This window comes from Delphinapterus leucas, chromosome 9, assembly GCF_059928025.1.
Source record: "Delphinapterus leucas isolate spDelLeu-1000000601 "Yukka" chromosome 9, BTC_Dleu_Yukka2, whole genome shotgun sequence".
In the NCBI taxonomy this organism is placed as follows: Eukaryota; Metazoa; Chordata; class Mammalia; order Artiodactyla; family Monodontidae; genus Delphinapterus; species Delphinapterus leucas.
In genome coordinates this window covers 12,130,798-12,201,571 of record NC_143137.1, presented here as the reverse complement: position 1 = coordinate 12,201,571, position 70,774 = coordinate 12,130,798, and the positions used below count along the sequence as shown (strand labels likewise).

The 70,774-nt window shown below is 45.0% G+C and overlaps 3 protein-coding genes, 1 long non-coding RNA gene and 2 gene segments (V, D, J or C); 4 read left to right on the top strand and 2 right to left on the bottom strand.

Annotated features, from left to right (window-relative positions):
* Positions 1–1,243: 1,243 nt before the first annotated feature.
* Positions 1,244–9,070, bottom strand: LOC111177479 (putative inactive serine protease 58). Of its 3 annotated transcripts, XM_089917304.1 has the most exons (5): positions 7,040–9,070; positions 6,065–6,221; positions 4,204–4,454; positions 2,093–2,229; positions 1,244–1,685 (listed from the first exon to the last, which is right to left on the bottom strand). In XM_089917304.1, exons 1-5 carry the CDS (start codon positions 7,077–7,079, stop codon positions 1,536–1,538), a joined length of 735 nt encoding a protein of 244 aa, XP_089773430.1. In that variant the 5' UTR covers positions 7,080–9,070; the 3' UTR covers positions 1,244–1,535. The 3 variants fall into 3 exon arrangements, with proteins under 3 accessions (XP_089773430.1, XP_089773428.1, XP_089773429.1); XM_089917302.1 differs by having other exon boundaries at positions 1,626–2,229; XM_089917303.1 differs by lacking the exon at positions 7,040–9,070 and having other exon boundaries at positions 1,626–2,229; positions 6,065–6,227.
* A 5,173-nt stretch (positions 9,071–14,243) lies between these two features.
* On the bottom strand, positions 14,244–18,436 carry LOC111176089 (trypsin-like). Its single transcript, XM_089917966.1, has 5 exons — positions 18,309–18,436; positions 16,705–16,884; positions 15,713–15,966; positions 15,021–15,157; positions 14,244–14,501 (listed from the first exon to the last, which is right to left on the bottom strand). The coding sequence occupies exons 1-5, from the start codon at positions 18,434–18,436 to the stop codon at positions 14,352–14,354; spliced, it is 849 nt and encodes a 282-aa protein (XP_089774092.1). The 3' UTR covers positions 14,244–14,351.
* Positions 18,437–31,996: 13,560 nt separating this feature from the next.
* LOC111177492 (uncharacterized) lies at positions 31,997–35,259 on the top strand. The gene is given in 5 exon segments (XM_089917306.1): positions 31,997–32,060; positions 32,172–32,542; positions 34,228–34,435; positions 34,438–34,507; positions 34,594–35,259. Coding segments are annotated over 5 exon segments (1,263 nt in total). The 5' UTR covers positions 31,997–32,011; the 3' UTR covers positions 35,159–35,259.
* A 12,676-nt stretch (positions 35,260–47,935) lies between these two features.
* Positions 47,936–50,119, top strand: LOC111177468 (T cell receptor beta variable 9-like). The segment is given in 2 exon segments: positions 47,936–47,999; positions 48,128–50,119. Coding segments are annotated over 2 exon segments (453 nt in total).
* A 43-nt stretch (positions 50,120–50,162) lies between these two features.
* On the top strand, positions 50,163–56,445 carry LOC111177460 (T cell receptor beta variable 6-6-like). The segment is given in 3 exon segments: positions 50,163–51,750; positions 51,836–52,441; positions 56,345–56,445. Coding segments are annotated over 2 exon segments (435 nt in total).
* A 14,130-nt stretch (positions 56,446–70,575) lies between these two features.
* LOC149748348 (uncharacterized) overlaps positions 70,576–70,774 on the top strand; it is a 5,323-nt gene continuing 5,124 nt past the window's right edge. The window contains exon 1 of the long non-coding RNA XR_016394265.1: positions 70,576–70,687. This is a non-coding gene — a long non-coding RNA (uncharacterized LOC149748348). The remainder of the gene's footprint in view (positions 70,688–70,774) is intronic.

The window sequence follows — 70,774 nt, the reverse complement described above, 5'->3', positions numbered from 1 at the left end:
TCTATGTTTCTGTTTTTGTGCCAGTACCACACTTTTTTGATGACTATAGCTTTGTAGTGTAGTCTGAAGTCAGGGAGCCTGATTCCTCCAGCTCCGTTTTTCTTGTTTTAGAGGATGTTATACTGGGTGATATAAGCCAGAAACAGTAAGACAAATACTATCTCACTTAAATGTGAAATCTAAAAAAGCCAAATGCATAGAAACAGACAGTAGAATGCTGGTTACCAAGGACTAGGGGGTGGAGGATATAGGGGTATGTTGATCAAAGGATACAAACTTTCAATTGTAAGATGAGTAAATTCTGGAGGTTTAATGTACAGCATGGTGACTAGAGTTAATATTGTTGTATGGTGTACTTGAAATTTTCTAAGAGAATAGATCTTTTTTTTTAACATCTTTATTGGAGTATAATTGCTTTACAATGGTGTGTTAGTTTCTGCTTTATAACAAAGCGAATCAGTTATACATATACATATATCCCCATATCTCTTCCCTCTTGTGTCTCTCTCCCTCCCACCCTCCCTATCCCACCCCTCTAGGTGGTCACAAAGCACTGAGCTGATCTCCCTGTGCTATGTGGCTGCTTCCCACTAGCTATCTATTTTACATTTGGTAGTGTATATATGTCCATGCCACTCTTTCACTTCGTCCAAGCTTACCCTTCCCCCTCCCCGTGTCCTCAAGTCCATTCTCTAGTAGGTCTGTGTCTTTATTCCCATCTTGCCCCTAGGTTCTTCATGACCATTTTCTTTTTTTTCTTTTTCTTTTTTTTTTTTTAGATTTCATATATATGTGTTAGCATACGGTATTTGTTTTTCTCTTTCTGACTTACTTCACTCTGTATGACAGACTCTAGGTCCATCCACCTCACTACAAATAACTCAATTTCATTTCTTTTTATGGCTGAGTAATATTCCATTGTATATATGTGCCACATCTTCTTTATCTATTCATCTGTCGATGGACACTTAGGTTGCTTCCATGTCCTGGCTATTGTAAATAGAGTTGCAATGAACATTGTGGTACATGACTCTTTTTGAATTATGGTTTTCTCAGGGTATATGCCCAGTAGTGGGATTGCTGGGTCGTATGGTAGTTCTATTTTTAGTTTTTGTTTTTTGTTTTTTGCGGTACGCGGTCCCCTCACTGTTGTGGCCTCTCCCGTTGCAGAGCACAGGCTCCGGACGCACAGGCTCAGTGGCCATGGCTCACGGGCCCAGCCGCTCCGTGGCATGTGGGATCTTCCCGGACTGGGGCACGAACCCGTGTCCCCTGCATCGGCAGGCGGACTCTCAACCACTGCGCCACCAGGGAAGCCCTCAATAATTTTTGAATGAGCAAATGGTGAGGATGTTGCTAAATTTCTCATCATGTTTACAGTTTATGTGATAAAGAGATCAGGGGCCACAGCCTAAGTTTTTAGTGTCATTTTTGTTTTTAATTAATTCTGTTCAAGAACAGGAAAGATAGAGCTGTGGATCCAGTGTAGATATCAAGAAGCTACTGCACTGAAGGGATGGAGGGACAGAGGAGCCTCAGTAGCTTTCAATGGTGTTTATGATCCATCTTGCATAAGGATTAACTTCTGTGAAGAATCCTTCACTTCCCAGGGTGACACTTCCTTTTGCCCAAGTCAAGATGCCATGCAACCTCCCACTGCAGATGGCTGGAGCTGCTGAGACTTCCTGCCAGAGAGAGGGAACAGGAGATCAATAGTGCTTGGTCCTCATGGAACAAGAACTAATTGCAAGAAGTGGCACATTATAGTAGCAGAAGCATCTCACGGCCTGGAATCATTTTTCTTGAGAGGTGACAAAGCTCTCTTCACATCCACGCAGGGCTCACCTCTCTTGGTTTGAATTTGACCAAACCGAGAGCAAGTAGGAGGAGAAAGGACAAATGGCTCTCCCCCCGCCCCTGAATCTCTCCCACTGTTAAAGGAAGGCAGGGGAATTGATGAGAAATCCAGAGACTGAAGAGAAAGAGTAGAAGGGCTCCAGGCCTCCTTGTTGGGCACCATTTGGTTTCCCACGGGCACCTCTCCTCGTCGTGGACCCCTTGCTATCTTCCTGTCTGGGGAAGGGAAAGATACCTTATTTTCAGATAAGATCTTTAGAGGTTGTCCCACACACATGATGTTTATTGCCATTCTTTCATCTTGCATATTCTGGCACTCATCGTAGGGGAGAATATATTGGTTTATCCAAGTCAGCATGTCAGGGTCACTAACTGTGGGGAAGAGAAATGAAGTCCAGGGTTACTCTCCTTATCACATATACTCTTGTGATCAGCCTCTATTTTGTGAATACATTAATACCCGAGAATATTTATGGCAGGTATCAGACATTCCATCCTTCTTAGAGTCCCCTGTTCAGTATCTCTGTGTCAGAGCAGTGGATTCAGAGCATTATGTGAGCCTTACGTCAGATATCATCAGATCTATAATTCTCTCTGTAGTGTGCATAACTTAGAAAGCTTGAAAAACCCACAGGAAAATTATGAATGATTGTGAGAAGAGAGAGACACAAAGCCATTGTCCCCAAGAAACCTTCATTTTTGGCACCTACTTCATCATCTTTACATTTAATCATAAAGGTAGAAAACTATTTTTAATGTGTCTAAACATGCTTTTTTAGTGAGATAATTTATAAATGGATTATTTATAAGTGTATGTGAGTGTATATGTATAAATATACATATATATTTTCCCCTAAGAAGTAATATTGCCCATCTCACTAATAGCAATTGTTACTATACTGTTAACCTCAGGATGCAAGGAGTCTAACCAAGGCATTATATAATTTTAATCTCTGGTAGAGAGTAACAGGGAGGAAGGAAACAAAACATTAACCAGAGATTGCTCAGGCTAAGCCGAGTGTTACTTACAGAGAAGGATTTTTCTGATATATATCCAATCCACCGTCTTAAAGCAGATTAGACCAGAAAATGTCAAGTCAGAAAAGAACAAGATGAGTTATGTTCACTTTTAAGTTTTTATGGAAATTGAACTGAAATACATAGAACAAGCTAGGTGAAAGTAACCTAGTTACTTGAAATAATGAACTCAATAGATATTGGGAGGCTGGCACCAGAGAGCTTGTAGAATTGGTTTGTCACTATGATTCTGACATGCAGAGCCTATGGGATAAAACATTTATGTAGTTTGATTTTGTTTTCAAATGCTGTGTAATGAATTACTTTGTAAAATGTGATACAGTTACTTTGAATAAGACTTAAAATCTTCAATTTGTTCAGAAAATATGTTCACTTAGATTCCCTGGAATGTTGCTTCTAAATTGAAAATGAAGTTGCCAAATACTGAGAATACAAAAGTTCTCACTTTTTACTTTTGTTTTCACGAAATAGACTGATAGACAAAACAGTCTCCCACTTTTTTTTTTTTTTTTTTTTTTTTTTTGCGGTATGCGGACCTCTCACTGTTGTGGCCTCTCCCGTTGCGGAGCACAGGCTCCGGACGCGCAGGCTCAGCGGCCATGGCTCACGGGCCCAGCCGCTCCGCGGCATGTGGGATCTTCCCGGATCGGGGCACGAACCCGCGTCCCCTGCATCGGCAGGCGGACTCTCAACCACTGCGCCGCCAGGGAAGCCCCAGTCGTCTCCCATTTTTTATTTTTGCAGAACATATGAATTGTTCTGTAACTACCAGAGAAGGGTTTAAACCTGATTAACACCCATGACAATTTGCCTCAGTGAACAGGCTTTGGCAAGCCAATCAATCAATGCCACTTTTTAAAGTCAGCAAATCAGACTCGCCTCCAATAAACATGCTGAGTGCCAACCAATCAACAACAATCTCACCCAGGTAACCACGCCTCTACAGATGACGTCAACTTTCTTAATTAAGCCCCTGAAAGTCTTCCAAACCCTGTACGGAAAGCTTCCCACAAACCCCATATAAGCCTAGTACTCTGCTCCTTGAGACTGTTGTCTGCTCAGCATTGCTCTTCTATAATAAGCAATAAATTTAGCTTTATCAGTTCATTTCAGATATCAAGTGGTGGCTCCAGCATCCTTTGATAATACTGAGAGAGAGTATAATGGTAGTGTAAGGCCCTGCCGTAATCCCTCTGGGGTCAAGAGCATTACCTCATAGCAGCTGTTTCCTTCAGGTATATCCGTCCACATGTTCCCCAGCGCCAAAACCTTCTCAGGATGAAGAACACAGAGTCAAAAAACACTTACGGTTTTTATAGTTACTCCAGGTCCAGGTTGGGATAAAGCAGGAATCATTAAATGGTAAGGGTTCCATAGCTATGGCTATGGTTCCCACTTGGTTGTTGAGCGCAGCAGCCTTAGACAGTTTTATCATCACCAAGTCATTGTTCAGAGATCCTGCGTTGAATTCAGGGTGGGGCACCACCATTGAGTAATTCCGTACCTGCTCTTTCTTATTTTTGATGTTGGGTTGATAAACTCCCAATCGGATTTTAACACTATGGAAGAAAGAAGGCAGGCAGTTGGAAAAGAACAGGGTCACAGAACATCAGAATTGCAAGAAGTGTCAGAGGTGACCTCCTCCAGTCATCTTAATTTTACCTCTTGGACCTGAGAACTCAAGTGACCGGCCTTGGTCTGTAAAATAGTAATAACAGTAGTTTATAGGACTGTTGTGTTAGACTCAATGTATAGACATGAAACCTGACATGGTATCTGCCACCTAGAACGTACTCAGTGCAATCTAGTTGTGATGATGGTGATGATGGTGGTGACGGTGATGATGGATGATCTGAATGAAGAGGTAACAGAGATGGCACCACAGTGCATCATTGCAGAGGTCGTTGCCTGCGCTACACTGTCTCAAGCAACTCTTGAGCAAAGCACATTGTACCCTTTGTTTCTGGATATTCTTAGGCCCTTCCCAGCTCCTCTTGGGCCCATATCATTGTATTTACCATGTGCTGCCTACACTCATTATAGATTCACAAGACTCTTAGTAGTCTATCAGGACTCCCATTTACCATCTTCCATTACATTTCCTGGACAAATTAAAAACCCACAGGCTTCCAGTGTCAGGAGTCCAGTCACGTAACAGGCACAGGAGCCACTGCCTACCAGAAACAGTTCATGCGTTAGGCCTGGCTGAGAGAAGAACATCCAGTTCACCAGCTCCAGTTCTTGGAGGGGATGAACTGTCTTTATTTCCTTTGTATTTCTCATTAACACACAGAGCACGGCTTCAATCTGGGTCTGAGTAAACTGTCTTGAACAACCAGATGGCTAAGAGTTCTGAGTTAGAAATGACCCTTATCTACTCCTGAAACTCTGGCTAGGTCCCAATCATACAACAGTTTCTCACACACAGCAGAGACACTGAGGTTTGTAAGGGACAGCATCAGCTCGTGCAGAGCTCCTTTGCCCTTCTCCTGTTACCTGCATTGCATGGCTTCTGCTAACACTTGGACCTCAGCCTGTGAACACCCACCCCTACTCATTACACTCACTCAGCACTGGTCTCTCAGTTTGGCAAACACTCAATTATCTTTACTGCTTCAGAGACTCTGTACACTATTCCCTCTGCCTGGAATTTTCCCCAGGATTTATTCACTTGGTTGCATCCCCCTCTTCCTGTTGGTCTCATCTCTTCAACTAGGCCTGACATGATCACCCTAAGCAAAGTAGATATCTTGCTTTATTCCTGTATTTTTCAGCTTGGCACTCTTGTTAATGTTTTATTTGGGGACATGTATTTGTTTGGGCTTACTTCCTCTACCAGAATGTGAGCTGCATGAGGGAAGACGAATTTCTGTCTTGTTCCCTTGCTGTTTTTTCCGTGCATCCCTAGAATATAGTAAATGTTCAATAAGTATGTTGAATGAATGAATATTATTTACTCTCTGTGAGAAAGAGTCTTCTGACAGCTTCCTCTTCATCTCCTCCTAAACCACCCAAGTGTGTATTATTTTCCCCGTTGGGAAGATGACCCTCTCTCTTCCTGGGGCTTCTAATTCCCTAGGATGCCATTAGAACTTGCTGGGATGCCTCATGAGACCTGATTTTGTTCGAATAGAACCCTCATGGCTCCCAAGAGCAAATGAATACTTACGGTAAGGGGCAGTGAGCAGTGGTCAGTACCCACTCAGGGTGAATGAGAGACCCCACACAGGGTTCCGGGAAGGACTGAAGATAGACCATGTAAGGAATAGTAAAATCTTCTGCTACGTTCATCTTCTCAGTGTTAGAATCTTGGGCCAGAATGACTCCTAAAGAATCAGTGGGGTCACAGGTAGAAGGAGAGACAGGGCAAGAGGTGAGAGTTGACTAGGATAGTTTTTGCCACCTTAAGGTTTTCAAGGACAATGTCAAGGTCTTCAAGTTATTTTTAAATATTCTTTTAAATCAAAGAGCAATCATGCATGTCACCTGAGCTCTACACATGAAGACAACTGACACATGTCTTTGCTTGAGATGGAGGTATATTAAAGTGCTATGAAACTAATGCAAAGGCTTATCTGAGGCTGATCAAAAACCCTGATTGGCAGTGCTGTGTATTATAAAAATTTAAAAAAAAAGACTTACTACTTTAAAAATAATAGTTTAAATTAACTTTTGCCAGGAATGAAAGGAAAAAGTTAAATACTGCCTGACTTTGGTGGTGAAAGGAGTGGAAAAGCTTGGGATAGGGCCACGAGGCTCTCAGAGCCCCTGACCCAGCCCCCCTTCCTTTCCTGCACTCACTCCTCCAAAGTCCATCTGCCCAGAGAAAGGGAAGATATGCTTTTCTGGTGTCTGTCCAGGAGACTCGGCAATCTAGGAAATCACACACTCAAGAGTCCCGGGAGAGTGCAGGGGACTCATAGTGACGTATCCTAACATGTTCACAGGCACCGGAGAAGCTCAGAGAGACTGCTGGTGGGGTGAGCTGTGCATCGAGATTGGTTCCTTTCGTTTGCATCAACAGTTACTTGAAGGAAATGCCCACCAACTCCTCTCTCTTCAGTTGTGGCTAGCTACCTCCCTCTCTGACCCTCCCACACACCACCGCATCTCTACCTAAGCAGCAACAAGACCCCAGACTCACCAACTGCACTCATGAGTGCAGAGATGAGATAGCACTTCATGGCAGACTGGGATCTCGCCAGGAGCAGACAAGTCAGATCAAGCTGTCAGATGTCTCAATCTTTAGTCCAAGCATCCTTGGCAAGAACAGCTGGGGGGAGAAAATATTAAGTCGGCGGGTAGGGGAGAAGCAAGGCTTTTACAGATGTCTTCAAACGAGCCCTGATCAAAATCCAGTTACATAAGGCACACCCGAGATCTGTCTCTGATGTGGGTGAAAGGGAAAGGGGGAGACCAAGTCCAGCCCCTGGTGCCTCTTCTCTGACCCTAAAAATCTCAGGAGTACCTGCTGACATTCTCCTCCCCTCTCTGTGACACAGTCTTTCTTTGTTGTCCTCTCCTCCCTTTGTGACTGTGAACCTCTCTCCCTGCCCTCACTTGCCATCTCCCTTTTCCTCAAGAGTCCCTCTGCCCCTCTCAGAGACTCTTCAAACATTGGGGTATGAAATAGATTTAACAAATCACCCTCCCCTCACCATTTTAGTGACGAGGATGCCGTAGGCCTCGTGGAAGTTAACAGCCAAGTCAGGACTCGGAATGGTGTTTCCAGATTTCCCCTGATGTGTAGAACTTTACCTGAGCCCTGTGTTCCCAGAAAACAGCAGTGGGTGAAAAATTCTTGGAAATTCTGTATTCTGAGAAATGGCTCATCACAAAGAATGACCCTTCCCCATATGAGTTTGAAAAGGCTCCATCCACTCTCTCATGGCTCCCATAAGACCTTGGATGACTCCTTTGTGGACATGTGACAAGGTCAGCCACAGACCTTCCCGCCTTTGCCTGAACCACACGGACCCTCCAGCTCCCCATTCTTTCTCTCATCAATGATTAGCTGAGCTTAGAACTGTTTTCCCCCGCCCCAATCTAACTACAACTAGAGATAAACACTTCCTGTTCAGCTAACTGAGAATTCCCCTGATTGCAAAACAACCTCAACTGTTAATCTCCCCACCTGTAACTTGTCTACATCTCCCTACAAAAGTCTTAAGGCGAAAGCATCCTGCTGAGGCACTCTGATCTCCAGATCTGGGATGTTCTTCTTATTGCAATAATCTGAATAAAATCAATCTCCCTACCTGTTCAGTTTCTGTGTTTGACACTTAGTACTCTTTTTAATGCACCCCACTCCTTCTTTTTATAAGTTAGCCTTAACTTTTTGACTGCCCCCCCCAAGATATGTAACAAATAGTGGTTTCAACCATGGATATTGGTCTATAGTTTTCTTGTGTTGTCTTTCTCTGGCTTTGGTATCAGGGTAATGTTGGCCTTGTAGAATGAGTTGGGAAGTGTTCTCCCTTCTTCGGCTTTTGGAGGAGTTTGAGCAGGGTTGGTGTTCATTCTTTGAATGTTTGTTAGAATTCTCCAGCTGAGCTGTCTGGTCCCGGGGTTTTCTGTGTTGAGAGGTTTTTGATTACTGACTCAATCTCTTTACTCATTATTGGTCTGTTCAGATTTTCTATTTATAAAGTGCTTAGAAAAGCAAGTTCTAGTGGTAAATAGTAAGTGCTATATAAATGCTTGTTAAATAAAATAACTATAACCTTAGGATCCCCATATTTTCCAGGCCTCTGGGGACACTTTTTTATCTATGTCCAAATATTGTTGTAAGTCCTTAAATCTTTGTAACATTTCCATGTTTATTAATAGCAGTGAGGAGCATAGACTCAGGAGTGAAGCTCCTATAGATAGGGTTCAATTCCTGGCTTCAGGACTCTCTAGGTGCCTTGTCCTGATAAAAACATTTAACCTCTTTAAGCCTCAGTATTCTAATTTATAAAATGGGAGGAATATTAGCACCTAATTCATAGGATGGACATCTTGTTTGCTTCCAGGTTTTGGCAATTATAAATACAGCTGCTATCAACACCCATGAGCAGGTTTTTGTGTGGAGATACATTTTCAACTCCTTTGAGTAAATACCAAGGAGTGTGATTGCTGGATCGAATGGCAAGAGTATGTTTAGAAAGTTTCCACAGCTTAGATGGAATGTAAATTAAAAAGGGATTAGACTGAGCTACTTAGAAAAAAATGGATATTTTTAAGACTAAATAAAGACTTTTCTAGTTGCATTTTTTCAACAAGGCAGACATTCTTACTTGACTTTTAAAAGTAAGGCTAAAATCATACCAAGATAGTAAATATCTTTATTTTTTAAAGGTCTTTTAAAATTTGATTTTAACACTAAATTTACTTGCCATAAAAGATAAATGATTAAACTAGTTTTCATTTAAATAATGAATTAAATAAGATTTCTAGGGAAAAAGAGGCTTCTATTTGTCTTATTAAAGCAAATATTCTTAGATAAATTCATCTTGAGTATACCTTGAAAATTTTTGCTCGTTAATGGGAAAACTAACAGATTATGGAGTATACCAATCTGAAGTGAAGTTACTTCTATCCAGCTTATATATCCCATGTGAAAAAATATTTATATAAGTAGCTAAACTTCCAAGTGCAAATATTGCTTTATTTTACATAGCTATCAAAGGTCCTAACCATGAAGTTGACAGTTGAGAGCCTGTCTGAGAGTTTTCAGAGCAAGTGATAAGTAAATTAAATCTATCTGTTACTGTAATGAGATATAGCAAGCAAAAAAACTTTTCCTAATCTCAGACTGTTACCTCTTTACATTGCCTTATTTTTGCTATGAAATATCATGTCTTCCTGGATTTTATTGAATCATGAATTAGGTATTTATTTGCAGTAGACATCTTTTGGTGAGAGATATCTCTTCTGACTAAAAAATGGGTTTTTAAATCATAGTATGCTTTCACAGGTCTTTTGATGTTTTTCTTTTGATTATACTTTGGAAGCAGATCTTTGCTTTCCATTTACCCATTCTTTGATCCAGTTTTCTTTTCCTGTGGCATTTGCATTGATTAGCATTATATTCTCTAGTCTCTATTTATTTGTTTTCTGTTTACCCAATCAGAATGAATACACCGTGAAGGCAAGGTTGTAACTGTTTTCTTCCCTGCTGTATCTTTAGTGAATAAAACACTGTTAGGCAGGTAATAGGCCCTCAATAAGTTAAGCGGTTGGATAAATGAATAGAATAGTTACATTGTCTCCACTGTACAACATACCAAGTTTATTTAATCAATCCTCTGTTAATGACTATTTGAGTTATTTCCGGATTTTCAGTGTGATGTAGACAATACATCAGTAAGCATCCTTGATTACTCTTGGTGGAGACTGTGGCTGCCTCCTTAAAATCTCCACCTCCTTTTCTTGATAGCTAACCTTATAATTACTCAGTTAACCAAATATATACCAAGTAGGCTGTGTTTATTGCAAAATGAAAAGGTTACTCGTGCTTTGATGGTGTGCCATGTAACTTAATTATAAGTTCAACAGCATAATCCTCTCAGTTATTGGCTCAGGGATGAGAGAGTGACCAAATTCAGTTAAGGAGACACAATATGTTTGACAGCAGCTTCTGGGGAAAAAGCTTCTTTCTCCCTATAGACAGGCAAGGGAGAGTATGGCTCCAATAGCTGTCTTGATCACAAGTCTTTATCCTTAGGATAAAGCTGACAGTGATGCAGAGGGCAAAGACAGAAATAAATTGGGTCCCCTGATGGCAGTTTTGAATTGCTGAATCAAACCATTCTTGCAGTGCTCACTATTTCTAAGCTTCCACCAGTGCATTTTAAAGTACATGTTAAAGTATGAGTTGGACATTCTTTTCCTTGCAACTGAATGATTCCTAAATGATACACTCACACTTACACATTTTTTTTGCCGTACGCAGGCCTCTCACTGTTGTGGCCTCTCCCGTTGCGGAGCACAGGCTCCGGACGCGCATACTCAGTGGCCATGGCTCACGAGACTAGCCGCTCCGCGGCATGTGGGATCTTCCCGGACCGGGGCACGAACCCGTGTCCCTTGCATCGGCAGGCGGACTCTCAACCACTGCGCCACCAGGGAAGCCCCACATTTTTGTTTTTATAAGCACATTTTAATAGGATAGGATTCTAGAAGTTCAGTTGCTGGGCCAAAGAGCATATAGATTTCACCTTTTAATATAATTTCACAAATTGTAACAAGTCAGATTTTAAATAAGAGATAGAAAATGCCAAGATATGCTGAAAAGGGACTATTGGATGGCATCCAGAAAAATGATTTATTTGCCTTTTCATACTTTACTCTGGGCCTGCCCTGATCTCTCATCTTTTATGTTATCTCACTTATCTTTTCAGGTCTCTGAATCTTCCCTCTACCTGAGGTGGTTAGGTGAGTAGGTGTATATTGGTGGTGGTGATGGGTGGGGTAGAAGAACGTTTCAGAGGGAACAGGGAAATCTTTAAACTCATTTATCTCTGTAGAGAAGCCTGAGATGTTTATTTAAGGTAGATATAAGGTAACAATTAAAAACAAAAAAAAAGAGGAGTTATATGTGAAATTATTTTAGGCCATAAGCAAACATAAAAGCAATTCAATAACAACTAAGGAAATACACAGGACAGATTAGTTATAACTGAACACTTAAGAGCCCTGAATGCAAGGCTAAGGAATTTGGGCTCCATCCTAGTGGCATGATAAGGTAATATTAAGGGCTCAGGACTGCTCGCTACAAATGTGCCATCCAGAGGTATACAAAGGGATAGAAAATTGGTAATAGGGGAATGTATCTTCCCATACCTTCCTCTTCTGAGATACCTGTTATGGACTGCATATCTGTGTCCCTCACCACCAAAATTTGTATGTTCAAACCCTAACACCCAAGGAGACGGTATGAGGAGGTAGGGCCTTTGGAAAATTTAGATGAGGTCATAAAGGTGGAGCCCCCATGATGGAATTAGTGCTCTTATAAGAGGGAGATACTGTTACCTAACACAAGTCTGTGTGCCTGACACAATGAGGCCAAACAATACCAAAACATCAGAGTTCGGAGCAGAAAAAGGTTTATTGCAGGGCCATGCAAGGAAACGGGTGGCTCATACCTTAAAAACCCTAAACTCCCTGAAAGCTTTCAGCAAAGCCCTTTTATAGGAAAGCTGAGGGAGCGGTGTGGTTAGTTGTTGCAGATTTCTTGGTGTCAGATCCTTTGTTCTTGAGGTCAGGTCGCGGTCAGGTCACGATGTTCCTGTAAACCTCCACCAAAACAAATGTTGTTCTCTGTTCTGACAAGAAAGTGCAAGGTCCCAAGGCTCAACTTTCGCCCTCTGAGGTCCAGGCTCTGGCTAAGAGGAGGGGGTCCCTGCACAGGAGGGTTACCCTGCCCGGGAGTGCTCGTCCAGCACCCAGGCCCCGCCGAAGACGTAGTTCTCCGCTGACGATGCCCTCAGGGCCAGGTCCCCAGACCCTGCCCAGCTGTCATCACTGAGGGAGCCAGGCACCCAGGACCCAGCCAGTGCTCAGGCTCCTCAGGCCACCCAAAGCAGGGCTGGGGAGCAGGTCCTGTGGACCCATGCAGACTTCTGTGGCCATTAGGTCGCAGAGGCAGGGAGCAGGGAGAGGTTCCCCCTGCCTCAAGGCCTGGGCCCGGCCAGTGGGCTGCCGTGGCGAGGGCTCTGGAGCTCTGCAGGACACAGCACCCAGCCTGTCCCCGAGGCCCCCCCCCAGCGCACCCGCTGGCCCTTGATACACCTCTTACCACACGCACTGCCCCCCGCGAGGACCACGACATGGCCAACCATTGGCCAAGGGCGACCTCCACCCGCCAGGTGAAGGGTCTCCTGCTTCTGATCTCGCAGTAACAGTTGCTCAGTAACAGGGTAACGGCCGCGTGCTATTGGCTGCACGCCTGCCCCGCCCCTATTACAATACTAGAGTCAGTTCTCTCAGCCGTGAGAGGATACAGGGCAGCTGTCTACAAGCCAGAAGGGGGCCCCCACTATCTCCTGTGTCACCCTGATCTTGGACTTTCCAGTCTCAAAAACTGTGAGTAATTAATGTCTATTGCTTAAGCCACGCAATTTGTGGTTTTCTGGTTACAGAGCACCAACTGACTAAGGTAATACCCATCCTTCACCGTATCACGTTATCCTACTGGGACTACAAACATTTTTACCTTTCAGAACTCCTCGACCTATTCCAATGCTGTTATGCTCAGACCATATTGTATCTTTCATCCTTGATTCATACCAAATACACATAGGAACCATGTACTGGGACCTGTACTCCTAGTCATCCTCTAGATGATCCAAGGAAACATGGCAAGTTGCGGGGAACAACACTGAAGAACTAAAGCGGGGTGTCTGTGCTGCTCTCGGGATAGGGCGGAAGAGGACAGGGAACACCACCCCTATAGTCAAGACTTTTATGATCTCAGGGTAACAGATCAATTTTCCACAAAACTTATCTGCATTTGCACCTTTTTTTGCTTACAGTTCAAAATAGTACCTACGTTGAGCTGGGGTTTGGGCGGTCTAGTGTGGGAGGGGGTACAGATTACCGGCAGAAATCATGCATGCCGTAGAGTAAAATTCCAGATGGAAAACAAGAGTATCTTGGAGAATAAAAGAAATAGGTAGATGAAACCTTGGAAATACAGGATCTGTACTTTTTAAAACATTCTCCATGTAGCCTTTCCCCTAGTCTAGCCTCACAGAGTTTCAGATAGATTAGAGACAAAGGGAGAGCACAGGGTCACACAGCAGCAGCAAAGCGATGGGATAAGAATGGCTGGGGCTTCACTTCAGCTGCACAGCGAACTAGTTGAGTGACTTTAGGCAGTTGATTTTAACCTTCTGCATTTTAGTGTCATTATCTGTGTAAAAATATAGTGGTAACAGTGATGGCTAACCTTATTCATCTTTATAGCCCAAACATCCACACGGAGTCTGGTGATGTAGGTGAGCAGTAATTTATTTATTTTTTTATTTTTTTGCGGTACGCGGGCCTCTCACTGTTGTGGCCTCTCCCATTGCGGAGCACAGGCTCCGGACGCACAGGCTCAGCGGCCATGGCTCACAGGCCCAGCCGCTCCACGGCATGTGGGATCTTCCCGGACCAGGGCACGAACCCGCGTCCCCTGCATCGGCAGGCGGACTCTCAACCACTGCGCAACCAGGGAAGCCCACTAATTTATTTTGATGAGGCTGAATGAATGACTAAATAACCTTTCAAATTCCATCTTCATGTAATAGTTCAACTCTATATCCACCCTCTTCTCAGTAGCCACATTGAAGAGAAAGTACACAAACCAAGTAAGGACAATTCTTGGATATATCTGGTACAGGAGAAAATGTTTTTATTTAGATACTGTTTTCAGGATGGGAGGAAGGTGAAGCTGACTAACATGGAGGGTCATGAAGAGATGACGCCGTTTAGTTGTCAGCGATAGTCTTCTGAATCCAGCTCAGGTAGTTGCAGACCTTAGTGTAGACACCAGGTTTGCCTTTCAGAGCGCAGCCATAGCCCCAGGAGACAATGCCCTGGAGCTGTCCATTGCAGACCACAGGGCCACCAGAGTCACCCTGGGCAAGAAGGAAGAGCCAGTTAGAACTCACAGCTGTGCCCAGATGGGAGAAAGGCTCAAAGGTGTTCCTCCTTTACCCGGGGACCATCTTCCCAGGCTGCTGACCCTCCATGAAGCCCTTCTCTTTCCCTGGAAAACCAACCCTCAATCTCCATACTGGACCCCTATTCTTTCCCCTCCTTTGAACTCCCTCTTTCCTTAGTTTCAGGGCTGTAGTGCCAAGAAGAGGTGGACCGGGCAGTGCAATGCTGCCCATCTAGCCCTGCTCCTTTCAAAGTTTCCTTCTGCTCTAGCCCTCCTCAGAAGCCCGCCTGGATGTACTGTTTGCACGTGATCTTCTGTGTATCTTTTCCCCTGATCCCTAACCATTAATATGGCAAAATGAATTTATCATTTATCCCAAATCTATCCCTCAGCCCTCATAATCAGCCCCAGGGACAGCTTTTCAATCTTCTGAGTTTCCGAAAAGAGATATGTGAAGCTGAGCTGGAAGGAGAAGGCGTGCAAAGCAACTAACCTGGCAAGAGTCCTTTCCGCCGTCCAGGAAGCCCAGGCACATCATGTTTCTGGAGATCTGTTTGGGATAGGCACTGTGGCAAACGCTGTCAGACAGGATGGGAGCTTCCAGACACTGCAGGAGCTCAGGGAAGCTGGCTGTTGGGAGTCAGAGTGGAAATGGAAGAGGATTACCCATCCAATCTGGGAAATTCTTTTCTCAGTATCTCTCCCCCCTCTTCCCAATATCCCCATTCCTTCTCTCAGATTGCCGGTAACTTCTATTTTGGAAGAACAACTTATATCTGGAGGGTCTTCCAAACGGTTTTCATCAACAGATTGTTCTCTCTCTGACACTAGCATCAGTGACCATAGATCTCAAATCTAGAGACTTTATTTCTGAAGCGGGGCTATGCTTTGAAAAGTTCCAAATCTCTTAGTCTCTGTTCTGTGTACCTCCTCACGTTTTGGTTCCCTGCAAATCACTAATCACATTTTAGTTGCATACCTGGCAACTTTACCGTAGTGCTTTTTTGTTGTGCTGTCAAGCAGAGGAATGTTACGCGTTTCAATTAGTATATTCTAAGACTCCATAGAACCCCACTATTCTCTGGGAACCTTGCCTTGAGTGAGAGCTAGGGCTAACTGACGCTGAACACGTTTTTCACCTCTAGGATTCTCAGATTTGGTGATTCTGTTCCAGGTGACACTTACAGCCACTGCTCTTGGTGTTGCCCCAGCCAGAGATGAGACACTGGGTACCAGCAGCTGCACAACGTGTTGGCAGAGGGACAGCGGCTACTTGATTGTTGAGAGTGGCAGGTGGGTCCAGTTTAATCAGCATGATGTCGTTATCCAAGGTCTTTCTGTTGTACTTGGGATGGACGATGATCTTGGCTGCTTTGATGAATTGCTCATTGCCCTCAAGGACCTCAATGTTGTGTGCTCCCAGGCCCACCTTCATTCGGCTGGATTAAAGGGTTACAAGTCTCTAAGTCTCCAACGTGAGCTCCTTCCCATTCCATTACAGCCCAGTCTTGAGCATAAGCACAGACAGAAGCCCCCACATACACACACAGGTTAGTGTGCACTTAAGGTAGTCCTACCACCTACGGCACACGTTAGAGGATTCCTTAGGTGTCACTCCAAGGCCAGACTCACAACCCAACATCTTGCTAGATTCATTAGGTGTAGGAATGGGAACCAAATGATGCCAGTCAAGCAGTGGGAGGTGAAAAGGCAACTGGTGTTGATTCATCTGGTTGGGATTATCAGTTATTGTAGGGAGTCGTGGCAGGCCTCAGAGATATGGCAGAATATTAAGGGAATAGAATGAGTTGTGTTTATCTTTACGTTGTACTGGAAATGTCCTGTGTTTTGTTACTTGCATATGCCATGTTTTTCCTGGTTGAGCTATAATGATTAGAGCTGTTAAGGTACTCTAGGTATATTTAATCACTCACTATTTTTCTTGCTATGTCTTTATTGCCCTCATTTGGAAGGCCATCAGGGAACTCTAAGGGTATCTTTTTGTGGGAAAATCCCTCAATGCATACAACGCCTGGGCCGGGGGCGGGGATAATGAGGTCTTGAAATCTGAATGCTCCCCCCTCAAGCATAACGCTGTAGTTCTCCCTGATTGTGCTTTGGCAGGGCTGGGGATGACCTGACCTCAGAGAGCAGGGCTGTGAGTATTGGTCACTTACGACTTGTAGCAGTGAGCCGCGGATACCACCCACTGGTCACTGATGAGGGAGCCCCCGCAGAAGTGGTAGCCGGAGTTCAGGGACACCTGGTAGGGGATAGAATGCGCTTCACAGGTGTAGCCCCCGACAATCTTGTCGTCATCGTCAGTGGGGAGAGCAACTGACAGAGAGAAGTTGGAGCTATTGTGGAATTTCTACTCAGAAGCAATGTTTTGCAGATTAACCAGAAAAAAAATAGGTCATGTTTTCTTGTCATGCATAATCAGGAAACAGTGATTTTAATATAATTGTTTCCAAAATCTTATCGTTCTATACATTTAACACATGTGCTACTTACGCTATTATAAGTATCTCATTTTTAATTTATGCTTTAAATTTGATCAATAGACTGATTTTTTTACATATGTCACACACACACACACACACACACACACATACAAATCAGAGACTCCTCACGTAATAAATGCCTTGAAGCCCACTACCTGAGAATATAAAGAATACTTTTTACACAGACGCTTGCTTGCTAAGGAGACATTTAAGTATGCGTTCAGTAAAGCTTTGCCGTCACCATGATTGTGTTTATTTGTAGAGTTCAGTATAGGATAAACACCACATGAGGTAACAGAAAGGAAACTTAAATACCACCTGAGAATGTTCTGGCCTGGAAAAAATGGGGAGTTTTGTACTTTTGTTTCCACAATCTCTTCTTGGTTCTCACCTAAAATGTTAAGTAAATAATCTCATAGAACATTATAAGGTTTCTCTCTCTAATGTTTCCCCTCATCCCAATTATATTTCCAACATTTTTAATTTATTCAGCACTGTAAATTTTGGACCACTGGTTTTTTATGATTTCTAAGGACTCCAAATGTCTGGAATTATATGCTATATGCCCTGTTGTTCATATATTTTAAAGTAATTTGAGATAGACTTTTTTGATATGTAAATAGGTATATTGAATTTATTTATAACAACCAAATTCGGGAAAATTCTGTAGTAAGTTTGAAGTGTACAATAGTATTGAATAGTATAAAAACAGAAATAGTCATTTCTCTATTTCTTTTCATGATTGCATGACATGTTGTTTTACATCAGAGAGATTTCATTAGTGAAGATGTGGTAAAACCAGCCCATAGCTTTTATTCACGAGAAATAGAGTGTCTTTTCCTGTTAAGATCTCTCTTAAGATGCCCTTTAGTACAGAGGAGAACTCAGGCTGTGATACTCACAGCCTCTTCAAGGAGAACAAGATTAGTCATTAGTCCCAATTATTAACTCCAAGTTCTTATAAAGATCAAAACAACATTCCCTTAACATTGACTATCTTTTCTTTTTCACTCTTACTTCGTAGACTGTACCCGAAATTCAGGGCAGATTCTTCCTCTTAATACTTTCTACACTGATCACCCCTGCCCCGCATCATCTTCTCCAGCAAGTGGGATTTAGTTGTCTACAGACTTATGTACTGTACACTGTTGTTTCAACATCTTAAGCCTCTTGAGTACAGAGATTATATTCCGCATTCATTCTTGTCTTCCAGAGTAGAAAGTGCATCCTTAAAAAAGTCATAGACACCTACTGATCACTTATTGATCAAGACTCACCAGCGACTCCCATGAGAGCAAGAAAGATGAAGGTCGTCATGGTTGCTCCCCGGATCTGGACTAGGGACTATGCTGAAGGGTTTCCATCCACAGCTATTTATACCATCAGGTTTGTCATTGACACCCATGGCCACAGGTGCCGGAAATGTGATTTCACTGGAAAGTCACAAATCCAAATTTAGAATTCAATTCCGTGCCACACTGAAGATGATTCAGCATCCAATTTAAACATCCACTTTTGTCCACTTTTGCAGAGGTTATGGGAATGGAAAAAATGAGCCCACCTGGTAGAAACTGTTCCCCATAATAGAAAAGTAAGTTGGAGTAAGGTCACATATCAGGGCTGCAGGTGTCCTGATTCCCAGAGAAAAAATTTAGGTACTTGGTTGTCTCAAGCATGAACTTTTATGCTGAGGATTATCTTGAGAGCTATACCCTTGATGTAATTAACATTGCCTGTTTCAGAATTATATAATTTGTCTTGTAGTAGCTCTGGCCTTGTATACCCATGTTAATGTTTCATTATTGATAGGAACACTTGTTCTCCTAAAAAAAGAAAAACATTTCTGATTTGAAGCCACAATAGTTCAAAATAGGAAAGGGAAAGAATGAGAATAATTTATCCTTATCTGAACTTAGTATTTAATAGGCATATGCTAAATACCTAGCCTATTTGTTAAACTAGTAATTCTCAAAACAAGCCTACAAGATCCCTATTATAATTCCTATTTAACAGTTGGGAAAACTGAGGCTCACAAAAATATAAGGGACTTTACCAAAATCACAAAGCAAATCCATGGTAGGGTCAGGATTCCAGCCCCGGAAATCTGGCTTCACTGCCTGTGCTCTCAAGCACTACGTAACACTTCCCTAGTCAGTTCACCAAAGTCTGGACACCAAGATAATACAGAGTTCTTGGCCAGCGAAGAGACAATGGGAATTTATTGAGTGCTTACTATAATATGTATCAAACCCTGGGGGTGGGATTTTGATACATCTACTCATTCAGTCCTTACAAACAGTTTTATAAGTGTTGTGCTCTAATTTTTGCCATTTTATAGATGGGGAGGTTGTGGCTTAGAGAAGGTAAGATTTTTTTTCTCAAATTTTCAATACTGTGAGGTGATCCATACAGAGTTCAAACACAAGCAGCCTCACTTCAGAGCCCACACCCTCCATTGTGACACCGTACACATAACACAGGAATGATGGAATAACATTTATATTTTAAGGCAGGACAAGGAAAGTTCAACATTACATTCTCTCTGTGTCAGGTAATTTTATGCCCTTTCCTTCAATGAGTCTGTTTTTCCTTTGCTTTGGCTTCTCTAGTCACTTTCCTGGTTAATACATCACCAGTCACTGAGGCTGTGCTGTGCTGGCTCTTGACCACTACAATGTGTAGGGAAATTTTAAATAAGAACTTCTCCCCTTGAAACATAATATACTAAGAAACTTATGAAAAAACTGAAGTAAACAATCAGGGCAAATCGGTGTTAGTGAATAGAATGTTCTTCCCTGGTAAAGTGAATCCTGGAACCAGGCTGCGTTTTCCCTGAGAATCTGCTCAAGGGTTCCATTAGTCTGGGGGCATTTCTCTTCTAGCCACATGTGGTTCTCTCCATGTTTCATGTGCAGGGTCAGAAACCTTTTCTTTTTCCTGTAAAGGGCCAGATAGTAAATGTTTTAGGCTTTGCAGGCAATATATATGGTCTCTGTCACTACTACTCTACTCTTGTCCATGAGCAACTCTAAAGAGTACATGAATAAGTGAGTGCAGCCCTGTTCTTTTTTGGGGGGGAGGGGTGTCTGGACTTTAATATCCTCATGGATAAAATGAATACCCAGAGAAAATAATGGGGAAATGGGAGAAGTTAATCTTTGATCCACATATCAGAGTTTTGTTAAAGTGCCAACTTAATTCAGTTATGTCTCTGTCAGAATTCACTTCACATTTCTCTCTCTTCCCATTTGCAGCCATATCCTACCTCCATTCCTCAAGATTAGGCTGGTAAAGCAGGCTTAATAAAAGGACAATTAACGGCTTCCCTGGTGGTGCAGTGGTTGAGAGTCCGCCTGCCGATGCGGGGGACGCGGGTTCGTGCCCCGGTCCGGGAAGATCCCACGTGCCGCGGAGCGGCTAGGCCCGTGAGCCATGGCCGCTGGGCCTGCGCGTCCGGAGCCTGTGCTCCGCAACGGGAGAGGCCACGGCGGTGAGAGGCCCGCGTACCGCAAAATAAATAAATAAAAGAACAATTAAGTTTTATCATAGAGGTTCTCAGGTGTGTAACCTGAGACCCACAGCTGTCAGAACAGCATGCGCAAATGCCATCTTGAAATAATTCGGAAACTTGCCACTTCTGAATATGATAATGAGTGGCTAGTGAGGCATTTATTAAGAGAAAACATTCTATTGGATTGGAAGGCAATGAGATTAGGAAGAGAAACAGAGATGGATGAAGGTGAAAATGATGCTGAAGGTCAAAATAGAGCATCATAAATGGAAAATGACAAGAAAGAGGGAAAAATTAGAGTACACACCCCACATTAATTTTTTGACAAAGACAGTTTTCTTTCAGATATTTATATCCCCACCAGGAAAACTTTTTGTGATTTGCCTCCAAGCTCCATCATCCCAACCTTTTTCAATATACCCACCTTGCTTTTATGGGATACGTTTCCTAAATCAAAGTACACAGATATCCAAAGAGTTCCATTACTAGGCTCAGAAATATTTTTCTATTATAGTTTTGGAAATTCGGGGATTAGGAAAAACCTAGTAGGCACCTTGAATTCCACTCTAGGAAGGAGACATAGCTCCTGGGACATAGGCTAGTGAGCAACCATTCACAAGTGCTGTAACCCTCAAAACTCTCAGTCATTGTCACTTTGCTACTTCATCCTTGTGAGTGACAGTCATCAAAGTATTTAGAGAAGACAGGTTCACATAGGATAAGTCATGTCAAGCTGATCCCATTTTCTTTTGGGTGAGCTCGCTAGATTGAAGAATTTGGAAGAAATTGGGACTAGCATGTCTTGTTTTCAGCAAAGCACTTGACAATGTTTCCATGGTAGTTTTGCCGTTTCCATGGCATTTTTGCAGGTAAGGAGTTGATACATGCTCTTGTAGCTGTACTCCAAGGTAGATTCCCAGGTGATTAACAACTTTTCTCCAAAGTGCTGTCTCAGAGCCTGTATGAAATGTAGCAAGAAGTCCCTGAGGTCTCTGATTTGAGATCACAGAAAGCCATGTAGCTGATTTGCTAGTGACCCAGAGCTGAGAAGAATCAACACCACAGGTGACTGAATCAAGGCACCAAAGATATAACATCCAATGTAAAACTCTCCCTGGTTTGTCCAAGTAGTTCTCCAATCATTTCACTCTCTTAAGTGCTACTACCAGACTCAACTTTGACCCACGATTTGATATAATGCCATTCCTAGAGAAATGGAATTCAAGGAGATCAAGGCTAATGACAGAGCATCAAGTAACATTGGCCAATCATCACCCTGGGCTCTTGTCTCCTCTCTGCTCAAGCATCTTAGCTGTCACCATTTCCTTGTGACCAAGTCCTCATTTGATCACCATCTCCAATTAACGGGTTTCTTTTGTTCTCAGGTTTTTGTGTCAATACCCACTTAGTATCCTAACTCCTTAGAAAAGTGTTCAGCTTTACCAGTCTGAAGCCAAACTGTCACCCCCAAGCCCAACCTACTGCCTTCTTCCCATCCCTCTGAGGCTCACATTCATCTTCATGGGGGGTAGGGGATGGGTCTATTCCTCTCAGTCCTGCCAAAGTAGCCCCAACCCACCTTTTGAGGTGCTGGCACAGGTCATAAAAGGGAAAGAGGGAATGTGAGCTGAAGAAACAAACAAGGGCAGTGATTCCTCAAGCACATCCCCCTCAGGACCGGGGAAGTGCACTGAGAAGACAGGAACCTGGGCAGGGAGACACCGGGTCCCATCCTGTCTGAGCTGAGGAGGGCTTCAGGCTCCTCTGCTGTGTGGTCCTTTGTCTCCTTGGAGCAGGTGAGTCCTGGGAACAGGTGGGACAGCTTTGTCTTTGAACTTCTAGCTTTTTTCATGGAGCTGCTTCAGGAGACTCTCTGAATGTGGTTTCTTAATTCCTCAGGCCCTATGGACACTGGAATTATATTGTTATTATAACTTTTGAATTTTGTTGCAAGATTTGATTTCCTTGTCATGAAGACAGCTAGATTTTGAGCTCCTGAAGCAAACATTTTGTGTTTACATCCCCAGTTTGTAACTCTGTTCTTGGAACGGAGTAGATGCTTAAGCACCTCTTTGCCCCTCGGGCACTTGAGCCCCATCTACAATATCCCCACCAAAGGTCATCCAGCCTCTGTTGCAGAGAGGAGATCATGGTATCTCCTCAACCATCCAGTTAGAAAATTCTTCCTTGTGTTGAACCAGGAAACAGTCTATTTAAAGCTCTGACCATTTTTTCTTAGTCTTGTCCCTTGGGAAGATAGAACCAGGAGAGTCATAGTAAGAAAATAAGTGGTCACTAGAGGCCAAAACCAGCAGAAGATTGTGGGTTCTAGAATAGTACAAGGAGAGTCAAGATAAGCCAGGGTTCCAGTCCGTTAGAGACTCCTTTACCTCTGTATATAGCAGGGACACATCTCAAAAGGCAATCTCAAAAGTTGTTTCACATTACTGGAGAAAGGCATGCCAGATAGTACTAGCTGAAGCTAGAGGCTAGCTTCATTTTAGACAACCTATCAGAGCTATTTCTTAGAAAGAATAAATTGGTATAGGACTAGTTAGAGAGCTTAAAGATCTGGTTCAACTCCTCTCCTTCAAAAACCCTTTTCCAACTCTGGCAGACCCCAAATGATCACTGTTTTTTCTATATATTCTTTCAGTGCTGGTAAATACAGTTTATACCCCATTATTTTATTTTATTTATTTATATTGAAATATAGTTGGTTTACAATATTATATTATTTTCAGGTGTACAGAATAATGCTTCAATATTTTATAGATTATACTGCATTTCAAGTTATTACAAAATAATGACTATAGTTAGATAAGCAACAAGGATATATGGTATACCCATTATTTTACGATCGGTGAAATATATAGTTATTTCTTTCTTCAGGTGCTTCATCTTGATATTGGCTCTGTTTTACTGTCTAGAATATTCACGTACACCAAAAACAAATCTGTATATTCTATGGTTTTTGTTTCTTATTGTTTTATTTCTCCTTTCCACACAGAACCCATTGCTATCAGGGCACTTCTATTGATTCGCATGGAATCAATATGGCTGTTTGGTGACCAGAACATAGCATGGGACCAGTCCTTGAAGAAGCTGAGACTTCAGCCAGGCTCTCAAATGATGAGAAGAAAGCATCTGGTTGTGGTTCTAAAGCCTGGGATCCTAGCAAGATGAACAGGTGGTGATTAGACTGTTTGCTCATCTGGGAGTGTTGGAAGGTAACCCCTAGGGAGGAAATAGTGAAAAGCATGTAGTGGACTCTCAGGAATAGCTGTTGTTTCAGGCAGAAGGAGTACACCTTTAATATGTCATGCAAGACTGACAGGTAAGAAGGGGGGTTTTGATGGGAAGGAGAAAAAAGAAAATAATTAAGATATGTATATTATCTTGATTGTGGGGATGGTATAGGTGTTTTCATATGTCCACACTCCTCAAATGGTACACATTAGATGTGTGCAGTTCTTTTCATATCAGTTGTACCTCAATAAAGCTGTTAAAAATAAATAAAATAGGGACTTCCTTGGCGGTCCAGCGGTTAAGACTCTGCGCTTCCAATGCAGGGGACGTGGGTTCGATCTCTGGTCGGGGAACTAAGGTCCCACATGTGGCTCGGTGCAGCCAAATAAATAAATAAGATAAAATTATGGAGGACAACATGCAGGAAATTTTAAAAAGGAATTGGAAAAAAAAAAGATACAGCCTGTGACCTTAAAAAGAGAAAATTCAGTAGGGAAGACGAGTACCCACATGACAAAAATGTGCTATAATAGGAGGGGAAAAAAAAAAAAAAAGGGAAAATCTAGGACTTTTGGAACCAAGAAACTGGCATTGCTTCCTGGAGGACAGGGTGAAAAAAATGAGAAATGCAAGTTGTTCAAAGAAGTCCAGGTAAATTAAGTACATGTTCATGAGCTATAATCATCACCCTGTCTGGATCTGTGTAGAGCGTATGGGAAACAGACAAGGTCTGTGTGAGGTTCTGCAAATTACGCAATAAGCATCCTGCGAAGTGAAATATCTCTGTTGTCAGAGGACTGAACTGGTGCATTTCTTTGTATCTCTGCAGGAAGGAGCCCAGTGCAAGACGACAGAGACCATGCCAAGCGAGGAGGGCATTCCTGAGTGAGTGGGGTGTTGGAGCGCAAGTAGGGTGAGGCCAGCAGGCTGGTGAAGCCCAGCAGATTGAGAAGGGCACCCACACGGGGCAGGGCATGCCTGTTGTGGGGTATCGGAAACTGGACTGCGGTAAGGAGGGTTCTGACATGGGTAGACGCTCAGACACAGGGTCAGACCCAAGCAGAGTGAGAAGGACATTTACAAAGGAGCAAAGGTGGCCATTGCCATGGACAACTGGGTACCTGCAAGGATCCAATATGTAAATCTATGAAGGATAACAGGAGCCAGTTTTCTCAGTATTGGATAAGGGGATTGCAAATATGGAAAGGCAGAACACTAGAATAAACCTTACAATATTGGAATTGGAAACAGAAGTATTTCTGTAAACTCATGGTTTTTCCATATGCATAGATAAATTTAGAATTAAAGATACATGTAAATGTGTGTACATGTATGTACATATATATATACATATATTCCCGAACTCTGTCCACTGTGATGATCCTAAAGTAGTCACCCCCAAAGCCCAGATGTAGTGCCCATGTCTTATTTTCTAAATACCATTATCCAATGTATTATCTATGTATGGTGATAGATGGTAACTAGAATTATTGTGGTGATTATTTTGTAATGTATAGAAATATTGAATTGTTGTGTTATGCACCAAGAAATAATATAGTGTTGTAGGTCAATTATACTTCAAAACCAAACAGGCGAACAAACAAACAAACAAACTCATAGCAAAAGAGAGCAGAGGCAAGAGGTTGGGGAAGAGGGAATTGGATGAAAGTGGTCAAAAGGTACAAACTTCCAGTTATAACATGAACAAGTACTGGGCATGTCATGTACAACATGATGAATATAATTAACATTGCTCTGTGTTAAGTATGAAAGTTAAGAGAGTAAATCCTAGAAGCTCTCATCACAAGGAAAAAAAATTTTCTTCCATTTTGTATCTATGTGAAATGATGGATGTTCATTAAACTTATTGTGATAATCGTTTCATGATGTATGTAAATCAAATAAGTATGCCGTACACCTTAAACTTACACAGTGCTGTATGTCAATTATATCTCAATAAAACTGGAAGAAAAAACACACAAAAATAAATAAATACTATAATCCACTCAAAGGAACCAGAACTTTGCAGAAACAACTGATACCAAGACAGAGACAGGGAAAGTACAAGATGAGACTTGAATGTCTTCTTGTGCCATGAAGGAAGGAAATACTCAAAGAATGATGGAGACCCTGACAGGAAGGAAGGTTTAAGAAGGGAAACAATTTCCCTATTTCCATATCTCCTTTGGATAATACTTGATACACACTGAAAAATTATTATTCTATACCTATCCTTTAAAATTAAAGGAAAAAATAGTACCAAAAGCTCACCTCATGCCAGGCAAATTAATTTTTAGCATTTACATTTCAGCCTTGTATCCTAACTTCCATAAAGCCGCCAGTAAAAATACACTAACAGCAACCATACCACATTTGGAACACATTTTTTAAATGGTTAGATTGACTCATTACATATGGTCTCTTACTATTTTCCATTATATTCATTTATGCATTTGTTCATTAAATAAGCATGTATTAAGTACCTGCAAAGTGTTGAGTATAGTTAGATGAGCTGAGGACACTGGGAGGTCCCGGCACATCAGCCTGGTAAACGGCGGGGGGGAGTTTACCCTAACTGGCTCATGCTGTTTCAGACTTGGACAGAGGCTCGGAGACCATTATTTCAGACTCTCCCCTCATCCAGGTTTCATGGATGAAGAAATGAGAAGGTGAGAAGATGAAATGATTGAGCCATCTAAAAACCAATTATATTTTAACCTTCCTAAAATACACACTTTAAAACTCTCCAAACTATACATTATCTGAAAAACCTGATTTATTGCTCCTATAAGTCTAGTAGCATTTTGAGGATGAGAACATTGTCTTTTTCACAAATGCTTGTTGAGCTAATTAAAATAGTCTATGTGCTCCATGAGGGTCTGTTTTACTCCCTTCTCTATTCCTAGTCCTTGAACAATACCTGGCATATATAGTACATGTTCAACAAACACTTATTGAAAAATATTTAAAAAAAAGAAGAATATGCTAAGCAAGTGTGTATATGGTGGTGGTAGTTGGCGATGTTTCGCCAGCACGTGATACGGTGCTTCAGATGTCTCCTTGCCTGTGTATTTCCCTGCCTTAAACGTCTCTGCTTCATCCCTACCCATCATCTCTGCTCTCAGTGCTCTATCAGGAGGACTGGGGTCCCATGACTGAGAAGAGGTTAACGTGCCTCTTTGACCCCTATGAGGAGCTGTGACTTTACTGAAACTCCCGGCTAGAACGGAGCCGGAGCCGGGGTGGGGGGGAGGGGGAGGGAAGGTGTGTGGACAGTTGAGAGCACTAAAGTCCATTGCACATGGCACCTGCCCAACCTCAGTAGCAGTGCTCCATATTCAGGCTCAGCAACCCAAGGAGGTGAGATGCTCCCTGGGGATACAGGTTGCAGCGTATTCCTCTTGTATTCCCCTCAGCACCCACTTAGGGGTGCTTCCTATCTAGTTAGCCCCGAATTCCTGGGTCTTAAAATGACATACAGCTGGTTCCAGGGAGGGGCTCTGACGACCTGCGCAAGGCAGCCTGTCTGAGTTAAATCAGGATGAGGCTGGAAGGGGATGGTCCCGCATCCCCGAGAGGCAGCAGGGGAGAATATCTGCCCAAAGTGGTGGGGAAGGGATGTGTGTATGAGGGAGGAGGCGGCGCTAGACAGTAGAAAAAGGGAGGAAAAACCCAGTTATTTGTTGGGCGTGGGGAGCTAATTGCAAACAAAGCAGCTGAGAAGCCTCCTTGGGAAGCTGGGGCTTGGTGGCAGGTCTCTTCCTCTGCCCCTGCCTCTGTACACCCAGTCCTGACAAGACAGCCCCGACTCACCTCTGCAGGTGCTGGCACAGGGCATGAGAGGGAAAGAGGGAACGTGAGCTGCAGAAACTAACGGGGCTGTGACTCCCCAAGCAAATCCCCTTCAGGACCAGGGAAACACACTCAGAGGACTGGGACCTGGCAGGGAGACACCGGGTCCCATCCTGTCTGAGCTGAGGAGGGCTCCAGGCCCCTCTGCTGTGTGGTCCTTTGTCTCCTTGGAGCAGGTGAGTCCTGGGAACAGGTGGGACAGCTTTGTCCTTGAACTTTAAGTTTTTTTCATGGAGCTGCCTCATGAGACTCTCTGAATGTGGTTTCTTGCTCCCAGAGGCCCTTTGGACACTGGAATTACCCAGACCCCAAAACACCTGGTGACAGTGTTGGGGAGCAACAGGACCCTAAAGTGTGAACGACATCCGGGACGAAATTCTATATACTGCTATACACAGAATGCTGAGAAGTCACTGGAGCTCCTGTTTTTCTAACAATAAACCTCATCCAGATTGAGAAATCAGTCCAAGACGGGAGAGCCATGGGCTAATCCCAACCCTCTGACTGTAGGCCCCCCTAAGACCTCTTACTGCCTTTCGAAGAACTGAGTTTTCCATTTGGCCACAAGGGGGCACTGTGACTCCTGAGATTCAGGGAGAAGAGGGAGGGTCGAGAGAACTCCCTGGATGGGAGAGAGTTGAGAGAGAGTCCGGGTTTGTTCACAACACAGGAGAATGTGGTTTGCGGAGGCTGTGAGTCCGTGCTGAAATGTTAGGGGTTAAACACAGACTATTGGCTTTGTGTTGATCTGCAGGGTTTTTTTTTTTTCCCTTATTAACAGGAGGTACTTTTATTTTTTTTTTAAACATCTTTATTGGAGTATAATTGCTTTATAACAAAGTGAATCAGTTATACATATACCTATGTTCCCATATCTCTTCCCTCTTGCGTCTCCCTCCCTCCCTCCCTCCCTATCCCACCCCCTAGGTGGTCACAAAGCACCGAGCTGATCGCCCTGTGCTATGCGGCTGCTTCCCACTAGCTATCTATTTTACGTTTGAAAGTGTATATATGTCCATGCCACTCTCACTTACCCTTCCCCCTCCCCATATCCTGAGGTCCATTCTCTAGTAGCTCTGTGTCTTTATTCCCATCTTGCCCCTAGGTTCTTCATGACCTTTTTTTTTTTCTTAGATTCTATATATATGTGTTAGCATACAGTATTTGTTTTTCTCTTTCTGACTTACTTCACTCTGTATGACAGACTCTAGGTATATCCACCTCACTACAAATAACTCAGTTTTGTTTCCTTTTATGGCTGAATAATATTCCATTGTGTATATGTGCCACATCTTCTTTATCCATTCATCTGTTGATGGACATTTAGGTTGCTTCCATGTCCTGGCTATTGTAAATAGAGTTGCAATGAACATTTTGGTACATGACTCTTTTTGAATTATGGGAGCCTTAGCATGTGGGTTCATTGTTACCGTGCTTGGTCTTTCCAGGGTCTCCGTGGGAATCACAGCATATGCACCAATGTCTCTCACTCTAACTGGGTCTGTATGCCAATGTCTTCCAGCTGAGTGTCCTCTGAAATCTCTGCTCAGTTCTATAGCCTTCCAGAACCTTCTAGAGTCCCGCCCTGTGTAGACACAACTGGCCAAGAAAAAAGGTAATTTCCCTTCATGTATTCTTGGGGCTCCCATAACCCAAATCCCAGCTGTCTTGGAATCAGTTATGTCTTTTCTATATATCTTCGAGGAGCATATACTATTACTATTTGATAATGGGCAGTGTTTGAATTTACCTACATGTTTACCATTCCACTTCTTCACTATTTGTTCTTGCAATGCAGACTGTCCTTAGATCATTTTCTTTCTTTGGTCACATCCCTAATTCAGATAATTTAAACTCACCTTTCACCCCACTCCTTGCTTTGGGAAATGCTTACATTAGCTAATGTTCTCAGGGCAATCGAGCTTTTCACTTTTACTCATTGTTCGGGGTTTTAGTTTAAATTCCATTGCTTTTTGTCATCTGTGAAATTTTGCATATGTATTGACAGCCTAACAATGCAATAAAATTTTATTTATTCATATTTTTCTGTTTTTTTGTAGAAGGGCCAATCAGTGTCTTCTTACTACAGGGAATGGCCATCATAATAATGTTAATAGTAACAATGCTGGCCTTTTAACTAGGGTTAATTTTTGGTTCTTATCTAAGAATGGAATATCTCCAACTGCAGTGGATTTAAGGTCCATCATATATGTAACCTGTTCAGGAGGAGAATATCCAACCCACTTTGCTTAAATTCTAACCCATATACCGTTACATTTTTTTGTTTCATGGGCCACAGTGAAACATCTGATAAAATTTATTACACTAGAAAAATATGAGTATTTTCTTCCTGACCCAGCACATCCCTGGGTTAAAAAACATTTCACTTATCAACTCTTGACTTTACACATGGATAAATACCCTCCCTAGTCCCAACATAGATTTATATAGATTCTTGTTACTCCAACTTGGTAATAAATACCTAATATAACAATAAACAAATGTTATATTTAGCAACTATAGATCATTTCATTCTTGTGTTTATTCATATCTTCAAATTTTCTAGAATGAAAACTCAATACTGGTATAACAGTATGTTTTAAGAAAATGGATGATATTCCAATAAGTAAGTGGACAAAAGGCATAAGCAATTTATAGTGTGAAGTAGGAAAGACTCATGGTGGATCACGCAAGCTAGTCCCAGATTGGAAAACTGTCTGTGGATCGGATGGGCCTGGTTTGGTTTCTAACATTTTGGAAATGCACGGGGCTTTGGAGATCATTTGCATTCAGTCCCCATGTTGTAATAGCTGAGGAAATATGCTATCACATTCATGAAGTGATTGAAATACTGAAATACTGGACACACTTCTCAAACTTCATATAAGCTACATTTGATTCCCTAGTGGTTGTCTGTGACTATACTGAATTACCCACGACAGTAGAATTCTGGGGGTGAACGTGTTGAAGTTTTGTGCTTGTTCCTAGCTGTTGCTCAGTGAGTACTTGTTGAACAAATCAAGATGGTCTATAAGCTCCACAGGGGCTGGGGTAGTATCTGCAGGGCTGCATTTTGTTCATTCCTAAGAATCCAGACATAACCAATCTCCATTGAGTAAAAATTGAATGTCCTAGATAAGTGGATGAATGGTATTGTTGCCGACTGTTTTGGTTGTTTCAGGTGCTTCTTTCTTCTTCATGATTTCCTGGAGTTTCGTACCCATCACAGCTGCTCCGGGTCTGTGGAGTGAGTGAAGGATCTGGGCTGCCGACGCGGGCTGGTAAGAGGCCTGTGATCTGGGAAATGCGCAGCTTTGGCCACAAGGCGGAGCTGTGGCTCCACTGAGACCGCCGAGACTGGGGTGGGGGAGGGGCTGGGAGTGAGTAGAGGGAGGACGTGAGGAGGGAGCAGGGCATTGAGGCTTCATGTTGCGTGCATCGTTTGCAGACTTCTCAAAGATACTAAACTGAAGTCATTTTCAAATCGATTTCCGTTTGTCTTGCACCGGACGTCTTGCGCTCTTTTACTTGGGGCAACTTGTTTGCTTTAAGCCCAGCCAAGCCCTGCACCCTCAATACAGGGCCAGAGAGTGGCTTATTCCTTGTTATGGCCCCCTCTCAGCACTCTTCCCAATGTCTGGTTCCTGGCTAGCATCACAGTCGTGCCTTTTTTTTTTTTTGCGGTAAGCGGGCCTGTCACTGTTGTGGCCTCTCCCGTTGCGGAGCACAGGCTCCGGACGCGCAGGCTCAGCGGCCATGGCTCACGGCCCGACCGCTCCGCGGCATGTGGGATCTTCCCGGACCGGGGCACGAACCCGTGTCCCCTGCATGGGCAGGCGGACTCTCAACCACTGCGCCACCAGGGAAGCCCCACAGTCGTGCCTTTTTAATGATGGGCACTGGTACAGAAAAGGACCACAGCCTTCCAATCTTCCTCCCTTCGTGCAGCTGGGCAGAGGGGCTCCAGCAAGCTTAGACACTGAGGGAAAGGACGTTTTAAGTGTTGTCCTGCCTCGGACTGAGCAGGGGAGGAAGGAGATCTCTTCAAGGGGGTATGGTCTGTTGCTGAGAGGGGCTCTTGGAAGGGAGAGGGGACAGAGGGAGAATCTATATAATGAGGAGGGCAGCTAATAGCAAAAGAGCAACTGTCAGAGGACTATCTCAGCCCAGTCCATTCAAATCCACCTTCTATAAAAATCTATGTAAGGCATAAAAGGGGAAGGAAGAAACATCGCTTGGGGCTGGGGAAACTGACAAGGACACTGACGTCACAGGCAAAAGCACCAACCAAGGCCAAGGAGACCAGAGGCCACCCCCCACCCCCGGGGCATCCTAGTTAGATGATGCCACTTCGACCCTGACACCGCCATGGGCTGCGGGCTGTTCTGCTGTGTGGTCCTCTGTCTTGTGGGAGCAGGTGAGTCTTGAGTTCACATGGGCTGCCCCCAGACCCCCAACAATTTCCCTGCGGCTGCATCAACACCTCCCCTCTGGGCTTTGTCTGAATTTTGTCCCTTTCTCCCAGCAGCCTCCGCGGACACGAAAATAACTCAGATACCAAAATACCTAATCATGGAAACTAGAAATAAGAAATCTTTGAAATGTGAACAACATCTGGGACACAATTCTATGTACTGGTATAAACAGAGAGCTCAGAAGCCGCCGGAGCTCATGTTCGTCTACAACTACAAGGAACTTGCTAGCAATGAGACTGTTCCAAGCCGCTTCTGGCCTGAATGCCCAGACAGCTCCCACATCTACCTGCACGTGGACACCCTGAAACTGGAAGACTCCGCCCTGTATCTCTGCGCCAGCAGCAAAGACACAGCCCTGCAGAGCCAACTCCTTCCTGTGCACAAACCTCCAGGGGCCAGCCAGGAAGCTAGGGGGCCAGCCAAGGCACTGTTTGCCACTTCCCATTAGACCCTAGACAGAAATCCCAGACCACAATACTGCCCGCAGGTTCATGGGGCACGGCAGGGCTCAGATCCCCACAGACGCCAGCAGTCTGTGCCGGCTCGTTCTGACCAAGATGGTGCCTCTGGGTGAATAGAGGACAGACGTTCAAGTTTAAGTTGTCCCAAGCATTTTCCAATTGGCTGGCGCCCCTGGGAAGTCTTTCGTGAGACACTTGACCTTCTGGCCGCAGCAGTACTACTAATCCTCCTTCTAAAAGGTGTCTTTCTCTGACTTCCCCTTCCATCCACGTTAGACCCTGGATCTCAGCCCAGATCCCGGCTCCAACTATCCTCAGACCTTTTTCAAAGCACCTCATTCCCTCACCAGGGTCTCCAGCCGTTCCTGCCCCTGAGGACCACGGATCCCCCATCCCGTTGGGATTCCTATTCTCTAGTTCACTCCGCCGGCTGCACGTTCAGGGGCTCAGCCCCTCGCTGGCTTCTCTTCCACTCCAGCCTTAACACTTTCAGGCTTGCTCCTTTTTCCTTCTGTCTCTGTAACCCTAGCTCTTCAGGTCTTCGCCTCCTGTATTATCAGCCATAGAGTCCGACGCGCTTGGATTGTTGCTTACAGCAGGCAGTGAGGAGTGATGGGCTCCTGACATTTCAGAGCAGGACTTTGTACCCGGGGCTGAACCCTGTATCTTCCGGCTCTGCTCCTTGTAATGGCTCTCTGGGCTGCACAACCCAGCAGCCAAGGGCTGACAAAGCCCTGCGTCCTGGAGGGTCAGCTGTCTGCATGTGCACCAAGGCTCCCTCCTCTCTCCTGCAGAGGATGCTCCAGGGACAGGGAGACCCCCAACAGAGCCTCAAACCATAATACCCAAGTCGACCCCTGTGGCGACTCTCTATTCTACGTCTTTAGAGTGGGGGGTTTTTTTTCACCCGAATGTGACTCTGCCCTGTCAACTGGTTAAGAGATAAACACATCCCCATCTACTATTTTAATGCTTTCTTTGTCGCGAAATAAACAAGCCTGCTGTAAAGTGGATGGTTTGGTTTAAGGTTTCATAGGGATCCTCTAAACGAATGCCTGCACGCCAGGACTCACACCCTACATGGGCCCAGAGGATAGGAAGGATGCCGCCCTGTGAGGAAGTGCGTTGCTTGGAGCTCGGCAGGTACCTGACTTCTGAGCTTCTTCTTTTCAGGAACCGAGGATTCCCTGTTGCCGAGGCTGTGGCCTCCCAGGGCTGAGCAGCACGGAGCTTTGGGGAATCAGAGAAGGACTTCCAGGCAAGGGTCCCAGGACTGGAGACCCCGCAAAGGACAGTAAGAGACCCAGCCTTTGGGAAACGGGTGTGAGAAAGATGTGTCTCTCTGTCTGGCTGGGTGCTTGCTTTCTCGTCCACTCTCCTTCCCTTGCTCTGAAATGTCATTTTAGGTTTCAGGTCTCAACTTCTCACTAGATTTCCTCTCCACACTGACACTTGTAGGGTTATTTTTTGTTTTCGTTTGATCTCTTCACTCCCAACATTTTAATCATCAGGCTCAGGATTATGACACACAGAGTCCACGCCTCTGGACTGCGGCTCTGAATTGGCCATTAGAGAGGGGAGTGGGTCCCGCCTGTCTGTCTGGGTCTTCATACCTGGCCTCACTGTCCTGAAGCTTGTATTCTCCCAGGGTCCCTCTGCAGCTGCAGTTTTTCACTCGGGGCGTGGGAGCCTGAACGCTCCAGGGCACACGGGGGCTGAGCCTTGGAGCATCATGTGTCCACGTTGGCACGAGGCACTTGTGTGGGCACTCCTGAGTCTGTGGGTGCTGCCCAAGACTAGGACATCGTCACAGAGTCTCCTCGCTTGGGCTGCTAAAGACCTGATGCCCCACTGGGGAGACCTCAGCCCTGCCCCGCCCCTGCCGTGGACCACAGGTTCTGCTGGGTGATCGTTTGTCTCCTGGGGGTATGTGGAAAACTCCCATCCCATTCCCTTGACCTAAGGCCAGTTCCAGACTTTTGCCTCATTCTCTTTGTGGACTCTGTCCTCCCACAGGACGCATAGAATCTGGTGTCAGCCAAAGCCCTTGCCACTATGTCACAGGGATGGGACGGAATGTGACTCTGGGATGTGGTCCTGTGCCCCGTTGTTTGTACCTCTTCTGGTACCAACAGACCCCAGGAAAGGGCATGGGGTTTCTGATGTCCATCTATAACAAAGTGTCTTCAGAGAAGGCGGACTTTTTGAAGGATCACTTCTCAGCTGAGATGCCTGATGGCGTGTGCCTCACTCTGAAGACCCAGCCTGCACAGCTGGGGGACTCGGCCCTGTGCCTCTGTGCCAGCAGCTCAGCCACGGCCTTGCAGAGACACTTCCTGCCCTTCCACCAACCCTACAGCTTCGCTGCTCTCCCCAGGCTCTCAGCCTCCCTGCCCTGCCCAAGGCGGGTGGGGGATGTGTGGTGGGACTGCAGCTGCTCCCCAGTAGCAGAGGTCAAAATTAACTTTAATTTGCAGAAAAGGAAATATTGCACAGGATATCTGGGGCTGTGGTATTTGGGAAAGGTTCCCAGACACCACAGAATGTGGCCGGGGACCCCAACGATGGGACAGGTGTAGCCAGTGAGTGACCTGGGGAGCCTACAGAGAAACCTGTGTATTCTCTTTTGGTCTCTGTGTTATTTCCTATTTAGCAAAACATGCCTTCCTTCCATCTCTGAGTGGAGATTGGCTTACTGGAGAGGAGGGGAGGGGTTTGCATGGGGATACCCAGGAGCCCCAACTGGGAACTTTCCAGAAGGTGAAGGATCTCAACGCCAGAGCCTAGTACCGGTAGGAGAGGGGTGTTCTGGGACAGTAGGCAGCTGAGGCAAAGCACCTCAGGACCCTGCCAACCAGGACAGAGAGGTTCTTTGGGGAACAGTGGTTGCCCCTGTGAATGTGATCTCATGCTCTTGGGCCAGCAGGGATCCAGGCCAACAAGAAGGTCACCACAGAGGACACACTGGGCAAGAGCAAACGCCCACAGAACTTCCCGTGCCCACAATTGGCGTGAACTGCTCACTCTGGGCGTGATGGGCGAAGATAGGACTGACTTCTCAGAGGCTAAGACCTGAGGGTTCCTGAGCAACTGGCTGGAGGGATGATGCAGAGAATACTTCACAAGGGAGATACTGGACGTCCCATTAATAAGGCAGGTGGACCTCAAGTATTCAGTTAGAGAAATAAATTGGTACTGTTGTGCTAGTGAATTAAGTATTTTGTATTGGTTACACACTTTTCTTTCTTTTTCTTTCTTTCTTTCTCCCTCCCTCCCTCCCTGTCTCTCTGTCTCCCTTCCTTTCTTTCTTTCTTTTCCTTTCTTCCCTCCCTCCCTCCCTCCTTTCCTTCCTTCCTTTCTTTCTTTCTTTCTTTCTCTCTCTCTCCCTCCCCCTCCCTTCCCTCCCTCCCTCCTTCCCTCCCTCCCTCCCTCCTTCCCTCCCTCCCTCCCTCCTTCCCTCCCCCCTTCCCCTTTCCTTCCTTCCTTCCCTCTTTCCTTTCAACAAAAGTTTCCTCACCCCAAGATATGGAAGTATGGCTAGTGCATCGCAGGGACCCCATGCGTCTCAGAGGAAGAATCAATCACAGGGTCATGTATGATGAGGGGTCAGCCTACCCTAAAGAAATCTCCTTCATGTTATGAAATCACCAGTTCCTCTAGAAAAGATGTGCTGGGGCTACTAAGACAGAAACACCATAGAGAGAACATGCAAAATGAGGAGGAGCTGTGTAGTCTCATATTGTTAGGGGAGTGAAAGTGGTGCTGTTAATAATTACCCTTGAACAACAAGGTGAGACCTATACTTACCCCACCTGTGTCCCAAAGGTGGGCTTCATCTCAAGAGTCCTGAACAGGAAGAGGCTTCAGGCTTGGGCAAACAGCTGTGGCTAATGGGAGAAATGTCTGCTAAGAGCGGTGGTCATGGTGGCTCATGGGGTTTTGCTGGTGGATCTCCCTAACAGGGTGGCCCAGAGTGAAGGGGCGCCTACCCTTCCTCCCTGAGGGACCACTAGTGGCTGAACACGTGCCCCCCTTTTCCCCCCACATTCTGACCCCTGGAAGCAGCAGACGGGGCCGGTTTTCCAGGCAGCTGGGAAGAAACACAAGCCCCTGAGGCAACCTGAAAGACAGTGGCCTGAAGGGTCAACCCCTGCTGGGTTCAGTTTAAGGTGATTCACAAACAATAAACAACCCTGGGGCTCCTTAGGAATTCATATGGAATCAAGCCGTTGGGTAAGGCTGGACTTTCTGGTAATGCGGGTACTTAGGGCTCAGAGCTAGCACATTTTGTATATTTGTGAATATGTGACCTTCCTGTGTAATGTAAAAAATTAATAAACAGAAGCCCCAATTAAATAGAGCTGGGAGACCAGGAGGTGGAGCTCTCCAGCCCTGTGATGGTAGCAGGGCCCAAGAGAAAGAAAAAGATTCCTCTTCTTTCCTGGCAACGACTCAGTCAGTGAAAAGCCTTGGACCCTTTTTTTACTGCAGACCTCCCATCTTCCTTTTCCTGTCTGTAAAATGTGCAGGAACTTGCATGTGGCTTGCCATGGTTGCAGAAAAGCCGTGAGTCAGGTTTCTTCAATGTCTTACCAAGGGATATAGCCGGGGAGACAGACTCTGAGAGAGCTCTGAGAAACTGCTCTGAAAGGCGTTGGCGGGGGGATGTGAGCGTATCTGTGATCTTGGCAAAGGGTACCTGCAACCAAGCTCACATCTCGGTAGAAGGCTGCTGCTGGTCACAAGGAACAGACACCTTAGTTCATCATTTTAGTGCTTTTCTAAGTATGGGAAGATGCAAGAATCCAGGTTCTTGAAAATTTCTCCTGAAAATATCTATCTGAAGGCCTGTTCTGCCAGTTTTCCCGGAGCACAGAGGGCCCCATTCCTGATCTTTGCTAAGAAGGTGAGTTTCAGTTGCTTCAGTTTGTGTTGGAAAAGAAGTAGAAGCGGGGGAAGGGACGTCAATATGGTGATTCGGAAGAGTCGTGATTAGTGCTGCATTCAGCTGGGAAATACCGCACGGGAAACCGGGAGGGCTCCAGAGAGGATGCTGGTGAGACATCCAGGAAATTACCGGAAACTTTCCTGCCCCAGCTGACGATGTAAACACTTCCAGTTTATTAAGAGGAGGCACTGTGGTTCCACTGAACCGCAAGATGCTGTGGGGAGGGGCAGAAAGAGCTGCACGAAATGAGGAGTTCAGAAAGCTTTGTACTTTTGTCGGGCAGATCGGTTGCCAATCTTGAGCCACTGCAAGAATACGAGCAGAGCTCTCTGTAGACAGTGGGAAATGCTTCAAAACTGGGAAGAAAAGTAGACAGGGAGGGAGTTTGAAGGAGCACACTGGGTACCCAGGGGCAAGTGTATACAGAGGAGTAATAGCCTCAAAGGAAGATCAGAGAAGCTAGGGCATGAGCGAAGTCCCCAAACCCAGTTTCACGGAGCATGGCCCTATTTTAGAAAAGAGAAAGAGACGATGACTAATTTTGAGCCACATAAGAGGGGATTCTGGGCTTGGAGGACCTGTAAGAGTTCTGATGTCCCAGGAAGACCTGGCTATCAGATCGTGAAGAGGCTCAGAGAGCCAGTTCTCACCTATGAACACCACTGGGCAGTGGGTCGCCCCTCCCTCCCTGACCTGCCCTGGGTGCCAGGCTTCTCTGATTTGTGGCCTCTTGTGTCTTGGGAGCAGGTAAGTCCAGAAAACAGGAGGGAAACTCCTGATATGGGTTTCCCAATTCCAGATCCTTGTTATTTCCTTCATCTGCTTCCTTGTCTCTATTGTAGCTTACATATCCTTTTCTATCAAAACCCATGGATGCTCAGGTCAAACAGACACCAAGATCCTTATGGAGATGGAAAAGAAACTGATCTTTGAACAGTCTTAGACAATGCACCATTTTGCCTTGTGCTGGTATTGACAAGACTCGGGACTGGGACTTAGACTGATCCGTTAGTCAGAAAGAGCAAACCTTACGGTCCCTGGAGTATTTGAAGGTTACTGGTCTCAAAAAGATAGATGTTCCCCCCGACAATGGGGTTAGCCACCACCAGCCGGAAGTCCCCTCACTTCTGTGTCAGCTGGGATGCCACAGGGCTGCAGAGTCACAGGCACTCAGTTCTGAGAAGGAACAAGGTGGTTCTCCTTCAAGAGGCACCTGCACTAAACAGGGGAAGAACAGAAGCCCTTCCGCCACCCCCCCCCCGCCCCAGGCAAACAGAGGGTGAGAGTAAAGAAAAGAACAGAAAACGCACGTTGGTGAGGTCGTGGAGACACTGGAGCCCTATTGCGCTGTTATGGGAATATAAAATAGTGCAGACACTGTGGAAAACAGTGTGGCAATTCCTCAAAAGACTGAATAGAATTACCATATGATCCAGAAATTCCACTCCTGGCTATATACCCAAAGGAGTTAAAGCAGGAATTCAAACAAATATTAGCACACCTGTGTTCATAGAAGCATTGTGTGCAATAGCCAAAAGGTGAAAACAACCTGTCCAACCAAGAGATAAATGGATAAAGCAAATGTGATATATACATACAATGGAATACTATTCAGCCTTAGAAAGCAACGACTTTCTGATTCGTGTTACAACATGAATCAACCTTGAAAACATTATGCTACGTGAAATAAACTGGACATAAAAGGCCAAATTGTATCCATTTATATGAGGTACCTGGAGTAGTCAAATTCATACAGACAGAAAACAGAATAGAGGTTTCCAGGGTCTGGGGTGAGGGAGGGAATGAGGAGTTAGTATTTAACAGATACAGAGTTTCATTTTGGGAAGATGAAAATGTTCTGGAGATGGAAAGTGGTGATGGTAGCACAATGTGAATGCCACTAAACTATAGACTTAAGATGGTAAGTTTTATATATATTTTATCACAATAATAAAACGAAAGAACAGCTTAAATTAAAATTTAGAAACAGACAGTCTTCGAATAGAGATGAGTTCCGTTCAAAAAAAGAATTGGTTAACCATAATTTTGAATGCAGAAAAGTTAAATTTTAGTGTCTTAAAGAGATTATACCCTATTTCTTAGGGAGGAAAGTATTGTTGATGAGAATATTTTAATAGAAGTGCTAAGTGTGGAGGGTAAACTCCAAGGACACTGTTCAATATAATACAGGTAGAATAATTTGAGATTCTGGGAAGTCTTGGAAGGGAGTGCAATGGGTAAGGATGAGAGGCAAATGGTGAAAATCTGTGTTCCGCATCATACGATTTCTTTACAGAACCACCCAAATCTTCATTAGACTCTACTAAACTCATGGAATCTTGATGTACATAATTTTGTTGAGGAAATCAAAAAGGTCTTAGCTTTATGGACAGGTAATGAGACAGGGTTAGAGAAGACCAGGAGAATACAAGTGTCCATGGGCATGGTCAGAGATCTCTGGAAGGGCTTTGAATTTCCATAGCTTTTGGAATTTATAACCTCTGGGAAATTTCACCTAGTTTTCAAAGAAGAGAGAGCTTCACAGATCTTATCTGGGTTATAAATGTATTAGCTGAAACCCTGTTTTTATAAAAACGGGGGAAAAAATTCCCTGATGATAGGAGTCATTATTTTAAGAAAAGGGTAATATATATTATTTCCTACTGGAAGGAAAACTTCGTGTTTACATGAAACATTGGCTTCTTTTAGGGAATTCGAGAACATGAACATTATTCCCCATAATACAGCACTTTGAAATGCTGATGTAAAATATACTAGGTGGGCTGCTGGTAAGATCTTCGATAAGTTGACCTTAAATTTTCTTATGTGGTAGACATCTTCTATATTCTTGTTTATATCGCAGATCTTCACGTAGTATATTTGTCATGCTTGTTATAAATTCTTGGTTCATCGGGTTCAGTAATTCACTTTCTGGGGATATATACTGTCCAGTTGGTTATCTTTTTTGTTTTCAGTCCTTTAATGGTATCACTTATCCTGCTATTGATTCCTGCAGTAAAAACGCAGGTAAGATTGTCTCAGAGCAAAGAAGAGGTCGGGTAAGAGCAGGGCTTCAATTATTTTTACCATCTTGCTGTCTCACTGCTCTCCTGGGCTCACCTCTCATCTTACTCATATTCCAGCCCCAAATAGACTCAATCTTTCCAGAATATTCTCTTGGTTTTGGTGAGTCTCTAGTGTTCATATTTGCTTCCTGCCTCATCAGGTTTCCCTGGAGAAGGAGCCAGGAGATGGCGCTAGTTCACAATTTTAGCAGGATCCAGCAGTCAGTGCCCTCATATTTCACGCGTTGTTATGATATCGGCTGGGCTCCTCTTGTCTGAAATGTAATGGCTGTTTATCATGGGGTCTCAGGCATCTCTTAAGCAATCTTAGATGTTCTGGTTTTTTTCAAATATCAGTAGTTGAGAACTGATTGGCAACCCGGCAATTTTATCTAACTGAAGCCAAATCGTGCCAAGTGTTTTCCTTAAAACTGAGAAACACACTTTGCTTAGCGTGGTTTATAGCGATTGTTTATGCTTCTATGATTTTGTGTAGAGACTTCTCCTTCTCTACCATTAGAAACTCCATAAGACACAACAGCTGCTATTGTGAAAGGCTTTGATGTTATGTATGCACAAAATTCAGAAAAAATATTTAGTTATAGGACATTCCCATCTGGGCTTGAGATAATTTAATCTAGTTTTTATCCATGGGGCATCACTCAGGGTGGAATTTTCCTCCACTGGGTGGATCTTATAAGAGGTACTGGTGACTCTTGGCTCGTTGGCACAGCAACTAGTCATTGATGACATGGATGCATCGCCCATCAGTGTCACATGCAGCTGGATCAGTGATCTCTTCTCAGTGGTATTTGATGGACTTGTTGCCTTTGGACTTTGAAGTAAAGAAATAGATTCCATTAGAATATCTATATTCACTGTATATAATGCACTATGTAAAACTGAATAACAGGTAAGTCAAATGTAAATATGTAAAGAAACTTGGATTGGAAGTAAATTAAAAGTCAGAAGTAGCAAATGGGAGATACTGGCTCTGGAATCGAGTCCTTCTCAGATTCTGTTTTCCCAAATCCTTCTGTTTATTTTGTTATCCTACATTAATCCAGACTGGCCTTTCCTTTCTAGCATACTAATTGCAGAGGGTTAGAATATTTTATTTCCCACACGGGCATCAAAGAAAAACCTAGAGAAATATAATTTATCTACACACATATTTATTCATATATGGGCAAATGGGCATTATATTATTATCAATGAACAGAGGCAAAAAGAGGATTTCTAAAAGAGAGACATAGAAGATAAAGAAATTCTCCAGCAGTCAGAAACAGGGAGTATTATTTTCTTCATTCTGGGGTAAGCTGATTAGTGGGGACCTTGCAAAGAGACCTAAGTGGTCTGCTTTGAGCGAGCTGTCCTAGGTTATCTAAGGAGAAACAACTTTAGCATCTCACCTAACCTAGACCAGGTTTGTACCATTTCCCTCATCAAAAGCTTCTCAAAGTCAAAACATTTCCGCCATGGCCACATTTCTTTTTTCTCTTAAAATACAAAATCACAAATCAGCTAGGGCCTGTGTGTGTGTGTGTCCTTTTAGGAAAAACAAAGCAAAAAGCCCCACAAAAAACAAACAAACAAAAAGTGCAATAGGCAAACAGTGAAATAGTTTCTAATTTAAACACATCCCATAATTATTACATCACGGCAAAGACAATGTCTTGGTTACCACCCATAGACCGCGTGGGGGCGCTGTGGAATTGCCAAACTCCAAAAGTTTCTGGGGCAGAGCAAGCTGACAGAGCTAGGTGCCTGGGACCAGGAGGGTTAAGAAACAGCTTTGTTTGGTGGCTTTATCCTCTGGAAGGCTTAATAGCATAGACACTAATTTGCAGGTGTGCTGTCCCAGATGGGAGCCATGAACTTCACCTATGCAGTGATGAGGGAGTCTCTGAGGTTACAAGGGAAAGTGAAGGGTGTGGAGCTGGGAGGGGGCAGGTACAGGTACAGAAACACCTGCCTCAAAGGAAAAGCAAAGGAGCTGTGGGGATGGGCACGTGGCCTACGCCCAGCCTCGCTGAGGCCAGCTCAGTCCAGCCCCACATGTCACATAAGAGGCTTTGCAGGACAAAGCAGGGTTCCTGAATCAGCTGACCTGGAAAGGGAGGCCAGGCTCATGGGAACCAGCAGAGGCAATGACGTCAGAGCAGTGACGTTACTGCCTAACCTCCAAGCAGAGAAAGGATGCCCAGAACTTCAGCTCTCAGAGAACCAGAGCTCTGAGCAAGGTGACACCTGCCCAGCTCTGCCCCTTCCTGCCATGGGCTCCAGCCTCCTCTGCTGTGTGGCTCTGTGTCTCCTGGCAGCAGGTCCATCCTTGGTAAAGGTGTGGCATCTCTGTTCTAAGCCTGACAGTGCCTGAATCCATTGGGGTCCATCGGGCTCTCTCCTGCATTCTTTCTCCAGCCCCAGTTCCTTCCCTCTCAGGTGCAGTGGATTCTGGAGTCACCCAAACACCAAGACACCTGATTAAAGCAAGAGGACACCAAGTGATACTGAGGTGTTCCCCTATGTCTGGGCACCGCACTGCGTCTTGGTACCAACAGGCCCTGGGTCAGGGCCCCTAGTTCCTCTTTGAGTTTTATGAAAATATGCAGAGAGCAAAAGGAAACTTCCCAGGTCGATTCTCAGCACAACAGTTGTGTGATGCTCGCTCTGAGCTGAACGTGAGCTCCCTGTACCTGTGTGCCAGCAGCTTAACACAGCCCTGCTGAGTCACCCGCGTTCTGTGCAAACCTCCCTGCCCCAGTGGGGGCAACCTCAGAGGTGACAGATGCATGAGAGCCCAGAGATTGCAGTGGGAAAGGAAAAGACTGAGGGCGCTGGAAAGCAGCCACGGGCTCTTGTGCTGCTCAGGGGAGGGACCACAGAGGTCAAGAAGGTATGTTCAGAGGATGGGGCTACATCAGCAGGTTCCCTCCAACATGACCTTCAGGGCCTGACACTCGATGCTACCAGGGAGAAGAGAGTTTGTAACTTAATAGCCGGCGGGCTCTTTTTCAGGGAGAGAGAGTTCATTGGGGGAGCAAAATTACTTGATAAGTGTGTGATTCTAATAGAATCAGGGGTTTGCTTTATATGATTTAGGGAGAAGAAATGGAGATTTGGGAAAAGTCTAGGACAGAAAATATGGCTGAGATGCTTGAGAACAGAGCTAGAGCTACAAAATAAGTAAAAACTGTGTTATTTGTAACATGATCTCTTTCCTCCTCCCTCCCAAGGTCTTCAATCACCAGAAAATACTAAGCCAGGCCTTATAACAACCAGCATCACCTGGGGGCTGGCCCAGGTGAGGTCATCACCACACAGTTGATGTGATGATGGTATGAGAAGCCTGGACATGATTCTGACTTGTCCCTTCTTGACCTCTTACCCCAGTCCCGTCTCCTCGGGGCGAAGACGGGTGCCTCCCGCCCAGAGATGAGGGCAGGCCTCCCCTGATTATAAACAGGCAAGGGCTCCCCACATCAATTCTGCTTCCCTGGAATCGCTTTTTAACACTTCACCACCCAGATTCTATTTGCTCCAGAGCATCAGGATGCGTGACACTCTGTGACCAAATATCCCTGTAAAATTCCCTGGAACACCGATGCCTTTTCAATCCTCTTCTTCTGCCCTTGCTCTGCGCATGGCCTAGGGGGCCTCTCCTCCTGAAGCGGGACCAGGCGCTGCCCATCTTTCAAGCACTGGGTCGGACATGCCTTCCTCTTTGCTTTTTATCCTGACATTCACGGCTCTATACTATTGATTAGTTTGCTCAGGCTGCCATATTAAAATACCACAGACTGTGTGGCTTAAACAACAGACATTTATTTTCTCACAGTTCTGGAGGCCTGAAGTCCAAGATCAAGGTGCCAGGGTTGGTTTCTGGTGAGAATTCTGTTTCCGGTTTGTAGACAGCTGCCTTCTCCCCGTGTCTTCACGTGGCCTCTCTGTGCTTCACAGAGAAAGAGCTCTCTTGTGTCACCTCGTCTTCTTCTAAGGGCACCAGTCATGTTTTATTAGAGTCCCACCCTTATAATGTTATTTACCCTTAACTACCTCCCTCAAAGCCCTAAGTCCAGACACATTCACAGTGGGGCTTAGGGCTTCAACATATGAATTTCGGGGAGACACAATTTCATCTATAAAAACTACCTTGCTCCCTTTACTTTCATAGGAAAAGCTAAGTGTGTATATACTGGGGTTGGCCAAAAAGTTCATTTGGTGAATGAATACATTGTTCAATAAAATTCTTGGTGAAAATGAAAAATGTGTCTTTTATTTTTACCTAAAACTGAATGAACTTTATTTTTACCAATATATAATTGATACCCTTTGACACCTGTGAAATGAATTAAGTAATGCCCACTTATATATAGCTGCGTGGAATACTTTTTTCCCAGCACAACTCAGGCATTTATCCTAGTGTATGAACAACTGGACCCAAGCCCAGGCTTCCAATTTGTGTGAACATTTTAACATTTTCTTTTCTGGGTGTGTTTATGTCAGTGTTAAGTCTGATCATAATATTCCATATTCAGCCCTCTTCAGATCAAAGTACATTTGTTGATATAGTTCCCAGTGAGTATAGTGTAAAGTGTTAATGGAACGGTAACATAGAATTTAAAAAAAAAAAAATATATATATATATATATATATATATGTAGTGGAATAACTGAGGACATGGAAAGGAGACGTGGCCCATGAGCCACCCCCCCCAGCAAACTGGGGGCTGGCGAATAAGCCAGAACTGCAAACAGTCCTGATTGCTTTGAGCGCTCCCCCAGCAAACCGGGGGCCTGCGAATACGCATAGAGCGCTTTGGGCGCTGATCCATGAGATGTCCTCAGTCTAATCAGAGCGGTGGGAACGCAAGGAAATGTCCTTGTGCTGCTTCAGTATAATCAAAATAATGGTGGGAACTTTGCGCTGCTTTTGCGCTCAAGGACGAAGCGCGGCAGGTGCTCACGAAAGCCAATTATTGCTTGTATAATTAATAAAAACATAGGTTGCTGCTTTGGCATTTCTGAAATGTTAAAAAAACAAGTCTTAAAATGTAAACCTAGATAATGCTTTAATAAAAGCTACCACAGCAGGACAGACGGTGCTGACTTGCCTGAGTGAGCGGCAGCCCTCTACTGCTGTGCCTCGGCATAATTCATCTCGTGTGATGAGCTTACTTTCGGCCCTGTCGTAAGGTAAACTACAACTATATATATATATATATATATATATATATATATATAGGTTTTATAGTTAAACGTGGGTTTGAATCCAAACTGTCCCTCTCTTGCAATTTCCCTAATCTCTCTGAACTATAACAATTTCAGAATTTGGAGTTGGGATGTTTTCAATCACTTCTTTGCATTTGTCGGTATAGTTGATTTACATTGTTGTGTTAGTTTCAGGTGTACAGCTCAGTGATTCACACACACACACACACACACACACACATATATATGTATATATACTTTTTCAGATTCATTTCCCTTACAGGTCATTACAAAATATTGATTATTGTTCCTTGTGCCCTTCAGTAGGTCCTTGTTGTTTATCTCTTTTATTTATAGTAGTATGTACATGTTAATCCCAAACCCCTAATTCATCCCACCCCACCTTTCCCCTTTGGTAACCATGAGTTTTTTTCCTATGTCTGTGGGTCTATTTCTGTTTTGTAAAAGAGCTTATTTGTATCTTTTTTTCTGTAGATTCTACCTATAAGCAGTATCATATGGTATTTGTCTTTCTCTGTCTGGCTTACTTCATTACTGTGGTAATTTCTAAGTCCAGCCATGTTGCTGAAAATGGCATTATTTATTCTTTTTTATGGCTGAGTAATATTCCATTGTGTATAGATACCAGATCTTTATCCAGTCATCTGCCCATGGACATTTAGGTTGCTTCCATATCTTGGCTAGTGTAAAAAGTGCCTTATGAACATTGGGGGTGCATGTATCTTTTCAAATTAGAGTTTTGTCAGGATTTATGCCCAGGAATGGGATTGCAGGATTATACGGTAACTCTATCTTTAAAGAAACCTCCATAGTATTCTCATAGTGGCTGCACCAGTTTGCATCCCCACCAACAGTGGAGGAGGTCCCCTTCTCCCCACACCCTGTCCAGCAGTTATTCTTTGTAGACTTTTTAATGATGGTCATTCTGACTGATGTGAGGTGGTACCTCGTTACAGTTCTGATTTGCATTTCTCTGATAATTAGTGATGTTGAGCATATTTCATGTGCCTTTTGGCCATCTGTATGTCTTCTTTGGAGAAATGTCCAGTTAGGTCTTCTGCTGACATGGTTGTTTATTTCGGGATTTTATGAGTTCAGAAATAAATGGGATGATATACATAAAACCTCTTTATAAAATGCATTATCTAGAATTTGGTAATACTTAATTTAAATATAAAATCTGGAAACTATGGATCCGATTAGTCAGAAGGAGCTATGGAATACATGTTTCCAGCCTGGTTTCACTTGAAATCATCAGTGTTTATTTTTACGCCCTATTATTGCGTCTTAGCATACTGCCGTCATTGCAATGGTGCAGCAAGTATTTGCTTCTTAATGGAAATGGATCGTACAATCTTTCACCTCCACAGGCTAAGAGTGGATATGAAGATCAACCCTAATTTAGTCAGGCTGGGAAGGCAGTAGAACAGGTGTGTGTGTGTGTGTGTGTGTGTGTGTAGTGGTTTGCAGGTGGGGTTGTGGGGAATTTCTATTCTTGATTTAGGCAGAAGCTGTAAATCCATGATACCGTGGACAGTTGGCCACTTGGAGGCACTGTGGGCCCAGGGTACTCATGGCGCTGATGGGGTTGACAGTCACCCAGGAGAGGGCAGCTTAAGGGAACCTTGGCTACATGCCTGCATCAGGGGCCCTGGTTGAGTTCACTGAGTGGTCCCAGGACAGGAGGAGCGAGCACAGCCTTCTCACTGCTCAGGGAAGTGGAGATGCATCTTGAGCCCCAGGATGTGCCAAGCAGGCGTCTCCGGGAGACTGCAAAGGAAGTGGAGGGTGAAGGGGTGGGGATGGCTGGGGAGGACTGGGTGATTGTTATCAGGCAGGGGCAGGCAGAGGAGAACAAGTGTGTCGTGGGCACGCGGGGATGTGGCGATGGTACTCATCTCACGCCCACCCTTTGCCGAGGGGCTGTGCAGGTCAGGGAATGGCATAGAGTAGCTGGCCGGGGTCCTGCCAAGGGGTGCAGTGGACCAGAAGACAGCCTGCAGAGACATCAGGGCAGTGACATCATGGGAAAATCTCCTACCAGGGAAACAGGAAGTTCAGCTCTTTAGACCACTCACCCCCGGACACCCGCCCCGAGCTAGGAGTTGTTTGGTTCCTGACGCTGCCATGGACTCCAGGCTCCTCTGCTGTGTGACTCTTTGTCTCCTGGGAGCAGGTGAGTCCTGGGCACAGTGTGGAAGCTTCTGATATGCCTTCGCCATCTCGAGATACAAGCCGATGAGAGCTGCAGCAGGGGGCTTCCCAGCGCTCTGCCCTCAGCTTCCTTCTGTCTCCCCGCAACAGGCCCGGTGGATTCTGGAGTCACCTTGACCCCCAAATACGTGATCAAATCAAGACAACAGCAAGAGACACTGAGATGTTCCCCTGTCTCTGGACACCTCTCTGTGTCCTGGTACCAACAGGCCCTGGGCCAGGGCCATCAGTTCCCAGCTGAGTATTACAGAGGGGAAGAGAGAGGAGAAGGAAACATCCTAGATAGATTCTCAGGCCAAAAATTCAGTGACTCTAGCTCTGAGCCTGACTTGAGCTCCTTGGAGCTGACGGAGGCGGCCCTGTATCTCTGTGCCAGCAGCCAAGACGCAGCCCTGCATGAACAGCTGCCTCTGGTACAAAAACATTCCTGCCCCAGCTCAGGAAGTGGCCGTGAGGGCGTTGACTGCCAGCCAACCCCTCCCAGGCCCTGGTAAAGCAGACAGCCTTTCGCAGGTATTATTTCTTTGATATGTATGAATACTCCCAAAGAGCATGCATAATAAATATTATTTTACCTGTTTGTATATCTGAGGAGGAGTGTCTTGCCCAGATCTCCTATTTCATAACTGTCAGAGCAAGGAAGCAGACTCAAGTCTGTCCTCAACACCTGTGGTCCCTGCCCTATAGAACAGTCCCCCCATAGAACAAATATGTGTGTGTGTGTGTGTGTGTGTATATATATATATATATATATATGTATATATACATAATTTAAGGGAGTTGGCTCACATTGTTTTTAAGGCTGATACGTCTAAAATCTGCAGCTGGGCTGGTGGTACTAGAGATCCAGGGAGAGCTGATGTTTAAGTTCAGAGGCTGTTAGGCAGAAGGAGCCGATGTTCCAGTGGAGGCCATCAGCTGGACAATTCTCTCTTACCTGGGAAGATTAGGCTTTCTGTTCTATTCATGTCTTCAACTGATGGGATGTGGCCCACCTACATTATGGAAAGTCATCTGCTTTACTAGCTAAAATGTTAATCTAGTCTAATATTAAAGTCTACCTATTCACATGTTAATCTCTTCCAAAAACACCCTAACAGGAACACCCCGAATAGTGTTTAACTAAATACTTGTGGCCCAGCCAAGTTGACATATTACATTAGCCATCGCACCATCTTCCAAGGTTGCATAAAAATTTAGTAAGCGTGAAGTACCTGGCACATAACAGAACTCTGCATTTCTTGACTCCCTTTGCTACTCTCTGACAGCCTCTTCCACCGTTTCCCAGGGGCAAAGTTAGAGATGGACATATTTTGCCTGTAGTTGAGGACTTCAGAAGTCACAGAAAGGTGAATATTTATGCCCGATGATTCATTACGTGAAATTAACCAGAGCATGTAATACACATCCCTCATCAGGCATTTTTAAATCAAATTTATTGACAGATGAATGATAGTTAAGCCTTGAACAACGTGCAGTTTAGCAGAGGCTAGGGGCTCTGAGCCACCCCCAAGCCCACAGTCAAAAATTTACATATATTCACACTTGAATGTCTGTATCCGCGGTTCTGCATCTGAAAATTCAACTAACTACAGATCCTGCAGTACTGTAGTATGTATTTATTAAAAAGTGGACCCACGCAGTTCAAACCTGTGTTGTTCAAGGATCAACTGTATATACAATAATCATTACACACTTTATAATTGACAGGTCAATGGTTTTGCTCAATATATACGTATATACCCATGTAATATCTACCCTATTAAGATATAGAAATATTTCCATCTCCCAGAAAGTTCCTTCATGCCCCTTTCCCATGTCCCTGTCCATCCCTGAAAACCAAATAAATGATTTCTGTTACTATAGATTCGTTTTGCTCAGGCATCTTTTTAGTGAAAATTTAAGGTCTCTAACCATTGAAACAATTCCCCTTTAGCACAGAGCTAAATATTTAAGACAGTTAGGTGCTACTGGAAAGTGTTATGGTTAAAAAAAGTGCTTGAAATCATGTGATACACAATATCCACTTCAGGGACAATCCTCGCTGGGGATGGAAAGTTTGATAAAATGACCATCAAAAGGTCTTGCCAGGTGGTAGAGGCTGTTTTTATAAAATTTATTCACTTTTAGAAATTTCTTTTCTCATGCACCCATTCCCAGAAATCATTTTATAATGATATTTTGATAAGAAGTCATCATCTCCCAGGAAATTATTTTGAGATCCCATGAGACACACACAGAGCAAGGCTTCATGTTCACACACTGTGTGCTGGGCTGTGCAGACAACAGGCAGTAGCAATTTCGGTGAGAGATCATTTCACGTCAGGAGAAGGGTTCCCTTGGCTTTTACCCCCAGTATCCAAGACACAGGCCTTGATCTGGAAAGTCCCCCTTTCTGTTCTGGTCTTGCCTGTGCACCGGTCTCCCATGCTGTGTGTCCTTCTGTCTCCTGGACTAGGGATGTCTGAGCACAGATGTGGAACCACTCCGGGGCTTGCCAGGCCCCAGATCAAGGCTTCTTGTTGTGGTTACATCAGGATCCTTCTTTGCTTCTGACTTTAGTTTCTGTGTCTTTCTCTCCCAGACCCCAGGAATGCCGAGTCACCAAGACCCCAGACATGTGGTCACGCTCAAGGGAAACCAGCACATCAGGCAGTACCCACAGGTCCAAAATCATGTACTCAGGACCAGCTACATAATTTGCAGGGCCCGTGATTCTAAACTTATTTAGAATGAATATCACGGCAGCAGGACATGGCAGCAAGTACGGGGTCCTTCTCAGTGTGGGGTTATGTGCAACAAGGTACAGTTTGGGGCTCTATGATATTTGTGACTCAATTAATGACAGATGCTACACCAGGAGGTATTCCCCATGGAATGGATGTCTCAGGTAAAAACAGAGCATTTTTCATTTACCCTGGAGTCTGCCACCTCTCACCCTGTCCCGCCCACATCTGTATTCCTCTGTGCTAACATGTCATCTGCGGTGCTGGGCAACCATCTCTCCACAAAGGAAGGTCGGTCATAGGCGTGATGTGGCTCTGCTGCTGCTAGATGTCCCCTCCTGACACAGGAAGCACGTGCTCAGGTGACCAGGAAGGAGTTGCAGCTGCCCCTGTCGGTGAATTGACAAGAAATAGAGCCAAACGACTCCTCAAATGTTGATGAGCCTGAGGTTGGGAAACCAGATACCAGAAGAATCACTGTAGGTGGAAGGACAGGACCAGGACTGTGATGAATTAAACAAAGTAGAAACAGACACTTGAAGAGTATTTGGGATGCATGAGTCATAAAGGGCAGCAGGAAGCCATAAGGATTTCCCCCGAAATTCAAAACTAGATTAGATAAATGAAACCAATATACATATTAATGAAGAATTATCTCTGGGATAAAATACACATAAAGTTACAAGGTGTTTTACAGAAAAGTTAACAAAACTTGTAAGACAGGCATCCATTCAGAGGAACGCGTTCTTCCTGTTCTGAGCTGTTCACTGGAGGTTCATGTTTCATTTCAGCCTCTGGGGGAAGGGGCGTGGCCCCCTGTGACGGGTTGGCTCTGGGGCCAGGCAGGGACAGTGACACCTCAGAATGACTCCCTGGAGAGCCCCTCTGCCCTCTCCTCAACACACAGAAGACCCCTCTGCCTGCCCGCCTGCCCTGCCATGGGCACCAGCCTCCTGTGCTGTGTGACCTTCTGTCTCCTGCAGGCAGGTGAGTCCCGGGAAGGGTCCCTTTCGGGGTCCCGGCACCAAGCGTGTCCCCTGTGTCTGCAGCATCAGCTTCTCCTTCTCCACAGGTCCAGGGAATGCTGGTGTCACTCAGGACCCAAAATTCCGGGTCCTGAGGACAGGACAGAGCACGACCCTGAAATGTGCCCAGGATCTGGACCACAACTATATGTACTGGTACCGACAAGACCTGGGACACGGGCTGAGGCTGATCCATTACTCAACTGCCACTGGCACCACCAACAAAGGAGACGTCCCCAACGGGTACAGCGTCTCCAGATCAAACCTCGAGAACTTCCCTCTCACGCTGGTGGCTGCCACCCACTCCCAGACATCTGTGTACCTCTGCGCCAGCAGTTACTCCACGGCACTGCACGGCCACCTCCTCTCTGCACAAAAAGGCAGGGGAGGCCCTGCACCCCGGGACTCAGCAGAGCCCCTTGCAGGCTCCTAGCACCTGGAGCCTTGGAGCCCTGAGTGCCAGGTGCCTGCAGTGTGACCCTCAGTGTGTGGTCTCGGCCGGCCCAGACCTGACTCCATGGCCTTGCAGATGTGTGCCCACCATCACTCTTTGTCTTTCCTCTGCAGCTGCCCTGTAAGCAGAAAGATGCTGCCCCAGCTCTGACTCCTAGCCATCAGCCTGAGTCTGAGGCCTCCAGGAGGGAACGTTATTGGTAAATCACATACATCTAGATCCTCTTGTCCATCCCCAGGCACCTCACTTCTGTTTCTCTGGAAGGTTCTCCCCCAGACTGGCCCTTACGTGCTCTCTGCTCTTTCCTGCCTTTCCCTGGCGGGGCAGGTCTTCCCACCTCCATGATCTCAGATTTCCGGCCTTCTCTACTCCAGCCAGGCTGCTCCTGCCTCATCTGGGTCATGTCCCGTCCCATCTAAGAGATGTCAAAAGCTACTTCCTCTGTACTGGACACAGACCATTCCTTTTGTTGTGATTAACTCCTGCCCATGTTCCTGTTCAAGGTCCCACTGGGTGGTCAGGCAATTCTGGGCACACCTGTTTCCCAGGATAATTGTGAACACGGTCGGGGTGTCTCTGTTCGAGCTTTTCCAGGTCCGGACTATGAACTTTCCCCTTGTTACTGTGGACTACACCTCCTTCCTACTCATAAGCAGGCCTCTGTCTTCTGTGTGTGTGTGTGTGATGATTACAAGTATGTTCTTCCTTACTGTCCCCAACTTCTGTCCCCACAGGTCACACAGGAGCTGGACTGTCCCAGTCCCCCAGGCACAGGGTCACAGGGAGGGGCCAAGCTGTAGCTCTCAGGTGTGACCCAATTTCTGGTCATGTTTCCCTTTATTGGACTGACAGACACTGGGGCAGGGCCCAGAGCTTTTGATTTACTTTCAAAACAGGGATGCACCAGAGGCATCGGGGATGCCTAATGATTGGCTCTCTGCTGAGAGGCCTGAGGGCTCATACTCGCATCTGAAGATCCAGCCAGTGGAGCCTGGGGACTCAGCCGTGTATCCCTGTGCCAGCAGCTTAATCAAACGGTGTCACACAGTCGCTTCCTTCTTGTTCACAGACCTCATCCTTCTCTCTCCTTGCAGTTCCTAGAGACCTTAAATAGGCTGTTTTTTGCTTTCCATTCACCAAAAAAAAAAAAAAAAAAGAGGTTGATTTGGACATCAGCTGTTCTTTGGATAGAAAGAGACCACAGGTTAACTCCTGAAATACTGTGGCTGTAAATGTTGGTGGATAGAAATCATTATGGCTCCTGTGTTCTAGGAGTCCCAGGGCCAGCTCAGTGCTCCAAGGCAAGGACCCAAAGTCCCGGACATAACAGTCTTCCATGGGTCCTTCGGGGGCCTGCCCAAATACGTGGCTTTGGCTGCCTGTCTGTGCAGTGAGCAGAATCTCCTCTGTGCTTGTGGCTGGCATCTGGAAAGTTTTCAACTACCTCCTGGGGCATACTCTTTCTTCTAAAGCCTCTTCTGTCCCTGTCACATTGGAAGTTTTCCACAACATAGCATCAAGACTCTCTTCCTCTTCCTGTTTTATTTTTTTATTTTTATTTTTTGCGGTACGCGGGCCTCTCGCTGTTGTGGCCTCTCCCGTTGCGGAGCACAGGCTCCGGAGGCGCAGGCTCAGCGGCCATGGCTCACGGGCCCAGCCGCTCCGCGGCATGTGGGATCTTCCCGGACCGGGGCACGAACCCGTGTCCCCCTCATCGGCAGGCGGACTCTCAACCACTGCACCACTAGGGAAACCCTCTCTTCCTGTTTTAAGTAAAGTTCTTACTACTTTTGTGCCAGTTAATTGACAAACACAATGTTGAAAACAATAAAACTTCATTTCCTCTGCCTCATTTCAGCAGCCCACTTTATTTTGTTTTCATGTTTTCACTGCCCCAGTCCCGACAGGTACACTAGAGCATACTTTTACAACCTCTCCAGTTTCATCTTGATTCCCTGAGTAAATCTGTTCTCGAGAGACTGTTTTATTTCATGCCCTAGACTTTCAATTTGAAATAATTTCCCTGAAACCTTTACCTTATTTTCTAATGCCCCATCCCTTTTTATGTATTTGCTATATTATATATTGTTATAGATATTCATTGTAAGCATAAACACCTATATTGTAAATAACATCTTCCATCCATCTGTGGGCGAAGCTGCAGTTTGAATGTATGAAATCTAAGGCCCTGGTCAGAGTGGATATGATTATGGATCATGTCTTCTGGGAGTCCTAAGAGATAACCCAGCTCCGAGACTGGGATTGAATGTCACGGCCATGGTAGAGGCTCCCTGAGCCTTGCATAGCAGGTAAGGGGAGTGACAGTTGCCCCAAATCCACTTATCAGAAATTGTAGTGGCTCTGTACAACAAATTTCTTTCCCCAGGGAGTGAACATCCATGGGAGGGAGTTTTCCTGGTCTTTAATTGTGGCACCAGCAAAGCTCCCCTTGCTCTGTTGCCCTGTGCCTCTGGGGAGTGAGGAGAGCCAGGGCACACATGGGAATTCCCTACTCTTGGAATCCCATTCCAAGGACTCCCTTTCTAGATTTCATCTTCATTTTTTTTTCCATTTTTTTCCCCATTTTTGCCACATGAACCTGGCAGATTCAGCCTCCTTATAATACTATTTTGTACCGATGTTTTCACATCTCCTAACTCCTCTGCTTCTTCCAGAATCATCTCTTCCCTCCCTGCTGCTCAAATCAGCAGATGCACATTGTACAAGTTTTCATTTAGTGGAGACTGTCCCTTGCTGGTCTTAATCCCATCCATCCTTATTTCCCCATCAGATACTGTTTCCTCCATGATTGCTTAATGCCTTGTAAGATGTTCTTATTTTTCTTACATTCCAGTTTTACTTTTTATTCGTACACATTTGACCCCATCTCGAAGGTAATTTCATTACCTTCCCAGTCCTTTGCTAATCTATATTTTGGAGTTAACATTGGTTGTCTTTTATTTTTCTTCAGCATTTTTCTTTATCTTTTGTAATGAAGGTAAAAGAACCTCCTTACACTTCAAGGTCTGTGTTTTTCTTCCTACTTTGAACATTAGTTTAAAGTAAACATAGTTTAACTAAACATTAGTTCCTTTAATTTCTCCCATTCTATCCCTCTCCCTTTCAGAAGATAATTTTAAGGGGGAAGAACTCAGTTGGCCTATAACTGGCAGACAATGCGATAGTGGTTGAGCAGAATGAGGGCGGCCTATTAAGCATGATAAATCAACGGAATAGTTTGGGTTAGAACTGGTGTTGGGATTAGCGTTGAAGGAAGTTGAGCATAAAAGGTGATCGTGCAGACACTTCCAGCACCCCTTGGGCCACTGCAGAAGAAACAGTGATGAAACTTCAGGTATTGGCCACAAGATGGCACTATGGCGCCACCGAGATCTAAGGGGCTCGGGGCAGAGTCTGGGAGAGCAGCCTGGGAGGAAAAGGGTTAAGAAAAACTTAGGCGTGGATCCACTACTCGACAGCTGTTGAAGAAGTTTTCAGTTATTGCCAAACTACCTACAGCTATGGAAGAAGTGGGAGGCCCCTCTAAACTGTAATGAGATCCACAGTTGAAGGATTTGGGCGAAGCAGCCTTGATGTCAGGGGCAGGTGCAAACAAGGAGCAACTAACTGTGTCAGAGGAATATGGGAAACCCAGGGGGTGGAGTGCACCCAAAAGTCAGTGCGTCGCAGCCCTACTCCACCTCCCCTGCAGGCAAGCTAAGCAACATCTAGGAGAGGAGACGCTGACCTCACCTGAGCCAAGTCACAGGGGGATCCTCCCGGGGCGGGGAGAATCTGCAGGGGTAGGGGGAGTGACATCTCAGGCAGCCCCACCTGGCCATTGGAGAAGAGCCCCCCAGCTCCCTCTCTCAGGCCTGTGGAACAGAGCATTTAGTGGGGACGGCCCTCTTCTCGCCCTCACCCTGCCATGAGCCCCAACCTCTTTTGTGTGATTCTTTGTCTGCTGGTGGCGGGTGAGTTCGGAACTCAGCTGAAACCTCTGCTGTGGGTTTGCAGAGCCCCAGCTCCAAGGCTTTCCCTTTCCTTTGCAGATCCACGTTACTCATTGAGCCTTGTCTTTACTGTGTGTCTGCCTCTTCAGCAGGTCCCATGGATGCAGCAGTCACCCAGAAGCCAAGATACCATATTATACGAGCAGGAAACAAGATGGTCCTGGATTGTTCTCAGCATATGAACCATTTGGGAATGTTCTGGTATCGGCAAGATCTGGGACAGGGGCCGAGGCTGATCCATTATTCAAATGGCGTCGGTAGCACTGGCGAAGGGGATGTCACGGAGGGGTACAGTGTCTCCCGAAACAAGAATGAACATTTCCCCCTGACCCTGGAGCCGGCCAGCACCAAACAGACCTCCCTGTACCTCTGTGCCAGCAGTGAATCCACAGCACGGCACAGTCAGCTGCTCTCCGCACAAAAAGCTCAGCCACAGGCGTGAGGTGGACACTTCTTCCTGAGGCCACGTCTCACCAGGGGAGAAAAACTGCTCTTTCTGAAGCTCTCACCAGACTAGTGTGAACTGAGGTCCATCAGCGTGAGGGGTGTGAGTGTGAGTGTGTGTGTGTGTTTGTGAGTGTGTGTGTGTGTGTGCGTGCTCTAATTTGAAAAGACACATGACCCCAATGTTCACTGCAGCACTACTTACAATAGCCAAGACATGGACGCAACCTAAATGTCCACTGACAGCTGAATGGATAAAGAAGATGTGGTGCATATACACAATGGAATATTACTCAACAATTTAAAAAAGTGAAATGATGTCATTTGCAGCAATATGGATAGACTTAGAGATTATCATACAAAGTGAAGTCAGACAGAGAAAGACAAATATCGTATGATATCACTTATACGTGGAATCTAAAAAAGGATATAAATGAACTTATTTACAAAACAGAACTATAACACACCATTGTAAAGCAATTATACTCCAATAAAGGTGTATAAAAAAAAACACACAACAGAAATAGACTCACAGACATGGAAAACAAACTTATGGTTACCAGAGGGGATAGGAGGGTTGGGGGGGGCAGGGATAAATTAAGAGTTTGGGATTAACATATACACACTACTATGTATAGAATAAACAACAAGCACTTACTGTACAGCACGGGGAACTATATGCAATGTCTTGTAATAACCTATAATGGAAAAGAATCTGAAAGAGATGATATGTATGCATATATAACTGAATCAGTTTGCTGAACACCTGAAGCTAACACAACACTGTACATTAATGATACTTCAATTTAAAAATGGTTAGAAAAAGTAAATGCAAATAGCACTTAGTGTTACGTCACTCAATTCAGAATATTCTGGTAATTGAATAAAGCAGAAGGACAGCAGCATCTAACATGAAATTTATATTTCACTTCCTTTTTCAGCGCAGAACTAAGCAGAAAGCAGCCGTGTAGCTTTAAATTCCCTGAGCGATCTGGGGCTCTCCAAGCTTGAAACTGTTACACAAAGGTGCCTGGGGCTCATTGAATACCAAGCAAGAATTCTTTGGAGAAAAACAATTTTCAGTAACAAATTATGAAACACGTAAGTAAACAAACCACTTAGGGGAAATGTGAGTAGATGCATCAAACAGCAGCATTAAACCCTGAGATGATCAACTGTAGAATTATCAAAAGAAAGATGACAAACTAAGTCTCTCCTGTGGGCATAGGGCAGTAGTTTGCATCTTCTGAGGTTATGAGGTCTTTTGAGGTCACTGAGAACTTCTCACGTTCTCAATATTTTATGCCTGTGACTGTTCTCTTCTCTTATTTGTGTGTGATTCATTTCTAAGTTGAACTACATGCATAAAATTGTATATGATTCCCATCTTTTAGGCAATTTGTAAATTAAGAAAGAACCTCATTTTTATCATCCCTTTGGCTTGGATTAAAATCGATGAGCTTTTCAATTTTTTTTTTCTTGCAAAATATTACAAAATGGTATTGGCAACAATTTATTCTCCCCCAGCCTGTATCCCTCCTCGGCTTCTTACGGGTGGAAGTCCATACACAAGAGCAGGGTTTCTTCACGTGGGATCCAGTAAGTCCAAGTCTGGGGGTCCATAGTTGGGCTTCACAGGAAGGGCAAACCCCATGTGCTGCTCACCCCTTGACCTGCTGTGCCATGTACACCCTGGGTTGGGGGAGCGCTGGCTGACCCAGGACCTGATTACAGACAAGGGAGCAGGCTGCTCTCTGGGCAAAAACTGAACTCACTAATTGGCCAATCTGCTGAAAGTCTAAATGGTGAAACTGACGAATGACCAATTTTGCCAAATTATGGCGTTTACAGCAGGTCAGGATGCTTGGAATGATTTCAACAGACTTTGAGGATTTTTTTTTTGAAGTTTTTGTTTGGCTACAGCTTTCCTTCAGCCATTGATCCTCAGCTATTTCTGAGCAAACTTGTCAGTCCAGCTTATTTTGAGGTCAAATTTGGATGTTGTATACTCCAATCACTGAGAACTTCTCATGTTCTCAATATTTGATGCATGGAATTGTTCCTGTCTTGTGTGTGGTTCGTTTCTAAGGTGGACTACATGGAATACACGCAATGAAATTGTATGTGACTCCCATCTCCTGTGTAATTGTTTATTACTGTTTTAGTCATACTTTATTTAAGGTGTAAATAGGGAGAAAAATGCTCAAATTAATACACATATTGCTTGGTAAATTTTTTTTTTTTTTGGCTTGGTAAATTTTGACAAAGGCCTACACCAGTGCAACCATGACCGAAATCAAGATAAAGAACATTTCCACCACCCGAGAAAATTTCCTCATGCCTCTTCCCAGTCAGCTTACTTCCCAGAGCTATAACCACTTTTCTGACTTTTATGACTATAGTTTTGTCTATTCTTGAACTTCGTATAAGTGGAACCACACAGGAAATACTCTGTTTTATTGACTTCTTGTTCTCAAAATTATTATTTCTGAAATGTATTCATATTGTGTTTATCAGTACTTTTTTCTTTATAATACTGAGTCGTATTCCATTGTATATCACAATTTGTTTATCCATCCTCCTATAGATGGACGACTAGGTTGCTCCAGTTTTCAACTATTATGAATAAAACTGCACTGAATATCCTTGTACAAGTCTTTGTGGGTAAAAGCATTCCTTTCTCTTAGGTATAAACATGAGTAGAACTATGGATTCACGGGGTAGAGGCATATTTGTCTTTATTAGAAGCAGTTGAATAGTTTTCCAAAGTGGCTGCACCAATTTACAACACCAAGGGGTGGGGGTTCCCTTGACCCCCCGTTCACACCAACATCTGGTGTTCTTTTTATCATTAGCCATTCTATTGGGTTTGTAGCGGTGTCTCATTTACACTTCACTGATCAGTAATGATATTTACTTTTTTCATATCTTCCTATCTCCTCTTATAAGGTGCCTGCTTTGGAATTCGTCCATCTTTAAAAATCAGGTTGTCTTTATATTATTGATTTGTAAGGGATATTTTAATATTCTAGATAGGAGTCTTTTGACCATTAAATAGGCTGAGTTGGTCTTCGCCCACAGTGGGTTGCCTTTTCACTTTTTTAATGTTGACTTTGGTTAATTGAAGATTTAAATTTTTATAAAGTCTAAATTAACAGCTTTTTCTTTTACACTTGGTGCTCTTTGCATCCTGTTTGCCTACCCCAAAGTTATGAGCCTTTTCTTTCTATTTCTTGCTCCACTGCTTCACTTTAATAACATCATCCCTTGTTCCTTGCCATCAGCTGGAAAGGACCCACCTCCAAGTTCATGAGTTAATTCATCCCACTCTGCCCACAGCTTCCTATCCTCCCACACCTGTTCTTTGGCATTACCGGGATCTCCTATCCATTGGTAACTATTCTTTCTTTCTTCCTATTCCTTAGGGTCCTTCCATATTTTTATCACCTCCTGATAGAGTAGAATTGATGATGTTATAATACATTCTTTTAACCCTATCTTGCAAATATTCATTCTTTTACCATGATCCTCTTAGGTTGCCCTCTCGTTACAGAAACCCAAACCCGAGTGAATGCATGGATCTCGCTTTTTCAGGGCAGCAGCTGAGAGCTGTCAGAATAAATCACACCTGCACAAACTGGTATCCAGCATGATAAATCGGGTCACGAACTTTACCTGCCTTTACATCTCTGTTTTGAGATTTCAATTAGCTCACCCTCTCACTCAACAGAACATTATCTCAAATATTTCAGACATTCCCCACTCTCTGTAAAATTTACCCTCTTCTTTGCTTTCTTGCCTCTTAAATCAAAGGTGATCCCTGCAGGGGACGGCAGTGCCCACTGAGGGGGATCAGAGAGAGTGTCCTGAGGAGGGATCTGCATGGACCCCCAAGTTCTCCCCTGTGTATGTGAAGAAACACACCCTGCTGTAGACTTCCCTGGACAGGAGTAGCTGAGGAATGGAGTCATACTTCCGTGGATCCTCTTCAGATTCTGTCCCCAAGTCATACTATTTATTTTCACATTGCATATTTCTCTATGCTTCTGCTGACGGTCTCAGCAATGCTAACTGCAGAATGTTAGAAATTTTGTTACTGCTAATTGCAGAATGTTGGAACTTTTGTCACTGCTAATTGCAGACAGAACTTCTGTTACTGCTAACTGCCAAACGTTAGGACTTTTGTTACTTTTCAAAAAGGCCCAGTGCATTTTCCAAGCTCGTTTTTCCTTTTTTCCCTGGCTACATCTACTGTCTACTCTGCAGGGTGCTGGGAGGGTTGAGGAGGACCAATGAAGAGCCTATTTATAAAGGTGAGACAGGGTTTAGGGAGACCGGTAAGGGAAGAGAAGGGTCCTAGGACAGCATAAATGGGTGGCTCTTATCCCCATTGGCCTGAAAGGCATGGGGGAATGGTTCCCTGGGCAGTTGGCTGCTGTAATTTAGGGAACCGGCTGCCTTCCAGGTGCTGCAGCCTTTGGTGAGAACGAGTCGCTAGGCTGAAATGTAACGGGGAGAAGGAAGCCAAAGGGTACGTATTTATTATAAACCAGGACAGTGGTGCCCTGTCTCCCTTCACTCGCCTGCCATTATGTCCCATAAACAAAACTCAGTCTAGAGGAAGCCCAGTTACTATAATCTGTAAAGGTCAGCCTCACAGGGCAAGGTGAGTCTGGAGGGATAAACAGAAACTCTCCAGGATGCTACACTGAAGACGGGCTTGAGGGCAGTAAACCCCAAGTTGACTAGGTCTGTGCCACGAGCCCATAAAGGCAGAAACTTGTTTCTGGAGGATCTTCACTCCCAAGAATTTATAGCCAACCCAGGCCCCCTTCGGACCCAGTCAGATGGACTAAATCTTGGTGTCTCTGCAGCAGCACTGGCCGCTCAGGGTGAGGGCTGGGATTGCTGCCCGGGAAAGGAAAATATCAACACAAAGCTTGGTCTGACCCCAGCATCACAGAGATGGGGGTACCCAGGCAGAGGAGGAACCGGAGGCTTACAGACCCTCCCCCTTGGCTGATGTGCTGGTGGGTGAGTTCCGGCACGGAGCCCTGCAAGCAGAAGGGGGGCGGGGGGTGAGGAAGGTGAGAGGGGACGGGGCTTCCTGGCTGCTGGGGAGTGGGGGGCAAAGAGCATGTGCCTCACAGAAACATCAGCACAGCTGGGTGGGGACAGACTTCGCCCTAAGTCAGCCTCCTGCCCGGCAGAAGTGTGAGAAGAGTCTGGCGTGTGGGTAGCACAGAGCGCAGGACCTCGCGAAGCCTCCAGGGGGAGGGCAACAGGGAGGGGCCATCACAGGGCAATCCTCCAATCAGGGAGAGTGAAGCCGGAACTCAGCTCTTACCCAGGAGGACCAGAAGGTGAGTTCGAGGCGCACACTGCCCATCCCGCATGCCCTGGGCTCCAGCCTCCTTCCCTGGGTGATGCTTTATCTCCTGGGAGCAGGTAAGTCCTGTGAATAGACATTATCGCCTTTCTGAGCTTCCCGACTCCCGAATCCCCCACCTCACCTTGGGGGTAACCATCAAGCTCTCTCCGGCGCTCATTTTATATCTGTGTTTCTCACAGGCCCTTTGGAGGCTGGAGTCACCCAAACTCCGAGACACCTGATCAAAACAACAGGACAGACAGTGACACTGAGATGTTCCCCTGTCTCTGGGCACCACAATGTATCTTGGTACTAACAGGCCCTGAGTCAGGGCCCCCAGTTCCTCTCAGAGTTTTATGAAAATATGCAGAGAGAAAAAGGAAACTTCCCAGATCGATTCTCAGCACAACAGTTCCGTGACACTCGCTCTGAGCTGAACGCGGGCTCCTTGGAGCTGAGGGACTCGGCCCTGTACCTCTGTGCCCGCAGCTTAGCACAGCCCTGCTGAGTCACCCACGTTCTGTGCACAAACCTCCCTGCCTTGGCTTGAGCACTGAGAGAGCGTGCAGCCTCCCACCCAGGTTTCCCTCCTGCAAGGGATGTTTTTAGCCGTTTCAAATCCACTTCCTGTTATCTGCTGAGCCCAGAGCACTCCCAGCGAACAGAACCCAGGTTGCCCTGTGTGCACTGAATATTTCCATGTCTCCCAGCAGCAGCCAACTCAGTAGAAGGGGGGCAACTGAGCCCTTAACGTGTGCTAGATTCTTTGTACATATCATACTCTTTAAAACTTTGCAACAATCGTGCAAATCAAATATTCTTAGGCCCACTGTATAGATAAAAGGGCTCAGGGACATTAAATCATTTTCCCAATGTCTCACGGTTTAGAAGAAGCAGAACCAGGAAACAAATATGTCTGTTTACAAAGTCCACAGACCAGCTGCTCCATCATTAGCCCCTGCATCCCAGTCAGTGAGAACGGAGGCCTGGCCGTGTCTTCGTGTGTCCAGCTGGACAGCAGTGGAAAGCTCATACATCATCATGGTTGTTACTATGGCCTCCTCCTTGGCAACACTGAGGAACATATGATTTCACACTGACTCATTATCATTTGTAGGCAGCCCTCACACCTTTTATCAGTCTGTAGCTTACGTTTTCTTTTTTTTTTTTTTTTTTTTTTTCGGTACGCGGGCCTCTCACTGCTGTGGCCTCTCCCGTTGCGGAGGAACAATAATGGCTTCTCTATTATGTGAGGGAAGGTCTTCCCAAGGCACAAATCCCTCTTGGATAAATTAGAGGCCACGAGGCCTGATACACTGAACCGTGTCGTGGATGTCCACTTCCATGGATCGTTGGACAACGCCAGAGACACAGAGCTGAGGGTCTCTCACCCCCAAACCCCAGCTTCAGCCCACACCCTGCCTGTGGGGCAGGATGCAGGGCAGTGCCCTTCCCAGCTCTCCCTCCTCGGCCATTTCGGAAATGCTGTTTGTGACAGCAAAGGCTCCATTTATAGAGAGAGGCCATGCATTAGTCCTTGAAGAACTGTGTGAGTCTTTCTGGGCGGAAATAATCAAATATACAATTGCCTAGCATGGCCCAAGGATAGACCAAAGCCCCGGTTTTGCCTGAATGATTCACATCAATGCTTTAGAGACTAACGCAGCTTCATCTCCTTAGGCAGTGAAGACCAAAAATAGACTACTTATTTCAAAGAGTCAAACCTTAGAAAGCCTGGAGTTAGAACATGTTCCCTGGGGACAGCACCCCTCACCCACTTGAGAAAGCTGTGAGCTGTTGATGAACACTGGAAGAACGTCACAACCGACCCTGGAGTGAACAACACTGCTACTTGAATTAGGAGTAAAAGACGAGCATTTCTAGAGCCTGTGAAAACATCACTGATTTTTATTGAGTTTGAAAATGCAGGCAGTAGGAGGCGCTCATTTACCTTCCTTTTCAAATAAGGGGATTATTCAAGGCTTGTTCTAGAATGAGCGGTCAGAGCCTCCACTCTCGGTGGTGGCCGTTCTTGCAGAGGCAGAAGCCACATTAATCCACAGTCAGCACAAACAGAAGTCACCGTCGACCTCACCGCTTACCCAGTTCACCGGTCAGGGGCCGTCCATGTGCACAGGGTGCTGTGCTCCTTCACCCTTGGCTTATTTTTTAAAATGGGCATTTAGGGGCTTCCCTGGTGGCGCAGTGGTTGAGAGTCCGCCTGCCGATGCAGGGGACGCGGGTTCGTGCCGCAGTCCGGGAAGATCCCACGTGCCGCGGAGCGGCTGGGCCCGTGTGCCATGGCCGCTGAGCCTGCGCGTCCGGAGCCTGTGCTCCGCAACGGGAGAGGCCACAACAGTGAGAGGCCCGCATACCGCAAAAAAAAAAAAAAAAAAAAAAGGTCATTTATACCCATTATATATACACACTGTATATATACAATGTGCATATACAATGGAGTATTATATAATATATACAATTATATAATGTGGCATATATATACCACATCTTCTTTACCCATTCATCTGTTGATGGGCACTTGAGTTGCTTCCATGCCTTGTATATAGTGCTAAGCTATGTTTTATAATAAAAAAGCATCAACAATGTATAAGGAAAATGTTAAATGTTAATAATCCTCCTCCCTCTGCAAACACAGCCATATCCAATCCCACCTTTTGGGGTGTGTTTCTTACCTTCTTCTCTATGCTCATGCAAACCTGTCTACCCAAATACCCCTACAAAAGCGGGGCCACCTGCACACATTAACTGCAACTTGCATACTTTTTTCTCTTAGTCTACTTTGGACTTTATTTTTTCAGATCGGTAGACAGAGATCTAACTTGCTTCTGTTAGCTGCTTCATATCACATAACGGGGATAGACAGGCAGGTTAATGGCCTCGTGCATGGTCTCAGAGTTGATAAATGGTGGAACCAGATTACAAACGACAGTCTGTTTACATCTGTGTGGGACCCCCTGGGAGCCTGGGGGTTTTCAGTCTGCAGGTAGGAGCGTCCGTGTGTGTCCTACACCACTGCAGGTAAAAGCATCATGATGTTGACAGAAGAGAAGTTCTAGAGATGGCTGATAAGGGCTTAGCCCCGGAAAAGCTGAGATTTGAGCAAATTATTCCAATCCCAAGATCCATCACAGATACGAATGTGATTTAGGGAAGGGACCTTTGTGAGAAGCTATTATTAAAATGAGAAAGGCGGGGAGAGAGGCAACTAAGTGGTCGCTTCACACATGTGAAATGTAGAGGAACACAGTGTTAGCTAAACTCCAAGCTGGTTCTGATCGGTTTTGCTTTTTAAGGGGGTGGAAATGGGATAATTTATTTCAAATGTGAAGTTACCAGCTGTACTGCCCCTTTTCCCTGTGAAGGCTGGTGACGAAGAGAGAAGTGGTGAGGCTGGGGGCCACAGTTTACCTGTTCAACGGGGCACACTAATAAAACAGGCAGTGCCCAAGGACACTCTCAGGGGCCAGAAATAGGTCAATTTTCCTGCTTAATCAGGTTGGAGGAATCCCATCTTCTTCTGGAAAGGATCATGTGTCTTGTTCCTTTTCTGAAGGGGGCCACCAGTCAGGTTTTGAGAGTTAGCCTAGGAGTGAAATTGAGAAATGAATTACTCATAATGCAGCCTGTTAGGAGTCCCAAGGATCAGTTCAACCCCCCACCGCGTTTTTATTGTATGACTCTCACCCGAATGTTAAAGGTAAAACAGTTCTGACTCCTCAAGGTAAGGTTCTGTAACATTTATTCATTTTAGAAGTGACTTAGAAACACAGGAGGCACCACGATAGGGAGTTGAGGACAAAAACTGTATGGAGATTCATGAATTAATCAAGGGAACTGTTTTTGTTTTAACCTCCAGAATTACTAGAAGATTTGAACTTAGATCGGTACACACCAGAGGCGCCGTTTCACCCCTTGCCCAGAGCTGTGAGTGCAGACTGCCTTTGGGACAAAGATGTGGCGATTCCACCACCCACCCTCCCCCCCCCCCACACACACATAGCCCACTCCTGCCCAGATCATGCATAGCACCAGGCGAATGCAGGAACGAGGCCAGAAAGAGGAGTCTCAGCTGGAGTTGATAAAATCAGCATTTCCTACCTCAACTGTGAAGTGCTGTTGAAGCATCCAGGTGGAAATGTCCAGCTGATGGTGAGAAAAGAAGGGGAGAAGCGAGAAGGACAGGTAGGGAGTCTGGGATTCAGGCCCCGGGACACTGGGGCGACAGTGAGGACCTAACAGAATCAGTGCCTATTTAGACCCACTTCTGAATTTCCATTTTTCTTTTTTTTTTTTCCGGTACGCGGGCCTCTCACTGCTGTGGCCTCTCCCGTTGCGGAGCACAGGCTCCGGACGCGCAGGCTCAGCGGCCACGGCTCACGGGCCCAGCCGCTCCGCGGCATGTGGGATTTTCCCGGACCGGGGCACGAACCCGCGTCCCCTGCATCGGCAGGCGGACTCTCAACCACTGCGCCACCAGGGAAGCCCTCCATTTTTCATTAATTCTACGCCTCACAAGTTCTCACCTTTTAATGTTTCTGATGATGACTGACAGTCATTTTTTTCTTTCTTAATGGTACATAATAGAATGGTGCATCTCTGCATTGCAGCCATCTTAGATATACTTAATTAATTAATTAATCCTGAGGTTCAGTGATGTCACCATGGGAACTGCCCTGTGGGGACATGGACGCCCCTCCTCCTCTGCTCATGCTTACAAGGACCCTGAGCTGGTCAACCTCCCACTGCTGCCCTGACCCTGCCATGGGCTCCAGGCTCCTCTGCTGGGCTACCTTCTGTCGCCTGGGGGCAGGTGAGTCCTCAGCAAACCAAGCAGTTGTGTGTGTGTGTGTGTGTGTGTGTGTGATGATTACAATTATTTTCTTCCTTACTATCCCCACAGGTCACACAGGAGCTGGAGCGTCCCAGTCCCCCAGGCACAGGGTCACAGGGAGGGGCCAGGCTGTAGTTCTCAGGTGTGACCCAATTTCTGGTCACCAAGTCTTTTACTGGTACTGACAGATGCTGGGGCAGGGCCCAGAGTTTCTGACTTATCTTCAGAGAAAAGGTGCACCAGACGCATCGGGGATGCCTAGTGATTGGTTCACAGCTGAGAGGCCTGAGGGCTCGTACTCCCGTCTGAAGATCCAGGGAGCAGAGCCTGGGGACTCGGCCGTGTATCTCTGTGCCAGCAGCTTAGCCACAGCGTGGCACAGTCACCTCCTTCCTGTTTACAAACACCCACGTGCTCACCTCTACTCATAGTTCCCAGAAATCCCCATATAAAGGACTTACCCCACACTTCCCTCAGTAGGGCAAATAAGTGAACTTGGGGCTTCAGCTCTTCTGATAGTAGAAAGTCGGAAAATAACCTTTGAAAGACTAGAGCATCTGGGTTTCTGAGATTCCTTTATACAGTTCAAGATCCTATAATTGGGGTTGAATATCAGACCATAGTCTCAGGTAGAGTGAGGTATAGTTTCAGCACATTTATAATAAACTCCTCATACTGAATGTCACCAACTCAGACCACACAATGCCCAGATGTGCGCCAGCCAATGCAGAACACTGTTAAGGTCATCTGTAGCCACCAACCTTAAAAATAAATAAATTACAATCCTTAGCAACAGTTGCCACTGAAATAAATTATCCACAGGGAACTGTCATCCACAGTAATGCACGCTAATGTATGTCCCTATATTGCTTTTTTATTGCTTGACAATCCTGCTGTCATTTTGTGTCTAATTTTCTTCTCTATTTTTTTGTTGTTGCGGTTCATGGGCCTCTCACTGCTGTGGCCTCTCCCGTTGCGGAGCACAGGCTCCGGACGCGCAGGCTCAGCGGCCATGGCTCACGGGCCCAGCCGCTCCGCGGCATGTGGGATCCTCCCGGACCGGGGCACGAACCCGTGTCCCCTGCATCGGCAGGCAGACTCTCAACCACTGCGCCACCAGGGAAGCCCTCTTCTCTATTTTTTACATAGAAACTCAGTTTGGCTTTCATAAAAGGTAACCCCGCTTGAGAAGGTGTTAAAGGGGAGTAATTCAAAGAAGACTGGAATAAGAGTTATATCATCCATTCAGGATTCTTTGAGGTTTCCAATTTACATTCCTATCAAGGTATATGAGCCTCTCAACTGGCACACACACACATGCACACACACACATGCACACACACACTCTTTGGATTACTTTTTCACTCTCTTAGTTGTGTCCTTTGATGAGGAGAACTTCTTAATCCAAAATCAGTCCATTTTCCCCCCTCTTTGGTTTATATTTTGTATTTTGGTGTCTAGTTTAGGAAATCTTTGCCTATTTCAAAATGATCATGTTTTCTTATATTTCCTTCTAAATTCTTTATATTTTAAACTTTTACATTAAGATGTGTAATTCAACTGGAGTTCCTTGTATATGAAATGAAGAGGTAAGGTTATGGCTTTCCATATAGCTATCCGATTGACCCAGTATTATTTGTTGAAGAGTAATACTTTCCTCACCGCTCTGTGATCTCACTTTTGTCATGTATCAGTCATTGCATATGCATTAGTCTGTTTTGTCAGTTCTTACACAAATAGCACACTGCCTTATTTACTATAGCTTTACAATTTATCATATCAAATACTAACAAAGGAAAACCATTTGATCATCTCTATAGATGCTCCAAAAAATTTTGATAAAGTCCAACATCCATTCCTGATTAAAAAAACAATTAGCAAATTAGGAATAACTGGAAACTTTCTAATAAAAAGCATTTATGGAAAACCTATGGTTAATAGAATATTTTTACACATAGACCATGATAAGTTAAAGATGCACATTGTAATCCCTAGGTCAAACACTAAAAGTAGCGTAAAGAGGGGAAAAATAATCTTTTCAACAAATGGTGCTGGAAAAATATATATATCCATGTGGAAAAGGAATGAATCTCAATTTTTATCTCAGTCCATGAACCAGGAGTTGGCAAACTAAGGCCCAGAGGCCAAATATGGCCTCTGCCTGTTTTTATATGGCCGAGAAGCTAACAATGGTTTTTACATTTTTAAATGGTTAAAAAAATAAAAAGAATAACATTCTGTGCCAGGTGATAATTATACAAAATTCAGATTTCAGTGTCTGTAAGTAAAGTTTTGTTGGAATAAAACTAAGCTCAATCATCTACGTATTGCCTAGGGCTGCTTTTGCACTGCAATGGCAGGGTTGAGTAGTTCTGGCAGAAACTGCATGGGGTGCACAAAACCAAACATATTTGCTATCTGACTCCTTACAGAAAAGGCTTGCTGACCCTTGCCAAAACCAAACATATTTGCTATCTGACTCCTTACAGAAAAGGCTTGCTGACCCTTGCCAAAACCAAAACTTAATATGAGTTGGAACAACATTTCCAATGATCTATAAAGCTTCTGAAGTATAAAGAGTCTGAAAGAAAACACAGCAAATTCTCTTCATGACCTTGTAGTAGGCAAAGATTTCTAAAAGAGGATGAAAAATGTTCTAATTTTAAAAAGAATTAAATTATTCTTTATCAAAATTTTAAAAAATTGTGTCTGTCAAAAGATACTAAGACCCAATACAATGACCCAATGCAGCCAACAATAAATAAATAAAATAAATTTTTAAAACTTTGAACAGGATGTTCAGATAAGAGAAGATATGAAGGAGGTAGTTTCCTCTTCAAGGACTTGATGGGCTTCTTTCCCTGGCTGCTTGGAAGATGTTTTGGCTGATAGAACTCCACTGTCAGCCTCTCCAGGAATTATCTTTGGTTAAAGAGAAAGCTTTGCCCGAGGTCCCACCCCTTCCCAGGGCAACTGGTAACTGGCCCGTATCCCCTTTCCTAGAACACTAATTGATGAGGTTTAGAATTTTTATTCCGTCTTGGAAAAATCTTTACTTCATGCCTCCCTCACTACCACGTGCTAAGGGTGAGCCCGAGACAGATAAAGGGCAAATCAGCAAGACCTGTGCCCTGCATGTCCCGGTGGATCCGGATTTCGATCCTAATAGGTAGCCGCTCGGCCTGCCTGGGCTCTGGCAATTGCGCTACTGCACAACTGGCCACTTGAGGGCACTGTGGATCCACTGAGCGAGCCTCCGTCAGCAGCGTCCGGGAGGGGGAGGGAGAGGAGGAGGGGGCGGGGTTAAGGGCGAGAGAGTCCTGGCTCGGTCCCTGCGTCAGGGAGATTATCTGATGAATCAGAGTCAGTGTTGGCATTTGAAGAGCTGATCACAGGCTTCTCGCATTAACAAACATGCAGGTGTGTTTGTCCCAGCAGGGAACCACGGACTTCGCCTGGCAGGGAGGAAAGGCCTCTCTGGGAGGCTACATTTAGTGAAGAGCCTGATGGGGCTTCAGTGGGGCAGCCTGGATAATCCAAGACAGGTGTAGGGAAAGGAGCTCCTGCCCTGGGGCAATAGAGAAGCAGCGAGGGTTGATCACCTGGCCCAGCCCTGCACAGCCTAGCTCAGCACACCCAGCCCCACCTGCTCCATGGGTGACTGGACAGCATGGGAAGGCCTCGATCAGCTGAGCCTGTCTGGGGGGGTGCAGGGCGCCTGCGGGAGTCCACAAGGACAGGGACATCAGAACAGCGACATCACAGGTAAGCCCTCCATACAGAGAAAAGGGAGGCTCAAACATTTGCTCTCGCACCCTGGAAACCAGAGCCCTGAGTAGGGAGAAGACCAGT

What these genes read in the sequence shown, in the direction of transcription:
- LOC111177479 (XM_089917302.1), bottom strand. Translation starts at nt 7,079, where the DNA reads ATGAAGTGCTATCTCATCTCTGCACTCATGAGTGCAGTTG. An exon ending in ACTGCTCACTGCCCCTTACC is followed by an intron (nt 4,455 to 6,064) that starts GTAAGTATTCAT and finishes TTTCTTCCATAG; the next exon opens with TGTTAAAATCCGATTGGGAG. An exon ending in CTGGAGTAACTATAAAAACC is followed by an intron (nt 2,230 to 4,203) that starts GTAAGTGTTTTT and finishes TCTTCCCCACAG; the next exon opens with TTAGTGACCCTGACATGCTG.
- LOC111176089 (XM_089917966.1), bottom strand. Translation starts at nt 18,436, where the DNA reads ATGGGTGTCAATGACAAACCTGATGGTATAAATAGCTGTGGATGGAAA. An exon ending in GCGGCTCACTGCTACAAGTC is followed by an intron (nt 15,967 to 16,704) that starts GTAAGTGACCAA and finishes CCTTTAATCCAG; the next exon opens with CCGAATGAAGGTGGGCCTGG. An exon ending in CAACACCAAGAGCAGTGGCT is followed by an intron (nt 15,158 to 15,712) that starts GTAAGTGTCACC and finishes GACTCCCAACAG; the next exon opens with CCAGCTTCCCTGAGCTCCTG.